The 64,861-nt window shown below is 33.9% G+C and overlaps 12 protein-coding genes across 19 annotated transcripts in view; 5 read left to right on the top strand and 7 right to left on the bottom strand.

Moving 5' to 3' along the window:
* Nucleotides 1-4,854: 4,854 nt before the first annotated feature.
* Nucleotides 4,855-7,185, bottom strand: LOC142552095 (uncharacterized). The gene is made up of 2 exons (XM_075661719.1): nucleotides 6,992-7,185; nucleotides 4,855-6,622 (listed from the first exon to the last, which is right to left on the bottom strand). Exon 2 carries the CDS (start codon nucleotides 6,439-6,441, stop codon nucleotides 5,143-5,145), a length of 1,299 nt encoding a protein of 432 aa, XP_075517834.1. The 5' UTR covers nucleotides 6,442-6,622; nucleotides 6,992-7,185; the 3' UTR covers nucleotides 4,855-5,142.
* A 411-nt stretch (nucleotides 7,186-7,596) lies between these two features.
* On the bottom strand, nucleotides 7,597-9,743 carry LOC142551020 (uncharacterized). Of its 2 annotated transcripts, none has more exons than XM_075660069.1 (4): nucleotides 9,127-9,743; nucleotides 8,862-8,926; nucleotides 8,355-8,440; nucleotides 7,597-8,223 (listed from the first exon to the last, which is right to left on the bottom strand). In XM_075660069.1, the coding sequence occupies exons 1-4, from the start codon at nucleotides 9,331-9,333 to the stop codon at nucleotides 7,736-7,738; spliced, it is 846 nt and encodes a 281-aa protein (XP_075516184.1). In that variant the 5' UTR covers nucleotides 9,334-9,743; the 3' UTR covers nucleotides 7,597-7,735. The 2 variants fall into 2 exon arrangements, with proteins under 2 accessions (XP_075516184.1, XP_075516183.1); XM_075660068.1 differs by having other exon boundaries at nucleotides 7,598-8,247; nucleotides 9,127-9,742.
* Nucleotides 9,744-10,779: 1,036 nt separating this feature from the next.
* LOC142552094 (metal tolerance protein C2) lies at nucleotides 10,780-15,247 on the bottom strand. Its single transcript, XM_075661718.1, has 10 exons — nucleotides 14,657-15,247; nucleotides 13,967-14,075; nucleotides 13,672-13,711; nucleotides 13,475-13,551; nucleotides 12,504-12,592; nucleotides 11,762-11,831; nucleotides 11,615-11,653; nucleotides 11,368-11,518; nucleotides 11,136-11,225; nucleotides 10,780-11,045 (listed from the first exon to the last, which is right to left on the bottom strand). The coding sequence occupies exons 1-10, from the start codon at nucleotides 15,102-15,104 to the stop codon at nucleotides 10,944-10,946; spliced, it is 1,215 nt and encodes a 404-aa protein (XP_075517833.1). The 5' UTR covers nucleotides 15,105-15,247; the 3' UTR covers nucleotides 10,780-10,943.
* Nucleotides 15,248-16,524: 1,277 nt separating this feature from the next.
* Nucleotides 16,525-19,013, bottom strand: LOC142552093 (actin-97-like). 2 transcript variants are annotated; one of them, XM_075661716.1, is made up of 5 exons: nucleotides 18,794-19,013; nucleotides 18,429-18,496; nucleotides 17,731-18,124; nucleotides 16,962-17,575; nucleotides 16,525-16,882 (listed from the first exon to the last, which is right to left on the bottom strand). In XM_075661716.1, exons 2-5 carry the CDS (start codon nucleotides 18,486-18,488, stop codon nucleotides 16,817-16,819), a joined length of 1,134 nt encoding a protein of 377 aa, XP_075517831.1. In that variant the 5' UTR covers nucleotides 18,489-18,496; nucleotides 18,794-19,013; the 3' UTR covers nucleotides 16,525-16,816. The 2 variants fall into 2 exon arrangements, with proteins under 2 accessions (XP_075517831.1, XP_075517832.1); XM_075661717.1 differs by having other exon boundaries at nucleotides 18,767-18,926.
* A 2,904-nt stretch (nucleotides 19,014-21,917) lies between these two features.
* On the top strand, nucleotides 21,918-25,004 carry LOC142552092 (putative plastid-lipid-associated protein 13, chloroplastic). Its single transcript, XM_075661715.1, has 7 exons — nucleotides 21,918-22,344; nucleotides 22,702-22,823; nucleotides 22,903-22,986; nucleotides 23,068-23,164; nucleotides 23,528-23,744; nucleotides 24,624-24,676; nucleotides 24,758-25,004. Exons 1-7 carry the CDS (start codon nucleotides 22,078-22,080, stop codon nucleotides 24,851-24,853), a joined length of 936 nt encoding a protein of 311 aa, XP_075517830.1. The 5' UTR covers nucleotides 21,918-22,077; the 3' UTR covers nucleotides 24,854-25,004.
* Nucleotides 25,005-25,263: 259 nt separating this feature from the next.
* On the bottom strand, nucleotides 25,264-29,242 carry LOC142552091 (delta(12)-fatty-acid desaturase FAD2). Of its 3 annotated transcripts, none has more exons than XM_075661712.1 (2): nucleotides 29,142-29,242; nucleotides 25,264-26,588 (listed from the first exon to the last, which is right to left on the bottom strand). In XM_075661712.1, the coding sequence occupies exon 2, from the start codon at nucleotides 26,575-26,577 to the stop codon at nucleotides 25,426-25,428; it is 1,152 nt and encodes a 383-aa protein (XP_075517827.1). In that variant the 5' UTR covers nucleotides 26,578-26,588; nucleotides 29,142-29,242; the 3' UTR covers nucleotides 25,264-25,425. The 3 variants fall into 3 exon arrangements, with proteins under 3 accessions (XP_075517827.1, XP_075517828.1, XP_075517829.1); XM_075661713.1 differs by lacking the exon at nucleotides 29,142-29,242 and adding an exon at nucleotides 27,062-27,180; XM_075661714.1 differs by lacking the exon at nucleotides 29,142-29,242 and adding an exon at nucleotides 26,658-26,757.
* Nucleotides 29,243-33,192: 3,950 nt separating this feature from the next.
* LOC142551019 (protein LE25-like) lies at nucleotides 33,193-34,026 on the top strand. Its single transcript, XM_075660067.1, has 2 exons — nucleotides 33,193-33,380; nucleotides 33,484-34,026. Exons 1-2 carry the CDS (start codon nucleotides 33,294-33,296, stop codon nucleotides 33,811-33,813), a joined length of 417 nt encoding a protein of 138 aa, XP_075516182.1. The 5' UTR covers nucleotides 33,193-33,293; the 3' UTR covers nucleotides 33,814-34,026.
* A 4,050-nt stretch (nucleotides 34,027-38,076) lies between these two features.
* On the bottom strand, nucleotides 38,077-40,825 carry LOC142552090 (zinc finger CCCH domain-containing protein 14-like). Its single transcript, XM_075661711.1, has 3 exons — nucleotides 40,474-40,825; nucleotides 39,756-39,816; nucleotides 38,077-39,097 (listed from the first exon to the last, which is right to left on the bottom strand). The coding sequence occupies exons 1-3, from the start codon at nucleotides 40,544-40,546 to the stop codon at nucleotides 38,326-38,328; spliced, it is 906 nt and encodes a 301-aa protein (XP_075517826.1). The 5' UTR covers nucleotides 40,547-40,825; the 3' UTR covers nucleotides 38,077-38,325.
* Nucleotides 40,826-43,318: 2,493 nt separating this feature from the next.
* Nucleotides 43,319-48,770, top strand: LOC142552089 (enoyl-[acyl-carrier-protein] reductase [NADH] 2, chloroplastic-like). Its single transcript, XM_075661710.1, has 13 exons — nucleotides 43,319-43,530; nucleotides 44,633-44,897; nucleotides 45,582-45,691; nucleotides 45,787-45,842; nucleotides 45,923-46,007; nucleotides 46,084-46,131; nucleotides 46,362-46,436; nucleotides 46,512-46,623; nucleotides 46,700-46,751; nucleotides 46,829-46,880; nucleotides 46,973-47,030; nucleotides 47,813-47,911; nucleotides 48,419-48,770. The coding sequence occupies exons 2-13, from the start codon at nucleotides 44,636-44,638 to the stop codon at nucleotides 48,574-48,576; spliced, it is 1,167 nt and encodes a 388-aa protein (XP_075517825.1). The 5' UTR covers nucleotides 43,319-43,530; nucleotides 44,633-44,635; the 3' UTR covers nucleotides 48,577-48,770.
* Nucleotides 48,771-49,323: 553 nt separating this feature from the next.
* LOC142550798 (uncharacterized) lies at nucleotides 49,324-50,337 on the top strand. Its single transcript, XM_075659851.1, has one exon. It carries the CDS (start codon nucleotides 49,324-49,326, stop codon nucleotides 50,335-50,337), a length of 1,014 nt encoding a protein of 337 aa, XP_075515966.1.
* Nucleotides 50,338-55,519: 5,182 nt separating this feature from the next.
* On the top strand, nucleotides 55,520-58,713 carry LOC142552087 (uncharacterized). Of its 2 annotated transcripts, none has more exons than XM_075661708.1 (3): nucleotides 55,520-56,001; nucleotides 56,153-56,876; nucleotides 57,446-58,713. In XM_075661708.1, exons 1-3 carry the CDS (start codon nucleotides 55,637-55,639, stop codon nucleotides 58,511-58,513), a joined length of 2,157 nt encoding a protein of 718 aa, XP_075517823.1. In that variant the 5' UTR covers nucleotides 55,520-55,636; the 3' UTR covers nucleotides 58,514-58,713. The 2 variants fall into 2 exon arrangements, with proteins under 2 accessions (XP_075517823.1, XP_075517824.1); XM_075661709.1 differs by having other exon boundaries at nucleotides 55,808-55,982.
* An 895-nt stretch (nucleotides 58,714-59,608) lies between these two features.
* The window catches only part of LOC142552086 (protein EMSY-LIKE 3-like), a 7,882-nt gene continuing 2,629 nt past the window's right edge, over nucleotides 59,609-64,861 (bottom strand). For 2 of the 3 annotated variants that reach the window (XM_075661705.1, XM_075661707.1), the window contains exons 5-9: nucleotides 64,299-64,367; nucleotides 63,643-63,858; nucleotides 63,467-63,535; nucleotides 63,325-63,382; nucleotides 59,609-59,939 (exon numbers count right to left, since the gene is read on the bottom strand). In XM_075661705.1, the coding sequence (XP_075517820.1) occupies nucleotides 59,923-59,939; nucleotides 63,325-63,382; nucleotides 63,467-63,535; nucleotides 63,643-63,858; nucleotides 64,299-64,367 (429 nt within the window). In that variant the 3' untranslated portion in view covers nucleotides 59,609-59,922. Of the gene's footprint in view, nucleotides 60,180-63,324; nucleotides 63,383-63,466; nucleotides 63,536-63,642; nucleotides 63,859-64,298; nucleotides 64,368-64,861 lie in introns of all 3 variants that reach the window. The other variant, XM_075661706.1, reaches the window with a different exon arrangement.

The following is a 64,861-nucleotide window of genomic DNA, read 5'->3' as shown; positions in this document are numbered from 1 at the left end:
GAATAAAAACAAGAAAGAACACAAATTAACGATTTTATTCGTAAATATGCTATCAATGTATAATCATACTTAACAAAGACCTTTAAGTATAACGCAAAAAACAAGATTAATGAACAGGAAATAGAGAAATATAAATTTATTATAGATAATTAAGTATAACGATAATCAATATGACGCTAGCAAAATTAATGCTATGTTTTAAATTAGTTCAATTAAATCGAGGTTCTATTTGTTGATACAGCATGAAATTAATTATATGATAGTTTGAATTAGAATTTGATAAAAAAAAAAACATTACACTTAAATTTATTATATTTACTACATTAATAAATTAAAAACATTTTTTAATGTATAAACTCGTATCTTTGCAGTGTCGACGTGTTCGCGCTTTTTGGAACTTTTATAATAAGAATATTGTAATAAAATAGATTCAACGATTAAAACAAATATGGAAAATCTTAATTAAGGGATATATAATTTTAAATAATTATGGTGAGAACCCTCGAGACTCACTTCGCTAGCTAATCTCGAATTTGTAGGTTTGGCGAATCTATGGTGAGAATAGGTTACAAAAGGCGTCTCACAAAGCAATAGTTGAGTTGAGAGCCTACCTTTTCTTTATTCATAATTATTATTCAAATTAGTGAGATCATGTTTCAAAAATCAGTAAAAATTATAATTCGATCGATATTTATTTTAAAAAAAATGTTATTTTAAATATTATAATCTATAAATATGGTGCGTAATATTTTTTCCATAGCAAACTAATCGATTTTTGAATGAACCGATAACAAATACATTCAAGAAACTTTTTTAAAAAGAAAAAAAAATTACATTGATGAGTGCCCAAATAATGGAACGTACGTTTTTTTTATATCATTATTCCTAATAATGGGAGACCTTCGTATGTAATTAATAAATTAATGTCAAAACACCTCTTCAAATCAACGAGGGCCAACTAAAAAAGAATTAAAATAAAATAATCGGACCTTCTTACGTAATTAATAAATTAATGTCTAATAGAACTTTTGGGAGTTCCTGAAATTTATATCGATCAAAATTAAATATACACGGTTGTTTATCAAATAAGATGAATATTAATGGTTTAAGTAAACAATGACGATAATTTGTTTATGGAAGTTCGAAAACTAAACTTTTACTTCTTTTTCCTTTTCTTTTCATAAAAATTCCACTAGAATATTTGATCGGTATAACTTTTATATAAACCCACTGCAATTCGATTTACCAACTCTATTAAGCTGAAACTGGTAGCAACTATTTTATTGACTCAATCCATTTGTTAACACTTTTCTAATAGTTACAATTATTCTCAGTAATAAAATAAAAACATAATAAATGCAAACAAATGTGCACAAAATGTTATTTAAGTAATTTGATATAACTTTTTACTTGTGCAAATCAACTTAATTTAAAAGATGCTGATGATTCGAAGAATGCTTGAAGACAGATTCAGAGTAGCCATTGTTGTAAATGTATTTGATGCATTTATATTTATAGTTGTTGATGTTGTTCAAAACATATCGAATGGAACACGACAAATAGCTATGTGTAAAACTAGCAAAACAGTACATTGAATCAAAACAGTAGTACAATTCTTAAATAAATCAAATCGATGATTGCATGAAATACAGTGTATTTAAAACAGATTCGCCCCTTCCGGTATGTAGCTTCGAGGATGAAATTGGACATCTGTTTTTCCAGGATACAACGGAACAACCAGAAGTACCCTAGCACGAGGCACCACTATGGCGAACTGAAAAGTACCTGAACTTTATCACGAGGACAGAATAACGGCAGAGGAACAGCAGCCGGTAGAAGCAGCAGCAGCAGCCGAGACAACAAAGCAAAGCTTCGAAAATATGAGAGCGTTGGAGAGTGTGTCGAGAGTGTTTGAATGACTTGAGGTTGCCTCTATATATAGGCACTCCGGTTCCATATGGACAGTTACGGCTGGCTATCCGAAAGGCCAAAGGTCAGCCAAGGTCACGTAAGCCATATGAAGAGTCAGGCAGATGGAATGTCATTCATAACTGAAATTTCAAAAAAAAAATAGCAAAAGCTAGGTGAACCTTGGAGGAAAATTTTGCCTTGATCGGTCCGATATTCAACGCACCTAGGTCGCGCTCGTACGCTTGCACACAAGTCAAACCATTTTCCACTGCAAATCGAGCCCATGATTTGCACCCCCTTTGCTCCGGCGTGCGTGAGAGAGTGCCTCTTGACTAATCTTTATTACACATCCACAAAGTGAAAGTCGATATAAGCTCACCAATGCCATGTTTTTTTCCTATGTGTGACACTTCCCACTTACCATCCACAAGCTTGTCCAATTTCTCATTCAAATGGACCAAGCCCAATACATAAGTCCAACGGTTTATCCAAAGTTCATAATTATGCACGATACTTACAATTGTATTATGAATTATTTATATTTATATGTGTTGATCCAAAGTTCATAATTATGCACGATACTTACAATTGTATTATGAATTATTTGTATAATGCAACTTCTTATTCAATACAAAGACCATGGATCCCTTGTTTAAAAATGATTGGGTATTTTCAGGCTAAGACTATATGATATGGTACGATATAATATAATAGTGGTTATCATTACAATTATAAGTGCCACATCATTCATGCTGACACAAGCCAAAAGACCAGACCAGAACCATACAAATTAATATCAGTTTAGTCCATTTTCACAGTGTACCGGTGCTATATATGCAAGGTTTTAAAATTTTGGGGTTGAAAAGTATATAGTTTGGAAATTGGAGAAACAAAACAAAAAAATAGGTAACAAATGTATTGTATCCACACGAATACATATATCGACAGTCGAATTTCTCTAATATTCGACCCAATTTTCATTGTACTGTGGAAAAAAAGTAATTTATTTAAAATCATAATTAGCTTTACTATGATAATTAAATAAATGTTTTTATATATTTAATATTAAACTCATAATCACAAGCTAGCTAGTGTATATCTGTTGCGGCAGGCGCAAATATTACATGTGTATTATATTTGCAAGAAAATTAACAATAATAAAAATAATTAATTAATCCGTAAACCCTAAAAAAGATTTATGATTTAACCTGCCTAATTATCATAGAGCCGACTATAATTACGAAGTTAATTATTATAAATGTCCATCGCGGATTGGTAAATTATGAAAGCATAATGGCGTTAAAATTTGACTAATCATGCAAATTATTAATGTCGTTAACTCAATTGATAGGACATTTAATTTCTCATAATTATTAGTGGGGAGATAAGATATGATGGATTTGTCTTAATTAATTAAGTTTTCACTTTAATTATAGCTTTGTTAATCAATTAAAAAAACGACGGCTGGTTTTCGGCCTAGCTATTTGGTGGAAATTGGAAGGATAATATATATATTCATGCAACATATATAAGTTTCATAATTGTTTTAGTAATTATCGACTTAATAAATATTTACGAGATAAAATTAATACACTGATTTTAAAATACTAATAAGTTGTCCGGAATATAATATTTTAAATTGAGGCCACGTATGAATCATTGAGTCACCAGACGCATACGATTGGACTTTTATTCGGTTTAGCGTTAGACTTTAGTTCTCTAAGGCCCTATAAATGTAAATCCAAGTGATTTGGGCCCATTGACTTTTCCCCTCTTTGTTCTCTTTGCTCATTTTAAGTCCCTTTGTGTATGTGTGTTTTTTTTTTTTAATTCGGATGAGTTCGTCGGACATGATTCGTTTAGTACGATTAATCTGGACAACGTGATTTGTAATCTATTACGTTAATATGATATTCATTCATTGGCCTTTTTTGGCACGCTAAGGTATAATTGATACGCTAAATCATCTCTTGTTAATTAAATAAAATTTCCTAATTGAATATCAAATTAATCTATACTAAAAGGCAGATAGTAATGCTTTTTTTTTTTTCTTTTCGATGGCAGATAGTAATGCTTGAAAGTTCAAATTAATTAAAACTCATAATTCTCAAATTCATAAACCTAGCTAGTTATGCACAAATTTTAAAGGAATCCAAATTCCGAAATTTTCTTTCAAGTCTTGTATAAAATTTTTGGTATATTGACCAAGGGAAGCAATGAAATATTCCTAAGCAATTTATTATGGGCAAAAACTTATGTGAGACGGTCTCAAAGAACGTATTTTGTAAGACGGATATCTTATTTGGGTCATCCATGAAAAAATATAACTTTTTATGCTAAAAGTATTACTTTTTATTGTGAATATCGATAGGATTAACACGTCTCACAGATAAAGATTCGTGAGAACGTCTCACAAGAGACCTATTCTTTATTATGTCTTCTTAAGCAAGTTAGTTGTGTTTGTTATGTTTTAAAACGTCCAACATGAACAAAAATTAAATTGTTCTTTAAATTTTTTTCATGAAAAGTTTATTTTCGTTACACTGAAACTCCTCCCTTGCACCATCTTGCATCATTTATCATTTTAATAATTCAACTTTTCACCCTTTATCATATCATATTATATCACATTTTAAATTTTTATTTATTACGAAAATATTAATTACCCCAATAATTCACTGATCCAGTCACACACACCAATATAAGCCTCAAAAGTCTTTGGCAAATTCCCAAGCATCAAATTTTCCTTCTCTAATCTAATCTAAGAAATAAAAATATCCATCTCAAAATCAGTCAAGATCACAAAAAACACTACCAAACGACAGCTTAATCTTCCACTTTGTACTAAAACCTATCACAACTAACGGTAAAGTCATCTTAATGGTGGAGACCCGTTACCAAAGAAATAGTCATCGGACAGTAAACTAAGAAATCGGGTAAGAATTCAGACTAAATTTGCTTGGGCACAAACACCATATAAATTTGTAATGGTTATTTCAGTTGTCCCCATTCCAGTTCATATGTGTTACATAGATTAAACAAAGGTTTAGCTTAAAGCTATATCAATCAAAACTCGGAGGGTTTTAGATATTTCTATCCTTGATAAAACTCAAATTTACAACAACAAATGATCTAGTACAACAAGTGATAGGGGTACCTATAGGGTGCTTGTCCGTTTAAACATCTGAGTTTCAGGGTATTCCTCACTCTGAGAGAATAAATGATCCTGTCTCAATTTAATCTCCTCCTCCTAGGTGCACGGGAATCTCCGGTATCCACGTCAGAAATTCTTGAACCATTGTTTCTTCTTCTTGAAGACAAAGTAGAGAGGGATACTGTGGAGTCGATTTCAATGGCATTATCAACCGTCTGACTCTCGGAGTGTATAACAGCAGCAATGCTCGATAACGAATCCCTATCATCAGCAGGTGGAGGTAGTTCTTGATTTATGTCAACAGGATGGTCGTGAAAATAAGATTCTACCAACCTCTCAGCAGCCAGACTCTCAGCAGAGTTTATTACCGATGTAAGATTCAATAATGCAGTAGCTGGATGTGAACTTGATCTACGAAGTAAAAATGATGAAAGCCGGTGACTATCCCTCACCTCATAATCAGTTGGACTGCTTTCCCTCAAGTCAATTATGTCCTCAGATGGCAGTACAGGGACAGGAGTTCGTTCCCTACGCATTCCTCTTGAAGTTAGAATTCGGTTGAGTAACGAGTTACTTCTCTCGGGTGAGTCGTGAGGACCATCACTATTTCGTGGCTGCACTTGGGAAAGTTCCCGGCTAAGATCAAATGTACTTCCAAGTCGTCTAATCATTTCCTCCATTGGGATAGTGAATGCTGTCCTCTGAATGGCTTGCCTCCAGCTCTCAACCCGCCGCGCTTGGGGCCGGAGAGGGACCTTAAGGCTAGAATCCACACTAGTTTCACGTACGATATTTCCCCGGCCATATATTGGAGTCAAATTTTTAACCGTCACCTCTCCCTTGCAAACGGGACATTCCTTCGCATCTGAATGATGATGTAGCCATCGGTATAGACAAGGCCAGCAAAATAAGTGGCCGCAGCAAGTAACAACAGGGTCCTTCGCCAAATCCAAACATATATTGCAATCAAAAAAGCTTCCATCATCACCATCATTTTTCGCACAACCTTCCTTCTTACCCAGACCTCCATCTTCCAAACAACCAATGCCATTTTCAGACACTTTGGCTGACCCAATAGTCCTTTCCTCTGCTGCGACACTGCCCTCACCAGTCTGCTGGTCAATGCCCCCACTTAATTCGAGGGCAAGATTCCTAGTTTCAGGCGGGATAGGAACCTGCCTCCACAAGGACCGCCACCGTTGACTCCTTTGCCTATATACATCACTTACCCTATGAACAGGAGCATCTAACCAATCTTCCAGGTTCATAGAAACATATGGATAAGATCCTGATCCAGGTGCACTGTCATAACTTGAATCATCGAGAGGTCCCAAATTGAGATCAAGATTTCTTGAACTTGGATTCTCATCCGTCATCTAAATTATCGAGAAAACCCAAATAATAGCCAAAGCCCAACCTTCAAAACAGGACTTCTGGTTTAAATCCGAGGAAAAAAAAAATTCACAACTTTCTCGAACAAAACAAGGTTTACAACCTAATTTAATTCAGGGAACACAAATACCATCACTGAAAAATTAGAACCCTGTTTGTTTTAGCCTGAAAAGAATACGAATCCAACATTAAAAGCCACAGCACTAGAGAATTAAAACCAAGAATCAGTTCCAGTCAACTAAGACCCCCAGCTTTTCAGGAGAGTCAAACAAATAAAAACCCCATAACTTTATCACTGAAAAGGGGCAAAGGGTGAAAGAAATAATCACAAAGATTACAAGAAAAACATCGGAATTTCAAAATCCAAACCCAAGACACGTCTGCTCCACGCTGAAAACCTAACCAAGGGTTTTCATCTCTTCGGAGACGAAAGCCGCAAAAGATACCAAGACTCAAACTTTACACTCCAATTACATAAAGCGTTAAACAACATGTAATAACAGAACAACGAACTGCAGGGAGAGGGAGAGAGACCTCCGGAAAACAAAGATTGTATTTATGAGCAAACAAGAACAAAATCGACCAAATTAGGTTGCGAATTGAGCTGGATTACATGCAATGACATGAAAATCCCATTGATTTTTTCTCCATCTGATCTGAGCACTGAACACTGAGAGAATAGGGATTTGAGGGTGGGGAAGGATTGATAAAAAAAATGCTGTCTGAATTGGGTTCAACTCAGGAAGTTACGTACCAGGCGGGACGTGTGGTGGGGCCCAGAGAACATAGCCCATTAAGAGAGATTAGCCTTTTGGGCCAAATTTAGTGGGCCACTTTCGATGGACCTACGATCCGAAGTCCAGTCAAACAGATGAGAATATATTGTATTTTGATTATTATAAAACTATATTCTATGATTTGCTAAAACTACATTCGACAAGCTGAGATAATGTAGCCTTCGATGATTTGACATCCTAAAGTAGAGATGCTTAATTGGGTGGTTTCGAGATATGCCACATATAGTTAGGAATATAGGTTCGTGGCCACGTTTGTTCCAACAAATGGACATTCTTGAATAAATAAATAATATATATATATATATATGTATATGCAAATTCTTGAATATTTTTTATCTTGGAACATTCTATAGAGGATTTTTGCTATTTTGCATTAAACTAAAGTAAAGATCGTTCAGGCACGAAGAAATTTATGAATCACAAACATGATCATAGATTCCAACACATAACTAATCAACATCAGAATCCCACCCGCCCTCAATTAAATTTGGCTTAACAAGCTGCTTATTGATCTAGCTTTCACCAAGCCAACCTTAGTCCTTTTCTTCGTAACCACCAACGGATGCTGCAGCCCCAGGTCTCCACTGCTAATGGGCAATGCATCACCACGACAATCCACCTCATGATGGCGCTGGTGCACTCTACTCATGCTTCCAACCCTCCCTTTTCCTAAATGATGTTCACACAGTGCGTATCCGACGAGTGTCGGTTGGCAGCACCGCCATCCTCGACCATTAACACGGCTGCAACCTGAGCCCTCCATGATCACGTTCCCTCTTTTACTTTTCTTTCTGCCAGTACCACTTGAACTGTTGTTAATATTTTGAGCATCATCATGACCAGTTTGAGTACTTAAGTCACACTTCTTGTTAGTTTTGAACTTCATTCTTGCGAGCATCTGTGTTTCCTCCTTTGGACTTCTTTCAAAACTCCCTCTCCTCTTCTTCAACGGGACAAGCGCCTTAGTACCTCCTTCACGCCAATACCCCGTGGCTAAATAAAAAAAATATAGCAGATAACGTACAAAATAACATGAAAACAATGAATAATATGGTTATGTTTTTGCTATTAATTAATTTGATATATAGGAGTATATATACCTTTAGCAGCAGCAGCAGAAGAAGAAGAAGACGGCTGCATAAAGTTATTATTGGTACATTCTTCCTCATATGGAATGTTATTTTCCCTGAAAGTTATGAGCGTTGGATAAGGATGATTTGGTTGACAAATTAAATAAATAATCAGTGCAAAACATATACATAGTAGCATGGAAAATAATGCGTAAAGAAAATGATTCTAGGGACCAGCATGTATCCCCATGCTAACATGCACCACATGGGGGCACTATTTGTTCCCATTATACAGAGAAGAGAAAATGAAATAAGTCGAGTTCCATATATATTGATAGTATCTACTTGAGATGTAATACAGTCTCTCCACTTGCAGTAAGCTTTTTTTCACTGGGCTACTTGCTCGAACTTAAAGTTAAAATTAATGAAAGAATTGCTTTTTTCCCCTTCTTTTTGTATGTTTAACCGTCTATAAGAATTCATGAAAGAAGAGAATTACAAGAAGAATTCTAGTAATTTTCTTCACACTCTTATCACCTGATATCATCACCAGCACACTTCTTCTTCTGTTTCTCTCTCCTTTTCTCGTCGTCCCCAGATTCCTACAGAAAAAGAGAGGCGGTGAGTGACAGTGACCACAAATATTTTAACAAATCTTCATATATTTGCTTCATTATCTGCGCCCGAGTGTAAGCATTCTTGGTGCAAACTTGTAACTTAACCCCAAGAAATTACAATATCAGTCTTTGTACGTTGAACAAGTCTCGATATCTAAATTAGATGTTTTCTAAAAAGTCTTTACCTTTAGCTTCGTCTTCATCCCATTATTATCGTCTTCAGGTTGAGCCCAACTGGTATTACTGTCACCGATCACCATAACTTTATCAGACGGCTGTCCAAGAGGATCATTGGTCTGAGCAGCCTCTGGTTTCGGTTGCGCCGCCGCTGACTGCCTGAGATGGAGATCTGAAGGAGTAGATGGCGGTGGAAAACGCTTCCTGATCCTCATTGTTTGAGTGATTAAACCGTGAATTCAAGTATAGCTAGGCAGAAATGTTGTTGAAGAAAGGGGGAAATCAAGAAGCGTCATGAGAGTGCAAAGACAGAGTCTTTGGGAGAGAAAGAGATCATAAAAAATACATGTTCCGCAAGAAAAAATTGTAGCTTTAGGATGCTTCTCCCTCTCTCTTTCCATATGTGCTGTTTTGTGCGTTTCTCTCTCTTGCCCTTTATTTGTTGCACCACACACATGACAAGGAGTGGATATGTGTGAGTTATGTCAAAAGGGCAAAACAGAATTCTTGGTGGTGGCGCGTGCCAGAGCTGGTGGAGAGGGTGGCGCGTGCTAGAGGGGATCACTGGGTCCGGTGGGTGGGGCGGCGTGGAGTGTCTGTGTGTGTGTGTGAAAAAGTTTTTTTTGGATGCCGACGAGTAAAGTTTTATTAGGTTTAGATTTAAGATGGAATTGGTTTTGGAAATTTATATTTTCCAACTTGCATATATTTTATTTATTAATTTACGATATGACTTCAATAAAAGTTTGTTTCGAATTGGTTTAGTTGGATAATTTGATCTATTTATTTTTATGCATTTATTATTATTATTATTATTTTGGAACATCAGTATAGATCAAATCTATGCATTTTCGAAATGGTTTTGCTATGGTACATTTATCATATCTTTTATTTCAATCAGCAATCAAAACACCAACTTTAGCATGCATGGGGAACACATATGTCAACAATTTATTTGAATTCATTTTCCACATTCGGCTTAAACTACAATTTATATGTAATATTGAATTTTTCTAGTAATTTATTAACTGAGAGAGCATGACACCTTTCTGTTAATACAAATACAAAATGGCCATACCAAATTCTTCATCTCATTCAATAAATTTTTGTTGACACATGTGCAATCTATTTAAGAGGTTAATGTTTTTGGATTTTAAATTTAAAACAAGGAAAACCAAAAATTAGTTGACTTTGTAATCTTTTGTTATAAATATAACGAATTTAAAAAGTTTTTGTTCTATGATTTCCCTAAGTTGAACACATAACATTGATTTTGCTTGATAATATTATAATTATCTAACTACTTTAGTGAGTTACAAACAGATAATTATTATGAAATTTGTTTGAATTTAAAAAATAAAAGCTTTTTGTTTGGCTACAAAAGATTACTCAAAGTATTTATTTATTTGAAACCAAGGTGCCTGTTGTCAAGCAGCACTAGAGTCCAATCTTCGTTTATTGAGAGAACTACTGCTTCACAGAATTTTTGAAATGTTAATTTCATTATCTTTATTGATTGATCCCTTTTGTGTAGTGTCCTATATTATTTAAAGCAGAATTCACTTATATCAGACATAATCACGCATGATTCCAAGTCAGTCTATAGTTGAAGTGTGAGTTCTACTATTCATCCACATGCAACTAACTGCTTCAGAACGATATCGCAAAACTTTTGGATACAAAAAATCTAGCAGCCAAGTTCCTTGTATGAAAAATGAGTATATCTGAATTCTTGAAAACCAACACAACCGACTAGTTTTCTCAAACATAAAGTTACTGCTACCCAGCAGGGGCTAGAAAAATCATAAGATGTGAAGAAACTCACTCAAACACTATCGACTTGTACAGTCAAATCCTGTATGCCAAGGTCGTGATACAGGCCATGGACGTACTGGAGTGTTGATCGATCGTCTGTTCCACTCTTCATCTGCTCACAAATTAAATTGCACAATCATGATGCAACTTGTTGTGTTGTATCCACATGAGTATTAAAGTACTGATGAATAATGAAAAATACCTGCAGTGAAATGGATCCTACAACATGGCCCGGCACCAATTCCCAGAAGCGAGCCTGAGAGACCTCTACAATATCCTCACGCGAAGAAACCTGGTAACAAATAGCACAAAGTTTTAGCATGAAGTCACTAGCTAGAATAATATGCAAGGAATATTTTAATTTGATCCCTTTTTTCAAATAATTTCAACAATTCACGTAAAAGAAAGTTAAAAATTATAAAAATGGAATGTACTTGTCTCCAGCATTTCATCAAGGCAGAAGAAGGAATACTAGGAGGTGCCATCTGTATCAAAACTCCACCAGTGGTTTTAAAGAGAGGCATGACAAGCATAAATACTAAGACGGAAACCAGTCCCAAGCACAAAACTTCAGCATTTTTTACCCTGCAGCAAATAGAGTGAATAAGACTCTGCAGCAGCATGGTGGGCTTAAAATACAAGTCATAAATACACCAAAACTGAAGTAGATTGGACAATTACCCCAGACCAAGCAACCAGGATGCTAAAATTAAACCTGCACTGAGAGACAAAAATCAATGTGCAACTTTAGATCCAGGGATAGAACTTTCCAACAGGAGACTATACCCCACAAAAGATGCTGAAAATCATGAACGGTCTATCTCATACCTTCGGATAGAGTCAGCAAGAACATGAAGAAAAACTGAGTGGTGATTCATATCTTCAGCTTTTCTGTACACTGCAAGAATAAATTTTAGTCTAAAAAAATAAACAATTTTGAACTACGACAACAAATCCCCAAGGAGGAGGGTGTAAGAGAACAAAGCATATGGACTGGGTAAATGTAACTGGCCAAAAGTTGAAATTAGTTAAAGGGATAAAACCAATCATAAACGGAATAAATGTTATTAAAGTTGCAACATAAATGACATTAATAGAATATTCTGAGGTTGCGTTTGGATTGATTAATTTCAAATGTATTTTGTCGTTTAAAAAATAAGACCATAAACTTCAAATTTATCTCTAAATGTTTATACAGTATTTCATGTTAATTAGAATAGATTTCAAGTTCACCAAATAATACTGTCATTTTAAATTCATTCTACTTTGTATTACTAATGAATAAATAAATAAGACGTTGACTTAAGATTTGATCTATTGATTTACTGTAAACATGAATTTATAAACGAAATCTATTGATTTCAAATTCATCACACCTAGTGTACCCCGAAGGAACCCTTTATCCTCCAATCAATGAATCGATAAGAAATGGAATTTATCATAACAGTCAACCAAATGCAAGGAGGGAATCATCACCTTGCTAAGCAAAAAGATTAAAATTGTACATGATCTACGAGTTAAAAAATGGGGAAAAAAAACTAGAAAGAAAGCCAAATGTGACGAGATTTACCAAGATTGATTCGAGCATAATTTCTGAAGAACCAGACACCAATAAGATTCACCAGCAAATTTGTGACAGCTGATACGATCAGGTAATGCCTAAAAACAGATAAAAAACAGAGACTACTATTTATAGATAAGTTACATATAGAAATATAAATAAGAATGCACGAAACTGAGATAAATGTTGCAACATTCACTCAAATTCCGGTATAATTAACACTAAATTGTAGAGTACTCTCCCCATCCCTGTGCCATTCTTTTTCTTCACTGTTTCTGTCCTTTTTCTCTAATTCTTTGAAAGAATCCTGTTGTCCTTAAATTGATTATTGACTCCTTTCAAAAAATCCCATTTTCTACATAGTTTAATAAAGATCGTCTTAAATAGGAAAAAAAAATGCCATTCGACAAGACTAAAGAAAAGAAAATTTATTGGCATCAAACTGTAAATAAGGATGAATAAACCTCGATACACTAAGCCACAAATCTTCCCTATGTCTAGTCCAATATGTGAAGTGCGAAGGCGCTAGTTCATAGAACTAAGGTGCACTAAGACAAATACTTTAAAATCTAATGTGTGAAGAAATTTATGTTACACAGCATTGACTGCGTATTTTATAAATAATTGAGAAACAACAAAGAAAATCTTTATAAGTTCGAATTTTTCTCCATTAATACATGACCTCTTCATTTAAAGCTTGCTCGAAGTTCCCTTTGATCCTTTACTACACACTAAGGCTCATATTTACAGCCAAGGCACATGGCACAAGGTCATGCCTCATCAAGCCCTAAGCCTGACATGCACTTCATGAGTTATTAATCACTTGATCCCACAAAAAGTAGGCACTCAAAAAGCTGCACTGATAGCAGTAAATGTTTCTTATTCTAAGCAATTACAAACTGCATGAGAATGAGATGGAAAGAAATCAAGGAATCCGGTTTTTATATAAATTTAAAGAATACCATCAAACACTAACATACTTGTGCTCGGATTCATCTTGTATGAATGCATGAAGTGCTTCCACAGCTAAGGAGAATGACATAAACAAAAGAAACAGCTGTCTACACAAGCAGTATACGTAATCTGTCAGTCACAGATGCAACAGTAAAAACAAATTCACGCTACAAACAAATTAAGGGATTCAACAATCAACACAAGCTAAATGTAAAATACTTACAGCATTGGTAAAAGCAGCTAAAACCGCCAATCTTTTATACCTGTCCAAAAATATCTAATTCTCTCAGTTCAAATTCTGGTGACAGCCCGCTCATTATAAAGTAATTTGGTGCACGTAATTACTTAATTGCATTCGCAGATCAAAATATAATGCTAAATTTACAAATAAAAATAATGACCATGATGACGATATTAAATAAAACAGAATATTTGGTGACAGGTAGAAGGGGGCGCATCCAACATGGATAAAAGAAATCACCCATGTAAGATCATGAAACAACCATCAGGAAGCTTACCCATATGTATATGCACGATCAGGCCTTTTTTGAGAAGCAGTCATGGCAAATAGTGAAAACGATAAGAGACCGCAGCCAAATGTCAAATGAAATGCGTCAGAAACCAAACCTGAAATGCTCAAAAACCAGAAATTAGAATACAGTATGCAACAGAAAATAAGAAACCATCACATATTTTATTCCATATGACTTACAAAATGAATTTAAATAGCAACAAAACTGAGATACATCTACCAAGAAAAAAATCCAGCTAATAACATCGAAATTTAATATGTGACTGAACCAACAAATATAAATTGCAAAGCAGTGATTGAATTTTATCTTGTTAGCCCATGACACAATGTAATTCGACGTAATATTGCAGATATCTCACCCGAAGAAAAAGCAAAAGAAAAAGAAAAGAGTAAAGCATGTTGAGTTCATGTAACAACATTTCTATTCTTGTCTTTCCATTCAATTGTTGCAAATACAACAGGACACGAGAAAGATTATGCGTTCATCATCTGCCACAAGACTAACTGGATACTTGTCAAGTAAAAAGCTTTGCACCTCGTAAAAAACTAAAACCTTATTGTTCGTGAAAAAGAAGGTATACAACTACCGTTCGAATGTTTACTCTCACAAATTTCAATATGATTGTGCCCAAAAACATTGATATCAGCCTCCAAATAAAAATTTCAAATTTCGTACCGATTCTCCCCGAGAATAGCCCAACGAACAATTCAGCAGTAGAATAAGCAACGTTGAGAAAAATCAACACGAATAACCGCCTCATTTGCCTGTTCCCCGACCTCAATCCACTTACAATCTCAGAGACAAACGAAAAGATAGATTTTTTTTCATTGATTTCGTCGGGATATGATTCCTCCAGAAACCTCGAATCTAGAAAATAATCATTCTGCGGTATATCTATCCCAGAAACATTCCTAGAAAGCAAGGGCTTAGGAGTGCGAGGGTCCACGGAAACGTTCTGATGAAATGAAGGCTGCCTGGAGAACGCAAATCGACGATCTGTATCTTCCCCGAAATTGAAATCTCCGACGTACGATCGCGGGGAATCGGCGGCGGAGTCGAGTCTCTGGTAGTTAAAGGATGAGCTTCGACCATTTGTACCTGGGAAACGCGAGGATTCGCTCATTTGTGCTATAGGCAAGAATGCGTATTCATAGCAAAATGCTCTCCTAAACTCAGCGAAGAAATCTTGATTCTTGACGACTAAAGTGAAAACGACGCAAACGATAAAGAGTGGTTAACGTAATTTTGGAGTGGAAGTAATAATTCTTGGGTCAAGCCGACGGCGTCAATACGATCTTAAATTGAAATGCGATGTATTTGTTTCTCACAAATATAACGCGATTTATAGCGGATTATGGAAAGAGGATGTATATGTTACATCTCTACAACAAAAAATATAGTGTGTAATTTTCTCCTGTTAAATTAGTAATTAAAGGTTATACATCAAATTTTTATTGATGTGATGGTTTTTTTAATATGTTAAATTAGACACATTACAATGAATGATCAATATTTTTCTATATTACAGCACGTATTCTTGTGGCACTTTTTAGGATTTCATTATTAATTATTGATTAATATGAAAATAACAAAGTTCATAATAAAATTCATTTATATAAAATTTCAAAACACTATTTTCTTTGCATTTTTGGCCAAACCATCATGTTTTCGAATGCAATCCATCTCCCTTGTGTTGAAAATTAGTCTCCTTTGGTTAAACTTGTGCAATTTTTTGTTTTTTTATCTTCTTTTTATAGAATTGTATAATTTAAGGCATAGTTTGGTACATAAGATAAGGATAAGATTGATAATTAATCATCTTTATCCCATGTTTGGTATCTTTTTAAAAAGCCCATGATAATATCATGTGCCTTTGATAAAATAATTTTTTAGAAGGATAAAATGTCCCTTCTATTAGGTGTGATAATTTTAATTTTATGATAAAATACACTACAAATGACTTAATTGTCCTCAATTTATAAATGATTTTTTATAAATCTATGCTAATAGGTAAAAATTAAAATTAAATAAGTATTTTTATTTATTTTTATATATTATATAATATGATAATTATATAAATGAATTCGAGATAATTATATAAATAATTTCCTTGCATAATCATTCTTACTAAAATCATATCAAACATTAAATATAACATCCTACATCTTATTTATCCTTAACTTATCCTTATATTATATATCATATGTTTATCCTATCATGTGTACCAAACTATGCGTGTAATTTTAACTCAAAAACTAATTTAAAGAAGAAAGATTGTCTAAATTTATATATATAACTCTCAAAAACGTATTTCGGCCGAGGTAAAGCATTTAATATATATCAACGAGATTGAACATATTTTTACACGTCAATTTTATTAATTTAAATATTCAATTCGACATTTTGATTTTCCAAAAATTATGAACTATTAATTGATTTAATTAATTTTAAAAATATATTGGTCGAGACGCTTGGTTTAGTAAATATTAGTGTAGAATGCCAGTCTCAGATGAACAAAGAAACAAACAGAGAGAACGGAAGGCTGACGATAGAAATCACTGGTGCCATTCTTTTTTTTTTTATTTTTTGAACCAGAAGAATCATTTTTCATTCATTTCAAAAACTCAAAAAGCGCCATTCATTTCGAATCACAACTCTTCTACAATTCAATATCAATCTTGAAACAACGAAAGCTTTAGCAAGAATCATATTGGTAATATTCAAATCATATCTTAAAAAAAATTAAAGAGCAGGTTAAAGAATAAAAAGAAAAAAGAAAGTCATATAAGAAACAACGGCAGCAAAATCATGTGATCTCCTTCTTCACAATTATACTCAGAAGCATTTTCTGTGAACAATAGAAGGGCCCGATTCGTCGTACTCTGCCTTGGCTATCCACATCTGCAATAGAAAAACACAAAGATCACTCAGACAGGGTTCATGTTTGGATGGCTATGAATGAATGTAAAACGAATGTTACCTGCTGGAACGTGCTGAGAGAGGCCAAAATCGAACCTCCTATCCAGACACTATACTTCCTTTCAGGAGGAGCCACCACCTTAATCTTCATGCTACTTGGAGCCAATGCCGTAATCTCCTTGCTCATCCTGTCAGCAATACCTGAGAACATTGTCGAACCTCCACTCAGTACAATGTTGCCATACAGATCCTTCCTGATATCAACATCACATTTCATGATCGAATTATAAGTCGTCTCATGAATTCCAGCAGCTTCCATCCCAACCATTGATGGTTGGAAGAGGACCTCAGGGCAACGGAATCGTTCAGCACCAATAGTGATAACTTGTCCATCAGGAAGTTCATAGTTCTTTTCCACAGAAGAGCTGGTCTTTGCAGTTTCTAGCTCTTGTTCGTAATCCAGAGCGATGTAAGCTAGCTTTTCTTTTATGTCCCTCACGATTTCACGCTCTGCTGTTGTAGTGAAAGAGTAGCCTCTCTCTGTCAATATTTTCATGAGGTTGTCTGTGAGGTCACGCCCGGCCAGATCCAGACGCAGGATTGCATGAGGGAGTGCATAACCTTCGTAGATGGGGACGGTGTGGCTGACACCATCACCAGAATCAAGAACAATCCCTATCAACATGGAACATAGGTTGTAAAACAGTGACTTGATAGTAATCTTACGGAACCTTAACAATAACACCATATTATCATTTCTATATCGAGGAGGACTGGAGAGAGAGACGCATGTTAAACAATAGAACATTTTCGATTGTAATTTTCCTCACCAGTTGTACGACCACTTGCATAGAGTGAGAGAACTGCTTGAATGGCAACATACATGGCAGGGGTGTTAAATGTCTCAAACATGATTTGAGTCATTTTCTCACGATTGGCCTTGGGGTTAAGAGGAGCTTCAGTCAAGAGAATCGGATGCTCTTCTGGAGCAACACGAAGTTCGTTGTAGAAGGTATGATGCCATATCTTCTCCATGTCATCCCAATTACTGACAATTCCATGCTCGATCGGGTACTTGAGTGTCAAAATACCTCTCTTGGATTGAGCCTCATCACCCACATAAGCATCTTTCTGACCCATGCCAACCATTACACCAGTGTGACGAGGGCGACCCACAATGCTCGGGAAAACAGCTCTTGGAGCATCATCTCCAGCAAATCCAGCCTGATCATTTGGGATCAGCAAAAGAAATTAGCTCCTTTCCAAAATAGTAATGACCACTCAAATACCCGGATCCTAAAACTATTCGTATCATTTTCATCCCTCAATTTTTTAAATATAATTATGACATCTCCAAATCAGTGGGAAAATGTTGATTAACATAAAATAGATTTATCTGAAATAATTTTGTCAGATATGATTTATTATCATAGCACGTCAAACCAACACAATATTTTATTGATTCCATGATGGTCATTGGACATTAAAGTTTAGTCATAAGTGACAAATGGAAGCATCGGAATCTTACCTTGACCATCCCTGTCCCATTGTCACAGACAAGAGGCTGAATATCCTCACCTTCTGCCATCTTTTAACCTGCACACAGCCGTAAAAAAAAAACTCAATCTTCCATTTATTAATTCAATTTCCAGGTACACGGAAAACATAAAAACGTCCATGGAGTTTAAAGCCCACCAAATTAGGATCAATAACAAATATTTATGAAAACTTTATCCAGAAAACTTCCTCTTAAATGAGATTGCATCCGGTCATTCTCAGATTATCAACTGAAAACGCCAATCCCAAAAAGCACAAAGATGCAATGTCACATCAAACCACGAAAGTGGTGGCAATGTTCGAACTTCCAATGAGAATCAGAGGCAAAGATCGAACCTTGCTGAAAAATGTTCTCTTTTCCTTGCTGGTGTGATGGGATTTGTTTGGAAAATTCTCCCACCCTCTGTGCCTATCGAGCAGAGTCTGTGCTTCTTTAGTAAAGAGACACCCCGCCCTCTAGTTTAAAAAGGGGGAAATGAAGCTCGACCTCAGATGAAATTCAGATGAAATGATCCTCAAATTATTGTTTAAGAAGATCAGGACCGTTGATTTGCTATGATTTGTATGTGTGGTGTGTGGGCCACATGACAGCGTCATATTGGTGGTGGATATAGCTGTCTGGCATTTGCTTTCAGTTATGGCGTGTGGACTATCGTGCCCCTCACTTTTTAGTTCATTCCCTAATCTGTCCCTTCACCATGTATAGGGGTCAGATTGGACACTTCCACATCAAATTCCCGAGTCACCCAATAAATTACACCTAACCAAATCCACGTACAGAAATAAAAAAGATTTTCCAAATCCCCAAAGAAGCCCCCCGTGGAGACATGGGCAAATTTGCCTCACCGCAAAAGCTGAAGACTTTTTGTTCAAAATTAGCCCTTCTCCGCTTTTTTTCCAGTGGGTGGGCAGAGTCATTTCCAGCTCATAGAAAGCGGTACTGACACGTGGCCGGTTTTGACCTGTTGATCCAGTCAACTTTCCCAGATGAACGTGCTACGCACACATGAACCAGAGGGTCGGAGCACTTAGAGGTTGGCCATTACTCGGCATGTTTGATAGGAATCTCCCTGATCACTTTCACGTGTGGTATTCGGCCTTATTCGGCCTTTTTCTTTTTCTTTTTTTTTTTTTTTTTGTAATCACGTAAAAATGTTTATATGCTATTTTTTGGTTGCATAAAAAAGGGCTAAAATTCTAAAATCAATAATTTTTACCTTTGCATGTAATTTGTTATTACATGTGTCTGATATACAATGAATTTAAGAGTAAAGTTGAATAAATACTAACAGTCTATAATATAAACGATTGAATGTGGAATATTAATGCTTAATATAATATTTGAAATAATAGGTGATCAAACGGGACTGATAAATATTTTCCAGCGTGTTAATAATATATATATCTATATTGATCCACTAAATTTTTGATAAACAACACAAATACGAAACTTGTGTTTAAACAAAACTAACAAGATCATCTTTTCAAATTTGTTGCACAATATATCGAAGATAATGTACAGTAAACTTTCGTAAAAAATCAGTGAACTAAATAGTGAAAAAAAACAGTAGAGCAAATATTAAAGTAAACTAAACCGAAACATGTACGAAGTATATTGTCCTTAAAACAGATTCGTCACCTCATGTATGTGCTTCGAGGATCGTCTTGGACGTCTGTTTCCCAGAATACAAGGAACAAACATCGGTGACTTAGCACGAGACATTACTACGGCTAACTGAAAACGTACATTTACTTTATCACCGAAATTTAGCAAATGGAAAGCTAACAATATGAAATGTAAGAGAATGCTTGAAAGATATAAGATTTTCATGTATTTGAAATGAGGAAATGAACACACTATTTATAAGTCCAAATTAACTCAATTAATCTTCATATTAACCCAAGAATATGAAGAGTCAAAAGTCTTCAATTAACTCGAGAATGTGGAAAGTCAAAAGACACTTTCACAATAATGAGCTATAATTAACTCAAGAATGTGGAGAACCAAAAGACAGTCTCACATTCATGAACATAATTTTTGTTCAAACTCTAAATTTGAGTCAAATTTTAAACAATCTTGAGGAGGGCTCATTGTCCTTTGGGGACATCTGACACTTTGATGGAGCCCAATGTGAAAAGGAATTATTTTTTTATCAATAATGTTAAGATATAAATTAAATAGGTTACTTGTGTTGTCAATCAAAAAAAATGATTCGACAACTGAATTATACGTATCTGATCATATTTATGTCTCTAAAACATATAGACATGTTGTATTTGTGTAATTATTTCAAATATTTGTTGATTGTTATTGATATAATATATGAAATTCATAATATTTATGGTAACAAGAAGACTCGTTTCTTATTTTTCGTCTTGGACCACATCGAACACAAGTACAATTCGAAGTAGGACTAGGTATCATGTAAACAATGCCTATCGCAGGTTGTTGAACACAAATGCATGTGAAGGTGGTGGCGACAATGCGTGTGTTTGCTTCATTTTCTCATGGTTGTAATTCCCTTATTAATGCCAGTGATAAGGAAATAAGAATGCAAATGGATTGAATACTTAATTCATGAATATCTCAGGCCATGTCTAATATTATTTTTATTTGTTCGTAATTCCAAATTTTATAGTATATCAGCACTAGATAATTTCAAAATTCAATAAATTTATCAATATTTTATATATCACGATTTTAAATGAATCAAATTTTGAACTCAAGTGAAGTTCATCGTTGACTCATATAAATATGATGCATGATAGACTACTCGATTCATTTGTTTATAATTGTGTTGTCATCTAAAAATATAATATACGATAGAAGAAATAGATAATTATTTTTTGGTAAAAATTTGTGTGAGACGGTCTCACGGGTCGTATTTTGTGAGACGGCTATCTTATTTGGGTCATCCATAAAAAAATATTACTTTTTATGGTAAGAGTATTATTGTTTATTGTGAATATCGGTAGAGTTGAACCGTCTCATAGATAAAAATTCGTGAAACCGTCTCACAAGAGACTTACTCTATTTCTTATTGCCTAAATATGTCCACAAGGCACTCCTTTCCAAGCCAAAATTTATTTATTTTTTACACAATTAGATATTCATGAAATTTGTGTTTAAGAAACAAGCTATTACGGTTAAGTTTGATCTATATTATATCAAAAAATATCAAAAATTATCGAAAAATTTATTATTTATTATTGTATGCCCAATCAATGATCAATTCATTTATATAAATTTTTTAAAATATATTATATAAAATAACTGTATACCTTAATATTAGCAAGTTATTTTTCCTCTAAATCATATCATAGATTTTTTTCCCTGTATTTTATGAAGTTTATTTATAGTTGATTGCTGATGGCCAAAAACAATTTCAATGTCAGCTTCTTGATTTCCTGACGAAAATGCCCTTGGACCAATGCTCCATGTACGACACTCCAAGCCTAAAAGCTCAGGACTCCACTGGCCACAAAGAAGAGTTTGATCTTTTCAAATTCTTACCGAGAATTAACAGATTCCCAAGTGTTCTTGTGGCTTCGATTTAATCACTACATTTGATTGATAATTTTGTTTTCATAAGCATTTCACTTCTTGGAGAAAGTTTCGAATGGCTTGTTCGATTTCAATTCAAAGCCTGTTAGTATCCCAAAGAATGCTCTCACCTAACATGTCATCTTCTCCACCTATCCGATCCTCCACACCGCTTTTATTTCTTGAAATTAAGAATCATGGGAGTTGTTTTAAACTTCAGAATGGGAAAAGGAGGATTAGCAGAAAGTGCAGAGCTATGGTTTCGCAGACATCGAAAGGACCTTCAGCTGCTTATGCTAAAGAAATGGAGAGGCTCGCAGCCAAAGAATCTCTGCTTCTAGCTGTAAGTTTGTTTCAGTCCGTTTGAAAACAATTTGTCTTCACTGGTTATTTGTTTGCTGCTATCTGCTTTAAGGTAGCAAAGGTGTTTGTTTTCAATGTATTCGGGGATTTTATTGTTGGAAGGAGGTAAAAACGGAACTTGCTTTCAATTATGCACTCTTTGAAAGAGTTTGCATGTTTTTGTAGCTCTTTTGAATCCCTTTATTTGCTCCAAAGGTTTGTTCTTTAATGTAATTTGTTTTTCCGGTTTTATTAGGACCTTTCTGAATTAATGCTCATATCTAGACATTTATGGAATGGAGTTTTGTATTTAACTAATCACTGAATCTTGTTTACTCCCGATTGAATGCAACTTCAGTTCAGAGATGCTGGGGGATTTGAGGCATTGGTCACTGGGAAAATATCAGATATGCAACGGATTGATGTAAATGAAAGAATAGTTGGCCTCGAGGGGTTGAATCCAACTCCCCGACCTACAACGTAAGTTGTTTATTTTTTCACTTCTACTCTTGGATTGGGTTTTCGACGAGGTGTTCATTTCGTGCGTTCAGCTATCCAGGTCTCCTTATTTAGAAGGTCAATGGAAATTCGAATGGTTTGGATCAGGAAGCCCCGGGCTCCTTGCTGCTCAAATTGTGTTCGAGTTAGTTTCGATTTATCTCTTGTTTAGTTTCAGTTTTACAGAAAAAGTACTTTTATTGATTGATCAACAATTGTTTCACAGGAGGTTTCCCACGCCATTGGCAAATTTATCTAGATTGGATGTGAGGATTAAGGATGGATATGCAAAGATTACGGCAAATTTGAAGTTCTTGAACTCGGTACTAAACTTCCTTTTTTCAAAATGGTTTGGACCTTTCTTACTGGTTCAAAGATGATTTATTTTGTTGGCACAATTTGCTGGATAAGCTTTTGAGACATTATCTGCCACATTCATTTTATCGTCCCCAGTTTTCTTAGTTCACTGTTGGCACTGGGGAGTTGGGGTATGAGCTTACATAGTTCTCTTCAATTGATAAGATTGATTGATGCAACTGTGTTATTTGAAAGATTGACGACTTTTGGTATATCAACAACCACTCGATCCCATAATTAGAGATAACAACTATTCGTTATTTGCTTTTTGTGTTGGGTGGAGACGAAAATTTTTGTGCGCATTACGAGTATCCCTGGTCAAAGTGCAGGTAGAAAGTAACTTCATTCTCAACAGCAAATTATCTGTTGAGGGGCCACTTCGAATGAAAGAGGAATACGTTGAAGGGATAATTGAATCCCCCAAAATTAAAGAAGATTCAATCCCTCAACAGCTAAAAGGTGCTTTTGATCAGGCCGCTAGCACGGTGCAACAGCTTCCTGTTTCCATTAGGGATGCAGCCATGGGTGGTTTCAAGGTCCCTCTGGGTGAGCATTTTATACATTTTGTTCTCTCCAGGTAATAAATAATGTTCGCTCATTCCACTAGAACTTTATTAGTGTTTCAAGTGTTTTTGGGTATCAAAAACCAGCACCAGCTAACATCCCTGTGTATGGTCCTGAATATTTCTGAACATAAAACTTTGATAACTATGCTTTGGTCCTACTTTGTACAAATATAACTTTCGTTCTCTCTTCTGGCAGCCCTTTTCCTTGAAATGTGAAGTCCTCTTCATGTGGTTTGATATAAGTAGGTCTTTTGCTAGATGAGATTTAAATTGCAGTCTATACAACAGTACTGCTGCTTTCAAATCCTTAAATTGTGGAACTTTGAAAGCTCCGAAAAGTACATGATTGTTTGCATTTGTGAAGGTTAATCATGAACTTTAAGTTGGATTGTGCACCATATTTGGTGCTGCTGTGATTCTTGCACTCGTTGATTTATCTGTCACAACAGAAGAAATAACAGAGAGGTCCGAGTCTGATGTTGACTGTAAGCTTTGATTGTGATTATGTGAGCATCCTCGGTGTGCTAGAGAATCACCTTAGGCATGCATTTTCTAAAAAAATTAGAGATATCTTGGTTATAAACAGGACGTGGAGAATTTCTGTTGAGAAAATGTGGATTTGTGTTTCTGTTGTAATCTGAATTATATATATATTCTATTGCATCTATCTCAGTCATGGCTCTTGGTTGTCCTGTAAGAGCCTTATAAATGCAATGTTTCACCAAGTGTGGCACCTTTTCTTGCCTTGGTTACTTTGGCTTCTATATTTCAAACAAACTCTCGAACAGCAAGTGTCGCATATTAGAATTTCAGCGTTATTTTCCCTTATTTCTTCATTAAACATGTTTTTAATCTGCAGGTGGGACGTTTCAGAGGCTATTCTTGATATCCTATCTTGATGATGAGATAATGGTAGGTTCTTCTTGTTACTTGCATCTCTAATTGATACATCTATATTGGTGCATCTCAGTTGGCTGGTGTGAATGAATGCAGATAGCTAGGAGTACTGCTGGATTTCCTGAGGTCCTCACAAGATTAGATCCTGGTCCATCTGTGGCTGTTGAACTGATAACCGAGTATGAGAGTTGAAGGAATACATCTAGAATCCCTTTAAATAAATGGCAATATCTTTTTTGCTTTGAATCAAATGTATCCTTGTCAACAAAATTAAGGCCCATGTGAAAGATGACGAATCAATCCAATTCTTAGAAACGAATAAATGAAATTTTTTACCATTTCATCAATCTCTATAAGCAAACGTTCTTTGTTGGCGGACCATAAACTAATGTGTACTGTGCTGTTCTTTAAGTTATTTTTATTTTTAATAATATATACTACACCACCAGTCTCGATTCTTGTATAGATCTTTTCATCATCTCGTTAAATGATTCATGTTAAGTTGATTGAACTATTATGGTCTGTTGTGACTACTGTTCTAGAACTTGAGGATCGATGCTTTTAGAAAGCCGACAAACGAAGGCTAAAAATGAGGCGACGAAGATTGTAAATTCTTCAGTAAACAATCAAATAAGTATTTATTTAAGTGCACAAAAACACAACAGTCTACTACATTAATCCGCAATGCAACCAAAATCTACTTAAACCGCCAGAAATTCTCTTATTCCATTCCTCCGGTGCTACCTCCGTCGAAGTCTCGAAGTCTACAACTTGTTATTGTACCAGAAAACACCTTTGTTCTTGTTGCCTTCATCTGACTCGACGTAAATGCATTCCTTTGCTTCTCTCCACATTGCCTTAAAAATTGGAGTCCCGTCGAATTGATAGTAATTATCTAGTATCGGCTTGATAGCTTTTGTAGCTTCCATAGCATGATAATGCGGCATTGTCGAGAATAAATGGTGTGCTACATGAGTATCAGTTATGTTGTGGAACACTTTATTCAGAATACCATAATCTCTGTCCATTGTGGCTAAAGCTCCACGGAGCCAATCCCACTCAGAAGAATCATAATGAGGGAGCGAAGGATGAGTGTGTTGTAAATATGTGATCAAAACTAGGAACCCGTTAACTACAAGTAACGGAGCACCATAAACACAGAATACCCAAAAGAATCCTTTAGCTGCCGTTAGACGCAAAAGCCCATATGTGACAGCAAGAACACCTGCATCAGAAACAAGGATTTGAACCCGTTCCCGGTCTGAGTAGATAGGGCTATTCGGGTCATAGTGGCAAGCAAATCGGTCATATGGTCTTCCTGAAACGTTGAATAGTAAGTACAAAGGCCAGCCAACAGCAAGCTGGAAAATGAGTGAGAATACTCTGCCCGGTGGGTTGTTCAAATACTTGGCAGATCTTCCAAGTCTTGACTTGACTTTGGGTACAAACACTTCATCACGATCGAGTGAACCAGTGTTTGAATGGTGGCGACGATGACTGTACTTCCAAGAAAAGTATGGGACAAGAAGAGAAGAATGTAAGATTAGGCCTACCGTGTCATCAAGCCATTGGTAGTCACTGAAAGCATGGTGGCCACATTCATGAGCTATGACCCAAACACCGGTTAGTACACAGCCTTGGCATATCCAATAAAGTGGCCAGGCAACATATGAGAGATGATAGGGGAGATCTTGGAAGTAATTGGTTGCGACATAGAAGAAGAGAGCGGCAATTGCAAGGTCATAAATGACGTAAGAAAAAGAACGGAGAACAGATCGCTGAAAACAATGGGGCGGGATGGCTTTCTTTACCTCACCGAGTGTAAATGGAGGCTTCGAGTGTGGTGCTCGTTCGAGGATACCTGATGTTGTCTTCTTGCCCTCGGGAGCAGTAGACATCCGGCCTCCAGCACCCATTGTTCAGCGACCTGCAAGAAGCTCAAGCCTATCAGACAAATTATTTTCCAAACTATTGCATACTTGTATCACTCAATTACCTCAACGCATTTTATGTATGAGTAGTACAAGATTTGAGATTATCTGACTAATCATTTGATGCGAACATATGACTATACGAAGTCACTAAAAGAAAAATGTATCTTTGAATGCAACTGTACAAAAGTTGAAATGGTAGTAAGACAACATTTTTTAAACCTTTAATATGGCTATTAATGGAGGTCATCAGTCGAGTAGCTTAAAATAAAGTTATTGAGACAGCAACTAAATTTACTTCCTTCTAGACTCAAACATATGGCAAACCACCAAGAAACTAAGATAGAGCAAATATATTATGAAAATATAATTTTTAAAATTTAAGGCTATAGGGCACATGGAAAAAAGAGCAGGGCAACGCAAAGGCACTGGCTCAGTAGATTTCTGAGTCAATGAAAATCAACCTTACCAAACTGATTAGCTACAAGCTACAGCGAAGATTAGTGAGTATATCGGGTTTTGGTAGAAATTCTTAGTGCAGTTTGATCAAGTCCAACAATTTTACACAGATCTTCAATGTACATTCAAACAAAATAGTGGGCTTTAAAAAGAATATAGCATAAAGAAAAAGGAGATTCGTATAAAAATATCAGATCATACAATGATATAATATTTTCAATAATTCCAAAACATGTGTTGCCGTCTGATAAGAATATCCAACCAGTAGAAGGATGCAACTATTTGTCAAGAAACGATAAATTTTCTCCTTGAAATGTGACCATCGGAAACCCGAAAAGAAGGCGAATCTCAAGTTTAATATTATGCGAAAGCAATCAAACCATCTAAATTAAGAGAGCACAAGGGATATCCAAACTGCAAGATGCAAGATTTCGATACAACTAACGCAAAACATCTAGTTAAAAAAAATAAAAGCCCAAAATTTCCATATTTTTTTATGCGGATAAGGGATATATCTTCCTTGGCCAGTATCGGGACACACTCATTAATTGACAATAATTTAGTTATCATCCTAAATGTCCAATCTACATTCCTATTAAAGAAATTAAGTTGTAGCAAAATAAATAAGGGTGCCGACATAATCATTTCGGCCTGCCACGCTGACTTCCTAAATTTAATTACCTACCATTATAATTATAAATCATAAATGTCTTAAAGTCGACAGCTCCTGCCTTCTGATTCTATTAGTTAGGGATGGATTATGGAATGATTTTCTTGTTTTTATAAATAAAAAATAATACGACAGCCAACAAACAATTACGTGGTTCGAACTTCAAATCTAAGGCACTCTCATTCGTGGTTCAAACTACTACTATTAGCATCATCCGTATAAGCAACATTAGCGGGAAATTCTATCCTCCACATGGTGGAGGATCCACCCTTCAATTGAAGCGGGGGGCTCACATATTTGTGTGAGCTCCACACCACATGAAGGGTGGATGCCACACCGGGTAGAAAACACTTTTCATGCCCAACAACAAGACCCCAAAGCACAGGGAAACCTGAATATATTAGCTGGCAATCATGTGGCTATGACGCAAAAGGGGGAATAGGCCTGATCCCCAAAAAATGGAACGCAAAATACAAGCAGAACTACAGAAGCCCCAATACAACATTCTTGGGCTCCTCTGTTTAATGCTTTTTAATTTTTTTTGAAAAAATTCAAATCAGAATCGGTTCACTTGTTTGGGCCGAAAGAAAATAAAAAGGAAAGAAGCCCAAAATTATATTTTGTGCTGGCTTTTCGATTTCAGCTTATTTAAATATTGTTAAAAAATTTATTCTGCATCCATGATTCCATACATCATTTTTTTTTAAATAAGAATACCCTTCTTAAAGAAAACACTTTTTAAAAAAGGACACTTTGAAAATGAGTAAAAAAATGAACACTTTGCAGGAGGCCATCTTTATCAAACTTTCTCAGTTATTGCGGAAATCTAAAAATCTGATAGAGACGTGACAAAGTAAATCAGATCAAAGGACCACAATAACCAATTCAACGCATCAGTTAGGTACATACCACAATTTTTCCCCTTTTCTCTTCATTGGTAACAATCTTGTGACTGTAGAAAAATATCAGAAACTTTTACACCGCACCTCACGTTTCATCTCATTTAGTTCCAGAAGGAAAAAAGAACGAAAAAATGTGTTCCTTTCGAAAAATAGAAAACAGAAAGAGACTGCAGACCCACTAAAATCCAGATCCAAACTCTCCAGACCCAGAAACTCTACCGGAAAAAAAAAATCAAATCCCTTACTTCTTTTACGCATGCAAGAATATCAGAATAGCTTTTTCTCGGCACCCTCGGGTAAACATAGACGTTCAAATTCGCAAAAAAAAAAAACAACAACAACACAACCCACACACACACAAGGCACATTAACAATTTCAAAACAACACAACCCACATCAAGATTTGTTCGCAGTTCTTAATCAATCAGGAAACCTACAGAGTGAAAAATATATTACAAGAGAAACTAGATCTATAGAAGCATATATGTGGGCTTGCTCAACATTTGACAGAAAATTACCTGGAAAATAAAAAGAATATATAAAGTGGCTCTTTCTCTTCCCTGATTAGTCTGTGTGGGATATTTTATTGTTCTGAGATCTGGGAGACGACAAGGGTGCTCTTATTTATAAGCCAGCGTGGTACACATTATATTTTTATATAAATTTTAATTTCAAATATTTAGAATTTTCACAAAAACCTATTTCATTCTAAGAATTTCATTATTTTAGTCTATTCAAAGGTATATTTTTAAAAATAACTTTTTTTGTTTATATAAAATATATTCTTTAATATTTTAAAAAACCTAAAATATCTTTTTACCATTTTCAACCTCTTTTAAATATAACCTTGTCATATTAAATTCATTTTATTTTTCTTCTAAAATTTTAAAAAAGTGAGAGTATTGTTGATCAATTTTTCAGAATAAAATACGTAAGTTATATGAGTAAAAATCCGCTACGTTAGAAAATAATATATTCGAAAAAAATTAAAATAAATTACATAAATTAAGTAAACAATGTATATTTTACTATTTCGTGGTTTCGACGTATTTTATTTCCAACAAACTCTCTTGATGTCTAACATGCAAAATTCTTTGAAAAATAATTATTATATATGTTAAGTTTTTAAATAAAATTTATTTTTCAAAGTAATTGAAATAATTTTATTTTATTGTGTATTATATGTTTCTTAGTATAAGAAGACATATAACTTATCGTTTACTTGTTCATCAACTTTTTATGGGAATTATGCATTCCATTTTTACATATTTTATTTATTTTCAAATTTATTGGTTATTTATCTAATTATATTAACAATAATACTTTAATAAAGTTAATATTTTCATAATGAATAATTATATAATTATAATATAATACTCGATAAATTTAATAGGCTTTTTTGTTACTGTAAAAAAGTCTAAATGATATAATTGGAATTTAAAGCTGTTTTTAAAATTATACTTAATCTAATGCCAAATTTGATTATGTTAGTTTGTAGGAGGTCTTTTTAGAAAATCCTTCTTCTATTCTTTTTGTATACCTATTTTATTTTTTATAAAATTATATAAATAGAAATATGACATTGGGATTCAATGTGTGTAATATACTCTATATTGAATTTTAATATAAAAAAATAGTTTATTTACATAAAATTTGTGTTTAATTGTAATCATATTGGATTAGTTTTTCCCCCGATTTAGGTTTGTACTTGGATTCTTACTTTATTTTGTGAATAACTTTTGTGTTTTGGTTTTTAATTAAACCTTTATTTTCCAGTTTTCCTGAAAATTCATTGATATTTGTGCTTTTAGTTTCTTAAATTCTATTGGTTCTTTTCCAAGTTTTTTTTTATTCGATAAGGTATATTTTTTGGAAAATAAAATGGATAAAAGGCCTATTGTATTATATTGTATGATATAAATATATAAATATAGATAAAAAGTATAAAAATGATTTATTAAGCATGAAAAGTTCAACCAACTAAGGTATAGATTGTGACATTATTTCTTTTTAAAAATGATACATATTTTCTGCAAATCAATTTAATATTCTCGTATCGTGTCGGCTATATATGTATTGGACACGCGATGGTATTAATTTCTTCTGAATATTTTTCACAAATAAACGTGATGGTATCGATTTTTTTCTAAATACAAAGTTGCTAAATTTTGCAAATATATTTTTGAAAAAAACGTGATTATGAACATTTTTTTTTATATAAATTCGCAAATATTTGTAAGGAAAAATCATAATAACTTATTTTAAGCATTTATGAACATTACCTTACAATAAATAATCATTTTTTAGATATATATTGAGGTAGTGTACGTTTGTAAGAGTTTATTTTAAGTACTTGTAAACTTCTAATAATTGGAATGTTTGAAAATTATACATAGAAATTGAGAAACAACTAAAATAATTTATTGCAGACACTAACTAAATGATTTGTTCGTGCTATATGTAGTATGCGCAATGCACCTATAATTACTTAGATAATGTTTACATAGCTAATTTTAAGTGTGTCAGCTTCTATATACAAATTTCAAGAGTAGGTCTTTTGTGAGACGGTCCCACGAATCTTTATCTGTAAGACGGGTCAACCTACCGGTATTCATAATAAAAAGTAATAATTTTTCATGGATGACCCAAATAAGATATCTGTCTCACACAATAAGACCTGCGAGACCGTTTCATACAAGATTTTTTCAATTTTCAAACATTTTATTGATTAGAACTTGGAAAAACTTAAAACAAGCATTTGCAAATTGCACACTACTTTTACCTTTAATGATATGCGTATTTATACATACACGTTTTTCAAATAGGTCGGACATAAAAAACAAAATCAGTTGCTTTAATTTTTATAATAAAAGCACATGAATTTCGTTTTTTTTTTTTTTTTGTATTCACACGTTTTTATTCACTAAAAAAATCTTTATGTTTATAAAATAATTGAATAAAATTTATGATGATCATTAGTAGCTAAACGAATAAAGGACAAAAATATAAAACATGCTAAATTATACTTTAAGCACATAAAAAATATATTTTGATCAGAACAAATCTAAATTCTAGTTTCTGATTCGTAATTCCCGTCTCAAAAATTTAGCTATCAAAATACTCCTATATTTTTCGTCATTCGGTGTGTGCAAGTGTCTTATAAAATAAATGAAAATAATAAGATCACGGTTACGGATGAACGAAATTTCGGTTAAACTAAAATAATCGACTTAATGGAATTCATTCGAAAAGTTTGTTTGATCAATTTAGTTCTATTTTTAAAAAATTATTATTTATGTTTATTTTGTTCGATTTTGGTTCTTCACAAGAAGTAATATAAATAAACAGAAATAACGGATTTTTTTTATGAGCTTTATATCTTTATACCATATCGATTTGATTTTGGATCAAGACTAGTGTTTGCAAATGCTTTAAAACTATGATTACGGAACATTTACAAAATTTTGCAAATTTGTAAAGAAAAAATTCATAATTACCTTTTTAAAACATTTGCAGATATTACGTAAACGTATTTCAATTGAGTGTTATGTTATTGGTATATTGGGTAAACAAATTAAATTTTGGCTTTCATTTCCCGAGTTTGTTCTGAATTTAATTTCGGATTATAATTAATATAATATTTGATTTGATTGATAAATAATAGTTTTTTTTATTTGATTGATTAAATTTTAGATAAGATGATAAATTAGTATTTTGTCATTTTAATCATTAATAAAATAGTAATAGTATTATTTACCAAGAGTAATATTTTAATTTAAATTCAATGATTTGATTCATATAAGATAAGTACCCATCAATAGATGAATAAATAGCATGACAAAATAAACATAGATATGATAAATAAATTATCGAGAGATTACTTATATAAGACTTAAAAGTGGCCCTAGGATTAATTCTACAGCTGAAGATTACCAAAAGATTAAATACTTAAATATTGATAATTAATGTTTAGGTATAGAATGTCCGGGGAGCATCTAATTTCCCAAACCAAGTGCACAATTTCTGTAAATGCAACTGCTACTCAAAAGACGGGGTTTTGGCCTTAAAAATTTTGGGGAAAAGGGAGGAATACATGGTGGTTCTTGTCTGAATTATAAGGAGAACTCCACATATGTTAATTAAACTTCAGAATAGGTATTACGTAGCAAAACATAGTATTAACTATGTGTTTATGTTTATCAGAAATACTAATATGATATTGCACACGTTTCACGTAACAGTGTTTCGCATGAGAGAAAGGTGGATAATAATTTCTGATAGCCAGTGATAGGTTTAACCAGCCTGCAGAAACAAGGTTATCTTGATCCAAGTCAAGTGGATAAGATACGAGGCAAAACATAATTACTTTGTAAGAGCTCCTCCAATCATTAAAATTTACAGCACCACACAAGGTTATCTTTTTAATATCCTCCACACAATTGAAACCGTATGGTTGCTGCTGCAAGCACCTGTCCACAACGTGTCAATGTTATGAGCAACAACTCCCCCTTTCATCTCCACGTGTGTCATCGCCGCTTCCCTTCTACCTCCTTTTAAACCCCTCCACCCTCTGCTTTTTTCCTAGATTATTGATTCATGCAAGCATACGAAGACTATTTAGCAAAAACCTAGTTTGATCGTTTGTGTAATCACAGAACAAACGTTAGAAAATGCAGTCGGCTAAAGAAACCACGGGCAATGCAGCAGCTTCAGCCAAGGCTGGCATGGAGAAAACGAAAGCCGCCATGCAAGAAAAGGTTCCCTATTCTTCATCTAACATATATGAGCTTATTATTATCATGTACTGTTCGAAGGTAATTTATCTCGTTGATCTCCGGGTAAACGGAAACTGAACTACAGGGTGAGAAGATGACTACGCGTGACCCGCTGAAGAAGGATATGGCGGAGGAGAGGAAAGAGGAGAGGATCCACCAGGCGGAGCTTCAGAAGCAGGAGGCTCGCGATGAGAACGCTGCCACAAGGCAAGCGGCGGCTGCCACTGGTGGACCAGGCATGGGACAAGGCTACACAACCGGAGGCGATTACTCCACCGGTACTACGGGGACTGGACACACAACAGAAGGGGAGGTCCCACTGGCACAGCCACGTACTGATGCAACAGGTCGGGTTCTTCCACAGGACCCGAACGTCGGCGGTGATGCCAGAACCGGGACGGGAAGTACTTATTAGCCGCCTAAAGGCAATTAATATATAAAATATGATATTAATAATAATGATGATGGTAATGGGTTTGTGGTTTAGTCAGTTTCATTTTGAAGGGTTGTTTTTTAAGCCAATTCCAGTGTTTGTAAATAGTTTGGTGCCTTTTTTCTTTGTACATGCACATAGAGTTGTCTTGTACGTTCATGCATTAGCTTGATATTTGAAATAAAGCTATATTTCTGTCAATCTTCCACATATCAGTGCTCTTCTACAGTTTTTTGGTAGATTTGAGTGAAGTTGGTTGCTAGTCCGGCACACAAAAAATATAGACATGTACATAATATTACACTTGGCTAAATATAGGAAATTACCGGAACAGGAGACAATACAAAAATTTATAGACAAGACAGTATTCAGGTTAAAATATTAAGATAAATAATTTAATATGATAAAAAAAATGATAGATAATAAAAAAGAATAATTATATTGAGATAAATAATTTAATATAATAATGAATAAATAAATATGATAGATAATATAGTATTGATTTGAATGATAAATAATTGATTTGATTGTTAAATTTGATATTAGATGATAAATTATTATTTTGTGTTTTTAATAATTAATAAAATATTAATAATATTATTTATTAATATTAATATTTAATTTAAATTTATTGGTTTAATATCACAATAACTGATAATATTAAGTTAGTACAGGTGAATATATGATTTTTGAAGCGAATATATAGGGTTTTTTTTAAAAATAATATTATTTTAAAAAGTATATATTAAAATATAACAAAATGTGGGGGTTTATCAAAATATTACAATCCGAAATCAGATTTCCGGATTCAATTAATTTTTTTTAAAAATTAAGCATTCAATTAAATTTTTTTTAAAATTAAGCATCACGGACTCTAAGAATCCGTGGTAGATTGCCACGGATTCTTATAATCCGTGAAAGCTTCTTCTTTAAATGAGGCGCACCTTCTCATTATCACCGTGAGCTTCCCTTCTTCTTTTCCTTATTTTTGTTTCGTTGGCCGAGCACCGAGCGTCCTATTTCATATTTTTTTTCGTTCGCCGAGCCCAGAGCATCTTTCAAGCACCCATCTTAAGAAGTTTCCATTTATTCAGTAGCGTAAGTTTTCGGTATTTTTTCAGAATATTAAGAGGTAAATATATTATTTTGTTTATTCTATTTATTATTGTTCGTTAATTGTAGTAGTTTTAAGTAATAACAATAGTTATAATATTAATTGTATTATTGGAATTATAAGACTATAATTTAGATTTTTTGCATTGCCGAACATTTTATGAACGCATCATATTAGTTTTAAGTAATAAATATTACTGTACTTAATTTAATTACGAAAATTATAATATTAATTGTAGTATTGGAATTAGTTGTAATATAAATTGTGTTATTGGATTAATTATAATATTAATTGTATAATAATAACTCTATAATTATAATATTGAAATAATTATAATATTGATTGTATAATTGTATAAAAATGAACGCATCACGTAAAAATTGTAATAGTAATTATTTTATTGGAATAATTATAATATTAATTGCAAAATAATAATTATACTTAATTTAATTACAATAAATGTATACGTTTTATAACTATTATTAATGTATTTATTCTAATAACTATTACTAACGTATTTATTGTAATTACATGTTATACTTTTTATAGTAAATAACTATTACTAAATAAATACATTTTATAACAAATAATTATTACTATTAAATAACTATTACTATTAAATAACTATTACTAATGTAAACGTTTTACAACTATTACTATACTTAATAATTACATATTATAAAATATAAATATTCTGTAAATATTATAATTACATGTTATGATAAATAATTATTACTAATTTTATAATTATTACCATATTTAATAATAATTATTACTAATGTATTTTTTATAATTACTTGATACGTTTTATGAATTATTATTGATTTTTAAAAGAAATTATTTATATATTAATTAGTTTTATTATCAATTTGTCATCAATATATAAGTTTTCTTTTTTCGAGCCGAAAATTACAAATAAATTTCGTTTACTATAAAATATGTAGTTAAATTTTGTTGATATAAAATATAATATTTGTTAACTAATGATTTTTTGTTTGCAAGATGACTGAAAATACGGATAATATGTATTTGCGGGGTAGACACATATCAAATAATATCAACGCTGAAAATATGGATGCAATAATTTCGCTACGCCGGTCTGACAAATGTCTTTGGAGATTGCTTAATGCTGGTATTCACCTCCGTGTCCGCCTATGTCTTGCACGCATGGGCTTCTATGGTGTCATTCAGTGTGGTCCTATTAAATATTATGATAATCATTTACTTACGGCCATTGTTGAGAGATGGCGTCGTGAGACACACACATTTCACCTTACCGTGGGCGAAGGCAACAATAACTCTGCAGGACAGTTGCTCTTATTTGGGGGTTGAATATTGATAGCATTCCCATCACCGGTGTAGATACCGCGTAAAACAAACATAAAAATAAGTTATTTCAAAATATATAGTTGAATAAAAATATTTTAATTAGAATTATCAATTTCTTATATTACTTTGCATTATTATAAATTTTTTTATAATATTATATAAATTATATTAAAGTGTCCAAAGTTATAGAGTAACTAAACACTATTTCATATATAAATTTTTTAAAAAAACATAACAAAATACTTTATAATTTCATTAGTATTAAGTACAATAATATTAACTCATGCTTATATTAAATTAATTTAATTATATTAAAAATATTAACCTTCAAATATTTCAAAAATCACAATATCATATTTATTATTTTTTTAATATTTCAACTATTTTTTAATATCGCGATTAATATTAAAAATATAATATTTAACTAAATTATACTTAATCATATAATGTTAGTGAACAAAATTATAATTACATTAATATAATATAAATAATACAAACAAAATATTAAAAAAAATACTTAAATTACCTTCTTCGACGTAATTATACGGAACTTGTAATAATATCAACGGACGGTGCTAATATCTGAAATAAATGACAAGTATTATCAAAGAAATAAAACAAAAGAAAATATTAATTCTTAATATATAATTATAATATTATCAACGAAATTAAACATTATCTCTTGATATATATTCAGATGAAAAGGATGATAAAATCAACAAATAATATTAATACAAGATCGAATTAGTAAAGATGGATTTTGCGCATATAAATCGGATGAATGCGAGAATTATTACCGAGAAGAAATATTTTCGGACGAAAGGAAAGAAGGAAAGGGTACGATTTGAAGGAGAGGAAAATTTCTATTTATAGTGGAAATACACACGGAGTACACATGGAGTGGACACAGATTCAAAGAATCCGTGACAGTCTGTCACGGATTCTGAATCCGTGACCCACTCCCTTTTCTTTTTATTTTTTATTTTTTTTAATTTTTTTTTTTAAAAATGTCTGAATCCGGGGCAGTGCACTGCGGATTATACTAGTTTTGTAAAAACCTTTTCATTTTGTAACATTTTTATAATTATTTTTTTAATTTATAATATTTTTTAAAAAAAGCCCGAATATATATGATTTCGAAAAATGGTAGTTTAAGAAAAATTTAGGGGCCGTGGTACCAATCCTGGTCACCTAGTTTTTTATTTTATTTTTGTTTTTATTAAATTAAACGATCTTCGGCCGTAGGTTACGTCAGAAAGGGGTGGTCCACGATACAACTCATTATGAAGTTTTGCAATTGACCGTCCACATATTTCGCAGAGTAAGTTTGTTTTCCTGTTAAACGGTTAACTCGATTTATATAAAAAATAATATTTTTTTTATGAACGTTGAAAATCTATTTTACAAAATTAATTTATGAGATAATTGTATATAAGTTTATCATATATGTATTCTTAGATATAATGTGTGAGTAAATAAAAATATATTTAATTATGATTTTTTAAAAAATACATATACATGAATCCTCTTGTAAACAAGATAAAATTTTTAAATCAGATAAAAATAATGTTTTCTTATCATACACCGTACGATAGAACTGTTCGCTTATATCATGTACACAAATATTTTAGTTTAAAAGACGGATAGTCAATGCTAACCGATATGATAAATTTTACATGAATAGATCCCACGTGATTTTATATGAGATCGATTTAATAAGTGAATAATTTAACGATTGTGCTAAAATTTTATGATTTTATGCTTGACAGATAGCATAGAAAAGAACAAAGGAGGGAAGCAAGTAATGTAAGTTGTAGTAATCTTTCCAAAATGAAAGTACGAGGGAATTATCATCTGGCACAACAAAAGAACAAGCATTCTGCGACCTGCAATTAATAATACTATGCTAATACAAAAGTTGGCAAATTATTGGAATAACTACTTCAATAGCTATACCTCCAAAACCCTAAATTGTTTTTTTTCCAAAACAGAGTAAAACTACACAAGACAGCACAATGGATTAGATAAAATAACACTTAAAAATCAATCATTCACACCACAGATTTGCGTAGTTCAGCTTCCCCATGAGCAAAGTGGCACCTATCGCCAAAGGTGCAGGAACCTTTAGAAAAGTTGTCACAAAGCTTTGTCTTGAAGTTGCCACCTGCAGCAGCTGCACCTCCAAAGCCACGTCCAAAACCACCTCCAGGACCTCCGTATGCTTTTGCAGGAACATTGGCAGAACCGATGTTAATGACAAGTTGTCTTACCATTGTGCTTGCTTGATTAATTTGTTCAAATGTACCCTCAAGCTCGATGTTCCTGAGACCTGGATAAGTCTCGTGCTCAAGGATGGCTAACTTGGCTCCTGTTTGCCGGGATATCTGCTTGGAATTCACTCCACCTTTCCCAATAATGGCACCCACTAAGGATGCGTCAACACTGATTTTGGCAGTGGCAGAAAGACCAAAACTTGCTGCAGGTCCTAAAAGTTGTGGCTCCACTCTGGCTCCAAAACGGCTAGGAAAAGCTGCACCAGCACGAGGATCCTCCTGAAATGGTGCATTGGGTTTTCCAAGCTCCCACTCTCCATGAGCAAAGTGGCATTTATCCCCGAATTTACAACCTTCTGCAGAGTTGAATTTGTTGCATATTTTCGATTTGACGGCAGCTGGAGCAGAACCACTTTGAGCTGGAGGTGGTGGTGCCATCGTTTTCGGGGCAGGAGCGGGTTCTAGGTTCATCATCTTGGCAACAGCGTTATAACCACCAGGAACATAGTGAAGAAAATGGCAGTTCTCGCCAAATGGGCAACCAGCAGTGCTGCCAAAAAAAAAAGAGCACGGCAATCAGAAAAGTTGTGAAAAATCAGCAAGATCACCAACACGAAAGAATCATGTCTTCAAAGCTCCCACCAGTGTTTCAATGCGCAACAGAGCCAATTATTTCAATTTTCCATAAATTCATTAAGAACACCGAGGGATGGCTCCCTTTGTCATAGCCACCTTTGGGAATCAATTAATATTTCAAGGTTCACCTTGCACATGACCTGACAAGGGACGTGTCTCTTGAATATTAATGCACCTACGGTGTGTGCCAGTTGGGGCTGATGAACCACGCACTTGAGGATCATCTTCAACAACATTATACATAACAGGTGTCAAGCGTGTTACATGTACTGGAGACTTGACGGTGGCAAAACAATTGGAAGACCAAATACGGCATATCAAAGCAGAAAAGTATTCATAAAACAATGACCGAAACCAACAAGAAATTGGTAATTTTATGGCCTCGTGACTCGTGTTGAAGCAATGAGCGATCGGTGATCCCCTAGGTATCAATATGAAACTATACTAGTCAATGGAATATTAGAAACACCTACTGTGATTGTTATTACGTTTATTGTAATTATATTATCATTAGACGTTATTAAAGTGCATTAAAATTTTGAATTTTATATTACATGGATGGAGATTTGAACCTGAAAAACTTCGTGCATGGCTTCGATTTGCTTCCTATACCACCTGATAAGGAGTCCATTTCTGTCGCAAAACATTAATTACGTTTTCTCAGTTATAATTTCCTTTACCATTGATGATGTAAATGTCTAATTGATATTACTGAAAAATAGTGAAAGATTAAAAAATGAAACTCAACTGGTTAATTAGATAATCTTTAACTACCAGATGCTATAAATAATAAAATTAATCCTCGACATAAATTCCTTTACAAAGTATAGTATTGATAAATTGTTCGGATTCTTCAGAAAATTCACTTCTTCAAAAATTAAATTAAATACATGATTTTTTTTAAGAAAACACGCACCCACTTCAATTTCATACGCACACCCAAAATTTCAGGGGGCCAACCACAGCGCTTTAAGACTGCCTACAGAAATACTAAATGACGATCCGCATTTATTTCCCTAAAAAGGATTAAGTGATTTTTTCCTCCCTGCTGATGGAAAATATTATCCACGGACAAGCTAGACCTAGGTTCGTAAGAAATTAAAAAATAAATCAAAGAAAGCAAGAAAGAATAGAAACGAATGGAGCAGGTCTACATCAGATAATTAAGCTCCAGTAACGGAAACTACAGCTAATCAAATCTTGCATGAACTCACTGAAAAGCAAACGTGGAATTCAGGAAGAAAAAAAAAATCATAACCTCAGTTAAATCAAAAGTCGCAAAAAATAAACCTGGCTTAAATTTCTTGAGTCCGCCATTAGCACTGAGACCGAATTCACCTCTGCCTCTCTTGCGAGCGTCCATAGCTTCGAAACACACAGCTCGAAGTTCAAATCGAAAAAAATAACAGACTCAAAGAAAAATCGATCTTGCACCCAAAAAAAAAAAAAAAAACTCGAAAACAAATAAGAATCAAATGAAACTGTCGGTATAGAAAACTAGCAAACGAAAACCAGTTGAGGGAGTCAGTAAAGTAGCCGTGGTTCCTAAAAACCCAGAATCGGCTCTAGGGTTATGCTCGAGAAGGGAGACAGAAATTCAGAATAGTAAACTCAAGAATAATCTAAAACAAATGAAGATAATGCTGAGGTGGTCGTACATTTATTTTTTTAAATCCAGTTAAGGGCTTGATTTGGATTACACGGACGTGGGCCTAGGCCGACAAATGAAGTATATTCCCTGTTATTTTATTTTCAATAAGTATTTTATTCCAAATTATTTATTAAAATTCCAAAGAAATTCTTAAACTTACGTAATTATAAAATTATTTTAATTAAATAAATAATAGATCGAAGCTTGATTAAATTTATTAAAACAATTAGTTCAATTGAATTTATACAAATTCGGATTAGTTGCAAGGGAGTTGGTATTTCAATTAAGCTCGATCCTTTTTCACCAAAGAATGTGAGATTAGATATCTAGATATTAATGAAAATGAAATAATAGTACTGGATGTTTGGATTTCGTTTGGACAACTACTTATAAATATTCTTTTTATAAAAATGCTTTTTATATTGTTTTGTAAATTGTTTTAAAATAAATATCATTTTGACAACTATTTATGTAAAAATGTGTTGGAACATTTAAATTTTGCGGTGAGTTATCCGTAAGGAAATAACTAAAAGTTATTATATTTAACAATTTCCGAAAATTCAGTAGCCGATAATTTGTTAAGTGTTCAGAGAATACCGAATTTAAGGAACGAACAATTACTGAACATCACATAATACTGAAATCTTGACAACGATTATTTATGACTAATATGAGTATTTAATATATCATCGTACTTATTGAAGCTTAAAATCAACATAAAAAAAATTCAGAAAGTGTACAACATTTAGCATTCTAATTAAACATGACATATTCTGGCTAATTTGACAAAAAGTGTTAATCATTTAATGTTACTTTCTAAAATCGGAGTAGGTCAAATGATATTTGACAAATTGGAAAAGTGCATTGGTGATCTAGACATGACCATTTTGTAGTAGTTCAACATTTGAATATCACATGTATAAAGGCGGATCATATTTCAACAAATAACAACACTCAACGCGAACATATCTTATTATTCGTAAACACTCCTGATATCTTTTAAGAGATCGTCTTGTGTCGTCGTCTACTCTCTGTAATCTCATTGTTATATAAACATTTTGAGTATTTCTTTGTAATTGATAGAAAGGTTGTTATGATCTGAAGTCAGTGTGTGAGTTATAAATAAATTGAAGCTAAGACTTTCAGCAAACTTTATTAAATCTTATTGAATAAATGTTTACAAAAATTGTGAATATTAATGCTTTTTATAAACACATGATGAAAACAGAAGAAGGAGACGTAGAAGGCTTTTATCCTTCGGACTTTCAAAAACAATCGTTATGTCTTTTCATTGTTTCTATTATCATTCACAAAGTTTAGTACTCATTTCGCATTGCTCATCAATTGCCTATTGACCATTGAAGGTCGAGATCAAATTCATGTTGTTAATATCAGTAGAGATTATCTGAAGAAAAGAAAATTCAAAATATGTAATGCTTCATTCATCCTCCATCTAAAACGCAACAACTGATCATAACAGAACATTTTTAAAGTTGAAAATGTATTTAGACATCTATTTTAAAATAAATTTTTTATAGTTAAAAATGTGTTTAGACAAGTATTCAATAAAAAAAAATTAATTATCGTTCGACCCACTTTTTTAATGTTTTAAACCATAATTGTTAGGCACTAATAAACGCATATGTTGTACTTGCAAAACATAATTGTTAGGCACTAATAAACGCATATGTTGTATCTTAAATACATTTAAATCTCAGAATTATTTTTAAAATATTATATCACTATATTTAAAATATATATCACAAGATTTGAGTTTTCCAAGTATTTACACGAAACTATAACATTTTTCCAAAAAGGAAAAAGAAAAGTTTGGCAAATCACAAGACTCACAAATGTCGTGAGTTATAGAGAGTGTTACTTGCCTAGTCACGAACCTCTACTCCATTATAAACATTTCCTAAGCGTTGAACGTAGGTTAATTATATCAAAGCTAGTTTAAATGTTTAATGAAGAGTATTGTCCAAGTCCATATATCTAATTATCAAGAATTTTATTCAATCGATGTGAGACAACTAACACAATATATGGACCGTCAAAATTACAAGTATTCCGACTACATGTGAACGGGTGGTCGAACTATGATTAGTCCAACACATAACGGTGGCTAGGATCAGAACTTGACTTTGATATCATGTTAAGATTGTGACTTACACTTAACTCAATTCTAAAAGCTAGCTCAAGAGAAGATGAATTTCTAAATCTATATATGCAACTCCGATGAACTATATCCAATCGTTGTGATATATTTTTAACACATTTATCCTTCCTAGTACGATGTTTTACGTTTGATTTTTTTAAAATATGATGTCTAAAATACTATTCGTTTTAAATAAAATTAATTTTTTACGGAGATGTTGACGCAGTTAGTAAGTTCAAATCGGTAAATTTTATGTAATGATAAATAAGTATTTACGTTTTAATAAAAAAAGTTATTTTTTGAATGCCCAATATAAATATGTTCCGGGACGGTGACAAAGATGAGCTCTCAGTCACTCACTTCACGAGCGGCGCTTCCAAGGCTTCCCGACAGCTCATAGCAACCAACCAACCAACCGGCATAAGAAGCATTGTTTTCATCGAAACCATATTTACAAATTCATTCAACACTTCAATCTGCTAAAACGAACGTAGCCCAGAATCGATTTGGATCTTCTCCAAAGAAATTACAAAAAAAGGTGAGTCCTCGATCATCCCGTTCCCTGTTTTAAACAATCACGATTCTACATTCCAAAAAGGAGGAGCTTTTTTAATTCTTCATTTGGGTTAAATTTACAAGGATTTGTTTGTTTTCTTGTCAAGATCTTTGGTGGGTTTAGATTTTCTTGGTGTCATTGGGTCCAATATTGCCTTTTTTATTTTTACTTTTCTTTGTTACCTGTGATAAAATTCTGTAATAAAATTCAGAATTAGATCTGATGGTGCATTTGTATACTTTTCCATGCGTTTACTTGATAGAAAAAGGGTAATTTTACAATGCTCCAAAGAAATTGTTAAAAATAGAAAAAATATGGTGTGGACTATGGAGGCTTATGCATTCACGTTTTGCCATTTTGGTATAGGCTTTCTTTCTCAGATTATTTGTAGTCTATGAATGAATATTAATTTCTCCCGTGAAAATTTGACGAGCTTTGCAGGCAAATTTACTTTCCACCTGATTTCAGCTAATGATTTATCAATGATTACGGTTTTTTCCTCATGATGCTGTTTTGTGAACTTGGATTAATTTTCTATAATTCACTAATAAACTGGCAGTAAAACTTTTATATTGATTTGATTCCTAAATAAATTATCAGTGTTTTCTCTATATGCAAAATTTATCCGGCAAATATTTGAGAATTGAACTGTGAAAAAAATAAAAGGAGAAAAATCACATTCATACACTATTTATGAAAAGAAGAACATCGTGAAATGAACAGAACTCTTTCTTGTTTGAGTTTGTTACACACCTCAAAAAAAAAAAAAATAGAAAATAAAAGAATTGACAAATTTCTCTGTCATATCATCTTACGGCAGAATTCGAGTGCTCACAGCGTGTATGCGTGAAACTTTACTACGAGTTCTCATAGTGTTATTTTGTTGGCTACTTGGCTTAAGAGAGTTTTATCACTTGTTCATATGCCATATATTTGCTAGATCGATCATCAAGAGCACTATTTGACCATGATTGTTAATTTTGTTTATTTGTCTGACCTCTTCATCCCGTTTTAACTTGCCAAATCTAATCACATATCATCTACTTCTTCTTCTCTTTTTTAATAAATTGCATTCATCTTAAAGGCCATGGCTGCGAATGCAACTCCCAGCACCCAAATTGTGGCACAAAGGCCTGCCATTTCTGCATATCATAGAATCTCAGGACCAAGTTTTGCGCACTTTGTGAGTAAAACCAAAGGAGTGACTTGGGAAAAGCTTTGGTCCGCAAAACAGCCATTTTCGGAAATCTTCGAAGTCAATCTGTTGAAATCTAAAAGGCATGTCATAAAGGCTATGTCAGGAGCAAGCGATAAGCAGACTTTGCCTGGACTGCCAATTGATCTAAGAGGTTGTCCCTTCATGTGCTTTTTACTGTCATTTTCTGTTTCTTTATGTCAGAAGACAAGATTTATCCAAGATTGGATTTTTATTGCTGTTAGGCATATAACGTTGCCAACAACTTCCTATCGGATCGAGCTTTGGAATAGTAGTTTTTGACATATTATCTTAAAAAATTCAATATATGTGGACTCAAAATCGTTTTAATCAATCTTGGTGCTCCTATTTGGGCTTATGTTACCTTATGTTTAGTCAATACTTGTTACCTTAAATATATAGTTCAGAACTTTTGTTGAACATTCTCCAGCCTATACTTGGAATTGAAAATTATAGTTCACCCACTTACTATCAATTTCAGCTTTTGGAATTAGTGGTGGTTAATCATTACTTGTTATCTTCCTTTGTGCATAACCATTTTAAGCTTTTGTTCAGCTAGTTTCATGATTTCATCCAATATTTTACCATATTAATTTATAAAGAAGATACTGCTTTGTTTCAAAAAACATGGACAATCTTTTAAACTCTGCCTCAAATTCCAACTTTGAAGTTTTAGTCATCATGTTCAAGCAAATGGTTTAGGAAATTCCTGCTCTTATTTCTTATTTACGTTGGTCGTAGCTGCGTTGTAGTTGAATTTGTTGCTAAAGATAATCACGGTTATTGAGCTCACTAAAATATTAATCCTTGTTTGCAGGGAAAAGGGCATTTATTGCTGGTATAGCTGACGATAATGGGTACGGTTGGGCAGTAGCAAAATCTCTTGCAGCAGCAGGAGCTGAAATTCTTGTTGGTACATGGGTGCCTGTATGTGAAAGAACTCTTTATGTTGTCCCACCATCTGCATATAATGTAAATTCTCTGCACATTTGTTCTTTTCTTCATGAAAGTCTTTGTCTTAGGCACTAAATATCTTCGAGACTAGCCTACGACGTGGAAAGTTCGATGAATCACGCGTGTAAGAATTAATTTCTGTAAGTTGTCATCTTTTTACTGTACTTGTTATCTGGATCACTAATCAGGAACTTGATGCCTTAGTTTGCCAGATGGTTCTTTGATGGAAATCACAAAAGTCTACCCATTGGATGCAGTTTATGATTGTCCGGAGGATGTTCCGGAAGATGTAAGTTGTATACTGGTATTTCACAAATTAGATATTTTTCTCAATACAACCTCTATTAATTTGTACCATGGTGCAGGTCAAAACAAATAAACGTTATTCAGGATCTGACAATTGGACTGTGAAGGTTCTTAAGTTATTTTTGTGTTTCTTATACATTCTACTTTTCTGTGATGGCCCTTGAAACTTTGGATTAGGTTCTTCCATCTTTTAATGGAAAATGTTTCCTTTCTGAAATACCAATCTGTTTTTTAGTTCAGTTCCAACCATAATATCTAAATTCATTAGGTTTGCATTTGAATCTGAGTATACAGATCATTGCATTTTTGAATTCGCCTTACTGAGAGTATCTTTTAGGAAGTTGCTGAATCAGTGAAAAAGGATTTTGGAACCATTGATATCCTTGTGCATTCACTTGCCAATGGTTCGGAGGTATATCTTAGAGCTCAGTCATTTCGTTGCATTTTCATGTTTATTTTGATACACTTGTTTGGATATTTCATGCAGGTTAGTAAGCCTCTTTTGGAGACATCTAGAAAAGGTTATCTAGGGGCCGTCTCAGCATCAAGTTATTCTTTCATTTCTCTGCTCAAACATTTCATTCCCATCATGAATCCAGGTACGGCTTGAAACAATCTTAATTTTTTGTGGTATAAACACACATTGGTTTCCTAATATTTCCTTTTTTTTAATAGGCGGTGCTACAATATCTCTAACATACATTGCATCCGAAAGGATAATACCGGGGTGTGCGCTCATGTATTCATCAAACGGATTTTTATCCTATATTGTTCTTTTTATTTAATTTATCACTTTGTTTTCAGATATGGAGGTGGCATGAGTTCTGCAAAGGCTGCACTGGAGAGTGACACCAAGGTGAGACTTTATCTGTTTCAAGGTTTATAGTAATTATGCATATTCTTGAATCACTATCACTGCTTACAAAATGTATCATCGACTGTATAAAGGTGCTGGCTTTTGAAGCTGGAAGAAAACACGACATCAGAGTCAACACCATATCTGCAGGCATGTTAAAAAATTATACTCATGTTTCGTGGATGGATTATAATTCCAAAAAATAATGTTATGTTTGGATTTTTTTACGGTGTTTTTTGGAAAACATTTTCTAGTATAATTCCTGGGAAATACTAGATTTTTTTTATGGGAAATACTATAATTTTTTTTATTGTAAATGCTATATTAGGTAAGAATATTGAGTTCATGACATAACGTGAAGATGAAATTATATTTTTAATAGTATTTTTTAAAAGTTAAAATTTTGTTTAAATATAATATAATAATTGTGTTTTTTTTTTCCTTTGAATATAATAGCGTAGTTTTATGTAGGGATGGAAAATTATGTTCAAAGTAGCAATTATGTTGAAGGCATACTAGAACGGAAAATATGTTTTGTTAGAAGAATAGAGGATAATGTTTGATTTTATTTTCCAGAAACTAAAGAGGGGACTTATCCTAATATCACGTGCCTTTGCTGGCAGCATTCTAAAGTGTGGTTGGTTCTCATTATATTGCAATGTTTGGTCTATGAACGTAAACTCGATCTGCTCTCATGTTAACGTTCCTGCACTACAATTCTTAACAGCATATTGGTATGGTCCACCCAAGCAATATTTTTATTAAACCGAAGTCTTGTTGAGTTTGGCAGAAGTTAACCATCAATTTTTTTATAAGTTGGTTTGTACCTTCAAATTATTATGGCATGCAACCATCGTAAATCACTATAATGTAAGCATAACAAGAAAGTCGAAATGTTTGCATTGTTATGCTTATGGATTTTGGTATAACAGGCCCATTAAGAAGTCGTGCTGCAAAAGCTATCGGTTTCATTGACATGATGATCGACTATTCATTGGAGAACGCCCCCATGCAGAAGGAATTAACTGCAGGTGAGTCATCTTTACCAACTACTTGTGCTGCATTTTGGTGCTTAGGTAGCATTTAAATGCTTCAGGAAAGGCGCAGGTGGTAAATGAGATTGAGATAGCAAAATATTTCGAGCATGGTTAAAATTAAATCACTGGGAATTTTAGTAACAAGGGTCAAATATTGACATATTTTACTCTCTTTACGCCCTTATAAAAACCATCATTCAATACATTGGTAAGTTTTCTATCAACGTGCCTGGAATGCATGTCATATGATAAAATATTGCATGCTGAAAAAATTAAATTGTAAAGCTGAATATGATACAGTAATAGAATTAATGAAATATCTAGGAGAGAGAAATGAATATGAGATGATTATATTCGCCTTTATTTCTGAAGATGTAAAATATTCCAGAAAATGAGTCCAAACATAGGCATGATCTTTTAAAATTGTTGGACGGTGTCATTTTCATCTTCCGGACTTGATAATTGATTCATATGAGTAAACTTGTGATGTAAATTGGACAGAGGAGATTGGGAATGTTGCTGCTTTTCTTGCATCCCCATTGGCTTCAGCTATCACCGGTGCTGTTATTTATGCGGATAATGGTCTCAACGCTATGGGGGTTGGGGTCGACAGCCCGGTTTTTAAAGATCTCGACATCCCTAGAGCTAAACAAAGTTAGAGATCCATCCTCCCGTTTCAAGATTCTGATTTATGAAAATAAATGTTGGGACTCTTGAGAAACAGGTGAATTGAGCTCGTGTTCTTTCCTTTTCGAGCATGCGTACTGAGTACTGTGGTTGTATGTTGTATACCACCAATTTTCCGGGGATCAATAAACATTTCAGACAGAACAATTATTTTCCTGCGTGCACTTTTCTGGTGTGTTCCGAGTATTTAATTAAGTTCGAGATTTCATTTTTGCTTTGTACACCCCGAAGGGTTTAATTTGGATAATACAGTTGCATCATTATTATTTCTATATTTTGATAAATCATTAATATAAAAATTAGTAACACGTTATTATCCACATAAATTGCATAATACAGTTGCATCATTATTATTTTTTAAGAAAAACAACACATTACTCAAATAATAATTACATAGTACCATAAATAAATCATATATTTTCCCGAAAAATACTTATTCATAAACATTGGATTATACAAACATGACCGAATTAGATACAAACAATGAATGAAGTTCGAATTTGGAGCCAATCGATGGACATTTTAAAAAAAATGAATAGCTGAATTCGAAAATATGGAATCAAATGATTTATTTTTTGTATTTCAAAATCACCAAACACAATCGGAACCCTCGTTGCATATTTTGAGGGCCTAACCACCATCACCAAAATTCCCATCTCTCTTTTATTTATCATCACTTGCAGCCCGGAGAGAAAATTGTTCAGTAGTAATCGCCAATTATGAAGGCTTCGATCAAGTTTCGTGATGACCGGAAGCCTCTGTTGAGAGCTAAAATCCCAGTAAACATCATGAACTTCCCGTTTCAATCGGGAGTTGCAGCCGGAGAAACCAAGGAATTATGCCTCAATTTCGCTACTTTCTTTGATTCTGGCCCTTCCCTCAAATTCTCGTATCGTCCGAACGATGCTCAGAACCCTTTTACTTTCGTTTTCAAGACTGGGATTGGGCATTTCGGATCCCCCAACAAGAGCCCTCTGAACATGAGCGCCGAATTTAACTTGATTGGCCGCCGAAACCCTAGTTTTTTCATCCATTTCAAACCCGACTTAGGCGATTTCACACTCAAGAAATCGCACTCTTCCGAGTTTGTCAAGGGTCTCGGTGGCGAGAAGTTCGAAGACGGCGTGGCGAGTGGGGACGGTTTTGTGAGTAACGGGTATTTAAAGGGGACTGGGTTCTTCTCCTCGTCCGCTGAGTCCAAGGCGGCGGAAGGGGTGGTGAGTGGTTTGTTGAGAGGTGCCGAGATGAGCGCTAGAACGGCGTTACCGATTCCAGATTTCGCCATGTTGAACTTCCGATGGGGTTTAAGGATTTCGCGGCACGAGACTGCAGCTGCGGACACGGACGCGGTGATGGTGGGTAAGAGGGGTGATCGGCCTATAGGTATCGGGCTGCCGCTCTTGGTGATGAACAAAATAGGAATCGAGCATATCACAAAATCAAAACCGACAGGAGAGAAAACAGAGCCTGGCCCCAAGTATGCTGAAGTAGCAGACGCATGGTTGGACATGAAGAATCAGATGGAGCAAATTCAAGCTGAGAATGGCCTTCTGAGCAAGGCCTTGCGTGATCTGAGGTCAGACATAGCTGCCGGAAAAATGAACTTTTTACCGTATGACTGGAATAATTACTCCACCGGCACCAAACGGAGGAGCAAGGGCGGCAAACAATCGCCTGAAATGAAGGGTTTTGATGCCTTCTCGCCGGTGGGAGAAGGCAAGGATGAGAAGTGAAGCTCAATGTTTCTGGTTCATCTGGTTTTCCTTTTTGCACATTTTCATATTATTTTTTTCTTGAACTTGTGATTTGCTGTTTGTTTCAACCTACCCGTGCAGGCACTCGGCCCGGATCACTCCACATGAGTGATCCGACCCCACCTTCCTGTAAAAAAAAAAAAAATTGGCTCGAAAAAATCCGAGCCGTTGGATCGACCCCTGCAGGCAGTGCCCGCCGGGGTAGGGTCGGACGAACCGTGATTTGCATAATTTTGAAGGTCGAATTGTTTATATTTATGGTATATACCTCTATTATTTGCATAATAGTGGTGATCTTTCTTTGGTTGGAATTCAGCCGAAAATATTCGTGTTCTTTTCGGAATGTTGTTTGAATTCAAATTGAAACATTTGTTTTTCGTGTATGGCAAAGTGTATTTTATGATTCGGGAAAAACATAAAATAGAGTTAAGATTATGTTACGAAGGTGATTAATTTATTTGAAATATGAGATAATAATTGAGAAGGTTGAAAAAAAGTATGGTGTGTTGAATTTTTGGAAATATAAATAAATTATGAATTCTTTAATCGTATTGAATTGTGAATTCTCCGAACAAAGAGGGCATTGTAAAATGTGTGTGTTTTTCATATTCTATGAATGTTGTTGGGCTCGGACCAACATTTTTGTGTCATTTCTCATCAAGCTTTTTCGTATTCGTTGTAACGGCCCGTTATGATGTTAATGGGCTTTTTGGCCCCCTAAAGTAAATTTTTTATTCGGCACATCATGTAAGAAATTTTATATTCTATATATATTTTTTTAAATGTCAAAATATCGTATAGGATGTTTTCGTCTCTTCGACAAAAAATCGTTTCTGCTTTTTTAAACTCACATTTTCTTGTAATTATCAAAATCATAACCTAAATTTACGTTGGTTTTATTTTTAAGAAAGCTGTTTTGGTTTTCTATATATAAAAAATAAGAGCGATGTATTTTCACAAAAAAAAATTCAATTCAATTCAATTTTAGGATATATTTTCACCGATATTCGTGTTTTTAAATGTAATAATTATTTGACTTTATTTTCTATTATGAAAAACCCATCATCAATTATATTATATCACGATAAAAAAAATCATCTCAGACCCCAAAAAAATTCTAAAAAATATTAGATAACATTGTATATTTTCTTTTTCATATGAGATGGCGTTTTCAGAAAAAATAAAATAAAAATAAAAATTTCCATGTAGACCAAAAAATCAAATATTTATCATAATCTCTAATAAAATTTATAAAAACGTTTTTTTAAAACATAATTTTTGAAAAAGTGAAAATAGACTTGTGAATGAAGGTTACGTAACGATAATGAGCAAAGCAAGGTTTATTATTTTGTTTTGATAACGAATCAGCAAAGTCAACAATCACACATCTCATGTGGGTCAAAACCAAATTATTTTATGACAAAAACTTACGTGACACAGTCTTACGGGTCGTATTTTAGTGAGACGAATCTCTTATTTGAGTCATCCATGAAAAAATATTACTTTTTATGCTAAGATTATTATTTTTTATTGCGAATATCGGTAGGGTTGACCCGTCTCACAGAGAAAGATTTATGATACCGTCTCACAAGATATATACTCTTATTTTATTTTATAGTTGATTATCCACTACCTATTTTTAACCAAATAAAGTATGAAAATATGACTCATCAATCAACTCAGAAAATTTTAATTGAACACCTACTTGGAATTTTAAGTATTTTATATAAATTTAATCGAATTATTGGTCAAATTAAATGTTTTCCATAGAAATAAGGTATAATAATTTTTATACTAATAATAATTACCAAATATTTTTGGAATAAACAATTCAAAAAATGAATAAATAGTATATTCACTACTATCACTACGACAGACCATGTTATGCATTAATATGAAGAATGGAAGGAATATAAAAGGATATTATTGCAAGGTTTTGTAGAAAAATGAATAGAGAAATTGAAGTCCAACTCTAAGTACCAAAGAGACTGTATTTACAAGTATCCACTATTGGTAAGACTACACATATATATCTCTATCTAGGCCAGCAAGCCAGGCCCATGGCTGAATACCCCACCAATTGTTTGGAGCAAAATGAATTATGGTACACGAATTATTGAGACCGGAGATGTTGTCGTCGGACAATTGAAGCAAACTTAATCATCATTTTAGTTTTTCGAAATCTTATACTGATCCGTTAAGGATTCAAATAAGTTTTAACATCAAAGTTGTAAATCATGAAAAAACAAATTTCCTGATCAAGAGATCGTGCGTGGCTGCCAAAACACTGATACGATGACACGTGAATCTCACTCGTTGTCCCGATTTTCAACGTTCAAAATTCCGCACTTGATTTATGCATTTTTTAAAATAAAAATTTCAAGTTTTTTGACATGCACTTTAATTGAAATATAAAAATTATTTTATTATATATTTATCGAGAAGCTAAAATATATTTTTGCTATATATAGATTTATTTATTAATTTATTTAGTTATAATTTTAATAATATATAATATAGAAAGAAAAAAAATATACTAATAATTTTTTTAAAAATATATTTAAATTGATTATATATTTATAGTTAATAATTATAATATTTATATAAAAAAGTATAATACTTATTTATTATAATATAATTATAATTTATTTTCAAAATTTTAATCCATAAAATAATATTGAAAAATAAAATTGAATTCAATAATAATGTTGGACTTGGTAGTAATTTAGAGCAAAGAATAGTTGGATAATGCGTCAATTAAACTATTTGGAATATTTCATACATTAGTTTATATAATTATCAATAGTCTGTATATTAAAATATTTTTTAATTTTTATTATTTGTATGAACAACAGCAAATTTGGAACAATTTGTTTCGAGGACGCGTTACATGAAATTTTTGACAATCATATTTCCTACCCGCCAACACACTCATAATAAAGATAGAATCCGCCCTAAAAACGGAAACAAAAATTTACTTGAAACGGTCTCATGAGTCGTATTTTGTGAGACAGATCTCTTATTTGGGTCACTCATGAAAAAATATTATTTTTTATGGCAAGAGTATTACTTTTTATTGTAAATATCGGTAGCCGGTAGGGTTGACTCGTCTCACATATAAAGATTTGTGAGACCATTTTACAAGAGAGTTACTCGTCAACAAAAACTCTCACTCCATGTGTCGTGAGTAACAAATATATATTTTTTTTGTACAAAAATAAAGAATTAAAGGATTTGACGTCCGACAATAAAATATTCAAAATCCAAATAAACGATAAAACAAAAATAAGAAAAAAGACAGGCAAGGCAATCACGAACTTTTATCGATCTCACCAGATTCCTTACCAAACAAGTCTCCATAGTCCGCTGACCATTATCTACTATCACCATTAAATTATATATCATAAAATAGAGGTTCTGATTCGGGTATATTACCTGGATTCGGGTATATTATCAACTGGAGTCAGAACAATAAACAACCCGAAAACTCTAATCTCGAATCCGAATCAACTCGATTTGATTTTTATCTTTATTATTTTATTATTTAATAAAATAATAAGATAAAATTATATAAAAAAATAAAACATATAATACATTATAATAAAATTTGTCTAAATACGAAAAATATGTTTCATGTTTTTAAATAGTTAAATTTAGTAGTTCGGCTGTTTAAATGATTAACTAAAACAAAATAATAGTTGTTTAGAAAATTCAAATATTTCACAAAATAAATATTACACATTTGAAAATTCTCAATTAAAGCTCTACTTCTCTTTTTTTAAAATAATTTTTAACACGGGTCAAACCTTGAAACAACGTAAAAAAAATAAAAATTCAATAAAATCGAAAGCTTATTTATAACCGTAGTTTATAAATTCAATTGAATTAATTTTCAATATATGTATCAATAACAATATTATAATTATCAATAATTTATAATAGCATTTTTTGATTTATTGGATTAGATTAACGTAAATCAGGTCTACCTAAATCAGACCTGAACTCGACATATTTTTCGGGTCGGATTTCGGGTCCAATCTGAATTTACCCGAATCTGAAACCCCCTTCAATCTAATATGAAATTTTCTGATCTAATTCGAGTCATATTGACAGCTCGTGTTCGCTTTTTACACCCTTATCATCAATCTCCTCCCAGTTTCTCAACACCTATTTTTTCATTATATTTTATATTTAAAATTTCAACCAATTATTTATTTATTATTTAATGTATTTTTTTTACTGACACCGTGTGTATGAAATGATTCCAAATTATTTAATCATTGTTCTAAGCTCTAATATCATGTGTTGGTATTTGATTAGATTCATTAAATTTTACTGCCCCAAATTGCTTTTCCTTTGTTCTTGTAAAATAATTAAATTATAATTTTCGAGGGCACACATACCTTAAAATAAAATTTACCTGGGACCCAACCAACAGCTGAATAAAAATAAATCGATAATTAATATATTTTCTTAATAATTTGTTAATCTTTCCTCCATCTTTCTTACTTGTATTTTTTATAATTTATTTGATTTATATTTAAACGATGATTAAAATATAATTATAAGAAATAACGATGGACTACACCTGTAATTTTGATATATAGATTAAAAAATAAATAAAAAAAATGAGGATCAAAATATAATTATAAGGAATAGCGAGGGACTATACTGTAATTTTGATATATAAATTAAAAAATAAATCGAAAAATAAAAAATAAAAAAATAACGTGAGAATTGAACCTATGACCTAAATCCTAAAAAACAATGATTCTATACGCTGAACTACATATAACTTACATTAAAATTTTAATGTTTTATTAATATATATAATTAATAAAACAACCCATGACACCAAAGTTAGTTACTCTAAATGCCTCAAACTTAATAAAGTAGTATAGATTTTGACAAAAACTTGTGTGAGACGATGTCATGAGTCGTATTTTATGAGACAGATTTCTTATTTGAATCATTCATGAAAAAATATTATTTTTTATTGTGAATATCGATAGCGTTGATCCGTCTCACAGATGAAGATTCGTGAGATCGTCTCAAAAATACATACTCTATTATTTTTTAATTTATTATTCAAAAATCGAGTCACGAAACCAATAATAAGCAAATCACTGAGAAGTGAGAACACAACATATAAAGTTCCAAACCCCCCAAAAAAAATGCAACCCTAGACCTCTAATAACACACCACTTAACCATGAATTGACGAAATGTTAATTTCCAAACAAAATCGAACTGTACGCACCGTACCGTAAAACACTCGCATGGCTTTACCGGATAACAAGCAGGAGCCGGACGGCGACGATTCCTTCCCCTGGGGGACCTGGGAGGAACTTTTACTCGCCTTCGCCGTCAACCGTCACGGCGCTGGCGCGTGGTCCTCAATCGCATCCGAACTCCAGAAACGGAGCTCCGACCCTAATCTCACGCTAACCGCACAAAACTGTAGGCAGAAATATCTTGACCTCAAGCGTCGATACGTCGCTCAGAATGATGATGAATCTGTCACCGGTGAAAAATCGAATGACGACGAAAGCGCAGCCTCCGCGACGACGTTGCTGGAGGAGCTCAGAAAACTACGGGTTGCAGAACTTCGACGGGAAGTCCAACGTTACGATCTCAACATCGAGTACTCTTTTTACAATTGAATATATGCGTATTACGTCCCATGCCGTTCCCATGTTAGAGATCTGGACGTACAAAGTTCTTGAAATGATGAGTCGGGGGATTTTATTTTTTTCAATCAGCATTAATTAATATTTTTCCCGTTTGTTATTCAGGTCGTTGGAGTTAAAGATGAAGTGTATGGAAGAGGAAAGAGAGAGAGGCCCCAGGAGAGAGAGAACCGGGACGGATCTAGAGAAAAAGAGTGAAGAGAATAGGAGCGACGAGGACGTCAAACCGGAAGTCGAGCCTTCGCCGGAGCCGGTTTCCGGCGGCGAGAAACCTCACGCCGACGAATTAGAGAAGGATCACATGTCGGTGAACGAATCTAACTCGACAGATCTCGGGGCGGAGAAGACAAGAACCGGTGAGAGAGAATTAGAACCGGTCGAAGCAGAAACGGCAGAGGCTGGGCGGAATAGAACCGGGGAGTCGAGCGAGGAACCGGCAGATTTGAACTCTGAACCGGATCGGAAACTGGATCGCGAAGACTCTTGCAACGGTAGTTCGAACAGCATAGAGAAAGAAACAGGTAAAGAGGCAATGGCTAAACGAGCGAGCGAGTCTGGAGAAGCGGTGGAATCGGAGGCGGAGTCGAAGGGAGGAGACGAGGCGATGAAGGAGAGTTCAGATGTCCAGAGCTCAGCGAGCAGATCGAAGAAGGAGGAGGGTATCGATAAGGCGCGGCGAGGCAACACCCGTGGCGATGAACGTGACCACGAGGATCAATCTCTTTCCGTTAAAGATCTGTCTACTCAATCGCAGCCGTTGATTGACTTTCTGCAAGTTGTACGGTCCCACAAACTCGGCTCTGTATTCGAGCGGCGACTGAGAAGTCAGGTGAATATTTATTTCGTTATTATTGTTTATTAATTATTATAACTTTTTCTAGTACTAAATGTGTGAAATTGGATTTGGGGTGGCAACCACTTATTTCTTAGACCCTCTCACAGTCTCACATTATTTTCTTGAAACGAGTGTGGTTTTTTCTCCCCTGCATAATACACTGAATGTAACCAACTGGGTAAAGATGATAAGGAACATTTCTTCGTCAAAATTGGTGCATGGAGTTGGGATTAGGAAAACATGAAGTTTTTTAAAAAATATTTAGTCGTGTCTTATTTTGGGGGGAAAAATATAATTCTTTATTTGAAATGCAACGCTAGAAATCGGGTTTATTCGATGCTACATTAGAAATCTAATCGGTTAATATACTACGTTGCTGATGCACAAATCATATGTGCCAGCGCTGTTTCATAAGTATCTGCCACAAATTCTTTTCAATTATACAAATAACTTTTACCTCAAGAATCATGTGGTATCTATGCACAGCCGACTAGCAGTACTAGATCTTGTTAGCCTATTATTTACAGAACTTCGTATGTGACATATTGCTTCCCCTTGTACAGGAAACATCAAAGTATCAGAAGTTGATTCTTCAACATGTTGATCTCGAAACAATAGAACAGAGGTTGAAAGAAGGTTGGTATTCGGGGTCCCGCAGCAAATTCTTTCGTGATCTTTTGTTGCTTGTCAACAATGCACTTGTCTTCTTTAGTAAAAACTCCTCAGAGGCCCAGGCTGCAATCGAGTTCCGAAAACTCATAGTGAAAGAGATGTCTAAGAAATTTACCAAATCAGAGTCTTCATCGAGGAAACAAATTTCACTACAATCCCTATCTTTAACCAAGAAAGAAGACCGTGAGGCTTCTCACTCTTTGCTGTTAAAGCCTAGAATATCGGGCTCGTTGATAGTTTGTCGTAAACGTAGTTCAATTGCAGCGAAGGCAGCAGGATCATCTTCAGGGGCCGATAGTAAGAAGAAAGAACAAACTGCATCGCTAGCTGAGGAGAAGGATGCGAAACTTCAGCCTTCACATCCCTCTGAAAATGCTGAAGAGCCCAAAATCACAAAGAAGAGAACCAGGGATAGATTTTCTTTGGTTGCAGCCAATTCGAAGAAAACTGGCAAGAATCAATCCAATAACAGTGGAAATAAAAATCCCGTGGCAGAGTCAGGAAAAAACCAGGGAAAAGGAGGGTCATCTTCTCTTCATTCAGAGCCGAAAACTGGACCGAAAAAGAAGAACCAGCCCGTTGTAGACTCAAAGAAACGTGGTGCAGCTAACTTCTTAAATCGAATGAAGCAAAGTTCATCCTCTAACAACGGTGCTTTGCTTGATGCACTAAAGAGTACACCTCTAACTAGTGAAAGTACTAGTAGCAAAGGAGGATCTGAACAGAAGAAAAACGACAATGGCAGACGTGGTGACAAGAAAGATCATCAAGTTGCTACCAAGCGTAGCTTAGAAACGAGGCAGGCTAAAGAAAAGGGTAGCCCGTCAAAGAGGAATGTTGGGAGGCCACCAAAAACAGGGACTGCTTCACGGCCTAATTTGGGTAAACGTGGTAGGGAAAGAGATGAAACCGAGGCATCAGTTTCTAAACAGCCAAAGAAAAGATCAAAGAAGTTATAGTACTTAACGAAAGAAAAGGGATAGAAAATTCTATGCTTAGTATATGGATTCATGTTTCTTTGTTATAGGTTTGCTTTTGTTGGTCACCAGTTATTCCTTCTTTTTGTTATGGTAACTCATTTGTGGAACATAAATTCAAGACTAGTTGTAGGAATTAATGACTTTAAAAGAAAAGAATTTAGCTTTAAAAATATGGTTCAGACCATGCGAGTATTCATTGTATAGCATTTACTAGTGGAGATATGATTAGTATATTCAATATATGTTGAAAATTAAATTCATACATATATTTGTATATATTTAATTTGAAATATGTTATATAAATTGTTTTTCCAGTATTATATGTACCAGCTGAATAAATATATGATATTGTATCCAAGTAATTTTACGTATATATGTCATATGTATGTACATGTGAAATCCTTGGTGGCCATTCTGTGATACCAATTTAATTTTAGAAATACCTTAATCAACTTTAAAAACTAAGTTTTTATTTAATAAAAAATTTATAAAAAATTATTTTAATAAATTTGTTACTTATCCATGACCACTATATGTCATCTACTTTCCAAAATTTTGAAACTCACATTATTTAATAATTTTTTTATATATTATAAAAATATCTTTTAATAAATTTGTTACTTACTACATGTCATCCATTTTAAAAAAATTTGAAACTCTACACATTATTTATACAATTTACAATTATGTTGATATAGTTGGCTTTCTTTGTTTTTAAAAAAAATCACATATTATTCAAATTACAAATCATAATAAAATAAGATAAAATAATCACGGAATGATTTCAATATGAATCATACTAAAAAATATTATTTAGGTTAAAAATATTATTTTTTAATATAAATATGAACATGATTCAATCGATTCACGATTGACTAATCTTACCGATAAAGATTATACTGGTAAACATTTTATCAACTTTACGTTGAAATACTACCGAAAAATCAAATTAAATTGAGTGCAAATCTAAATAATACCCCATTTATTTCCGTTATTGTTGATATGCGCCTACATAACTTAGATCAGTCTCCACAACTTTAAGTGTGCAAGTCAAATCAAGAGTGCAACGACCAGTAACCAAAAAATAAAGATGCAAACTTTGATGAAACACCAAATATACATGAATAAAGTAAGAAACTGTAAACGTCTACAAGTCCAGTTAACAATTAATTCTATTAATACGCGAATTGTTATAGCCTGGTTTACTGCATCGGAAACTTAAACTTGGGCATTGGATGACACTTGAAACAAAGAAATAAAAAACAAACCAAATTACAGAGAGGAATAACATCGTTCACCTCACCAATTCTTGACCACTAGCTCTTTTTGTACCATCTCAAGATCACAGCTCCAACAATAACCAAAGTAGTGCCCCGCCTGTCCATTGATTAAGGATGCTCGCTGTCTGAACCGATCATTGAAATGCAACCACAAAAGGATCATTAAAAACATGAATTAGTTCTTGCTGGTAAACGGAACAGTGCACTCACTACCCAGTAAAACTACTGCCCGGGGTTAAAAGCTTTGTATAAACCATATACATTGGCAGTAGAGGGATACTGATACCTCACGGCTAGGCACATGCTTTTCATCAACAGCAACATCCATCATGTACAAAAAAGCACATGCTAGCGGCAGACATTCACTACAATCGAATTGTCAAGCTGTAATATTCTATATGCAATCAATTTTAGTGGCCAAATTTCAGTGTAGAACCCGTAAATCAGACTACGTATAAATCATGCATAATTTCTAGTATTTAAATTAAAATGATTTTTATTGCATGAGTATTTAAATTTTTTTCTTTAAATTTAATTATTTTTTTCAGTAGTTTATTGGTTATCCTTTCACTTAATTAAATGAGGCCGGACTGTAGTTGGAGTTTTGAGATAAAATTTAATATTAAGAAAACATTCTTAGAATTTATTTAAGATAAATAATAAGTCAATTTAATGTAAAAGAATGTTTGAGGAATTATTTAATAATTTGAGATGAGTAGTAAATAAAGTTTAATAATTAATTTCTCAATTCACTAAAATATTTAATGGATAGATAAAACACTAAAAATTTAAAATACATTATTTAAGCAATATTTCCCCTCCACTTAATAGCATAATTTCGGCCACTTTGGCAACTCACCACCTTTGACTCTTTCCTTATTATTTCTTGGTATGATAACCCTTTCACTTTTAATCACCATTAATTAATAATCAATCAATATCTTAGCCTTGTTTGAGTAGGAGGAATCGGTCATCATATCACCCCTCAATCCCACCTAATGACACCTCATTCCTTTAGGATAGAAAGTTAGGAGCTTACCATTTTGTATCTCATTTAATTAGTAAACTCCCCTCACTCCTAGCCATTCTCTCCCCACCATTATCACCGAAATTCAGAGCTTAATCAGAGCAAAAATCGTGAGACTCCTAGCAAGAAACAAGAGAGAAAAATCGAGTAGGAAAGAAGAACACTCCGTCTCCGCCGCGCCGCGTCGTCGTTTCGTTTGTTTTTCATTCGAAACAAATCAAGGCATGTTTATATTTTTCCTTTCACTCTTCAATCAAGCCATAATATGATTTTAAACCTTTCATGATCAAGATTTTATGAGGTAAAAACCGAAATATTTGACAGCACATTTTTGAAACATGTACAGAAAGTTTGTCTTCCTTGTGCTCCTCACGGCTTGGCTTCTTTTGATGGTTTCAGGTGGTTGGCTCGAGTCTAGGCTTTCCAGGCTGCATCTAGGATTGATATAGGGTGTGTTAGGAAGGGATTTGACCATTGGTTAAAGTGTCTTTTTCCCCCCAGCAACACGAAATGCCAGCAACCTCCCCATAGTGCAGAATTGGATTTCGAAAATTCTGGTTTTGTTTGTCTAAGGATGGTTCGAATCTTGGTTGGCTCTTGGGCCTGTAACCCTGGTTTAAACCCTTCCCTAGCATGTCTAGGACGTGACCAAGATGATGCCCTTTCATGGCTTGGTTCACGTCCCAATCGGTTTTTAAAAATAAACAAGAACAGCCCCCTTCGATCCCTTTCATTTTCTGCATGAGTTGGTGTTCGGTTATTAGGTTGGTATGGATCTTGGTTGGCTTCTGGCCCTTAGCCACGGTCCATACCATACCCCTTGATGTCTAGATCATGTCATGGTCAATCAAATGGCCGCTGGAATGATCCATGACAGCAAACAAAGCAACTCGCCCCACGCGCGCAGGTTCGCTTCTCTGGTGGAAGTTCGGGTGATCCATGGTGTTGCTTGGATTGTGGCTAGCCTAGGGCCCTTAGCCATGGTTCAAGCCACACCTTAGGATGTTGGTAAGAGGTTCTGGTCGGTGGTTCAACCCCAATGGCGATTAGCCTCGCAAACGACGCAAGAAAACGCGCCAACAGCTGCTGTATTTTTTTTTACAGCAACTGTACCCGCGGTTCAGAGGTGTGTTTCGAGTTCTTGGTTGGCTTTTAGCCTATGGCCTTGGACTGGACAGTACCCCATTGAGTTAGGAATGTCATGTTTTTGGCCGTTCGTGATTTGGTCAAGTTTAGAGGTCGTACGAGAATTTACGGTGCAATGTGCCAAAGTGACTCTCGAAAGAGCGTTTCATGTTTTTGGCCTCCATTCACTAAATTTCGAAGTGCTGTAATGTTAGGAGCATTATTTCATCATTTTAAGTGTATTTTAATCATGACTAAACGATGGTTCGGTGTTGGTTCGGGTTGGCACGGAGTCATGATTAAATACCAAGTCATTGGGCGTAATTGTCTCGTTTTTTTGGAGTCAATTACAAAGTTTGGGCAAGTAAATCATTTGCATATTTTTCATGTTAGATTTAAGTCGCAGCGAGCCTGGGAACGATCCAACCCATTCGATAAAATTAATACAGGATATTTAATTATGTTATTTAATTATATTACATGCAAAAATATAAAATATTCATTTTTGAGATTTATGCGATATTGCTTGTGGCCACTTCATTATCGTGGGATTATTACTTCACCCGGTGGTCACTTACCGGTTCAGTTCAGTTCATTTATTGGTACGGATATCCAGTCCAAGGGCTGTGATGATCTCTACCGCCCAGTATACTGTGGTTTAGTCTGATCAGGCGATCGAGTTCAGTTCAGTTCAGTTCAGGGGCCACTTGCGTAGAACATAATCTCAACAGAAAATTTACGACATTTTATTACAGGGCTCGATTGAGCAACCGGTTCACTTATGATTTTCAGTTCAGTTGTGCACGTATTATAATTACTCATGACATGATATTTTTACGTTACGCCAGACTCGTGATGTTTTTACCATGCATGCAATTTTATTATTATTACTTGTTATTTACGATATATGCATGCTGAGTCTTTAGACTCACTAGACTTGATTGTTGTAGGTACTGATGAGGTCGGGATCGAAGGCGGGGACCAGTGAACCATCTTGGGTCGGCAGTAATGGAACCCGAGGACCTCATTTTCAGCATTTCCCATTTTTATGCCCAAACATTTTATCTTTGTTGGATTATTTTAAATTGTTATGTTGCAAACAATAATTACTTCCGCTGTGCTATCTTGAACATTAAACTCTATTTATCAGTTTATTTTACGAATGAGGCAAATTACTTATTTTAAAAGAAAATTTTAAATTTTTCAGCAAATTTTCAAGTACGAATTTCGGGCCTCTACATTCAGTCACACAGGTCAAGCGAGTTGCATGAGATACGTTCATCACTGCATTATTTACTCGACCCAACCATCATACAGTCAAGATTACACGCAACAAATTAAGGAAATGTGATCATTACCACTATCACATGCAACTGAGAGTTTTGCTATCACTTCGATCAACGTTTGTTCATGTTCCTGCATCAGCAAATTACAATTAAACTAGATGCACAAAAGCAAAAGGACAAAACTTAGAATTCCTGCACTCAAAACAATCTCGACCTTGAGCATTTTCTTAGCTTTCTCCATCTCTAGTTCATCAGGGTGACTTGCATCAAGCACCTTCTTCACCTGCCATCAAAAAACAAGTGATAAGAGAGGGAGGGAGGGGGGGGGGGGGGGGTGGATTCAAAGCTCCCCAGTATGGCATTATCCAACAAGATAATCCTTAATAATACCTTATTTATCAATGTGTCTGTGTGAAGTATCTCAATTTCTCCCAAATCTTCCTTGACAACCCCATTCCGTAATGTTTGAATTTCATTTGGAATATGGTTCAATGAGGATATCCTCCCTCTTCCTGCATCAGATCCACCACCAGCTTGTATCCCACTCTCACCTGGTCGAGATATTAAAGGATTATCACCCACCCATCGAATGTCCTCAGGGGGAACCTGCATTGGAATCAATCTATGACTAAATAGTGAAGAACTAGCAAAACAACAAAAAAGGATAAGGTGGACTGAATTAAATTAAAGAAGCAACAAACTTCATAACTAATAGTCCACACGTCAGTCAACCTCCTAAAAATGGACATCCAACATTCAAATACCTCACTTACTTAATTGCTACTTTATTTCTTCTTAAACAAAAAATTAATTATGTTAATCATGTTAAGTCAAGTAGAGGTAACCCCCTTTCTTGAAAATTGGTTTCTGTCAACAAGAGATAAGAGATGAACGAATTTGTTTAAAATCACCCGTGGCAGACTTTCCACGGTACCAACAATTGGGTTTGGCCACAAAATTAATAATACATTTAAGAAAGGCAACACAACAATCAACGTAACATCACACAAAAATAAATAACAACACAAGAAACAAAAGAAAGCTACCTCCTTAATATCAACCCATTCCAAGGTTGCATTCGGTGTGTTGCTATCATAAACCAAAGAATGACGGCCCTGAGAAAAAAAATAGAAACTTTATTCCCAGTCAAAATTGATCTTTTGACCAACTGATATAACCTAGGCATTCCATGTGAAAATACTAGAAAAAGGATGGCCCTCTACAATATAAGCTCCAGGTTGGATAATATAATGTATTTAATATTTACAACTTCCAATTTTGAAGGTAATGAAGTGGGTTAAAGGAATACAGCAGAAAATCCAAAGATATTATTTAACCTTTGTGAAACCACAGGAAGACCATAAGAAAACAGGCGGCTGCCAGTTAGATGAAGAACAATGACAATGTTGTGCCATATTATAATGAAAAATGGCCATAAGGGTACAAGCAGTGTAACAATACCAATCGACTTCGACAATGACACTGCCTTTCCTAAATGTTTAATTTCGTAAGTCCACATTTGCAAAACTAAACACCAAAACAAAAACTAAAAATACGTTTTGATTGGAGGATTTTGCTACAGATCTGAGATTCATAGTTTATATCCACC

Source organism: Primulina tabacum, chromosome 7 (genome assembly GCF_025594145.1).
Source record: "Primulina tabacum isolate GXHZ01 chromosome 7, ASM2559414v2, whole genome shotgun sequence".
Lineage (NCBI taxonomy): Eukaryota > Viridiplantae > Streptophyta > Magnoliopsida > Lamiales > Gesneriaceae > Primulina > Primulina tabacum.
This window is presented reverse-complemented; position numbering and strand designations above follow the sequence as displayed.

Coding starts and splice junctions, on each gene's coding strand:
- LOC142552092 (XM_075661715.1), top strand. CDS start 22,078: ATGGCTTGTTCGATTTCAATTCAAAGCCTGTTAGTATCCCAAAGAATG. Junction 22,345..22,701: donor AAGAATCTCTGCTTCTAGCT/GTAAGTTTGTTT, acceptor ATGCAACTTCAG/TTCAGAGATGCTGGGGGATT. Junction 22,824..22,902: donor CCAACTCCCCGACCTACAAC/GTAAGTTGTTTA, acceptor TCAGCTATCCAG/GTCTCCTTATTTAGAAGGTC.
- LOC142552095 (XM_075661719.1), bottom strand. CDS start 6,441: ATGACGGATGAGAATCCAAGTTCAAGAAATCTTGATCTCAATTTGGGA.
- LOC142551019 (XM_075660067.1), top strand. CDS start 33,294: ATGCAGTCGGCTAAAGAAACCACGGGCAATGCAGCAGCTTCAGCCAAG. Junction 33,381..33,483: donor AAGCCGCCATGCAAGAAAAG/GTTCCCTATTCT, acceptor ACTGAACTACAG/GGTGAGAAGATGACTACGCG.
- LOC142550798 (XM_075659851.1), top strand. CDS start 49,324: ATGAAGGCTTCGATCAAGTTTCGTGATGACCGGAAGCCTCTGTTGAGA.
- LOC142551020 (XM_075660068.1), bottom strand. CDS start 9,333: ATGAGGATCAGGAAGCGTTTTCCACCGCCATCTACTCCTTCAGATCTC. Junction 8,441..8,861: donor TGTGCTGGTGATGATATCAG/GTGATAAGAGTG, acceptor CATAACTTTCAG/GGAAAATAACATTCCATATG. Junction 8,248..8,354: donor TTCTGCTGCTGCTGCTAAAG/GTATATATACTC, acceptor TTTTTTATTTAG/CCACGGGGTATTGGCGTGAA.
- LOC142552089 (XM_075661710.1), top strand. CDS start 44,636: ATGGCTGCGAATGCAACTCCCAGCACCCAAATTGTGGCACAAAGGCCT. Junction 46,752..46,828: donor TCCGAAAGGATAATACCGGG/GTGTGCGCTCAT, acceptor CTTTGTTTTCAG/ATATGGAGGTGGCATGAGTT. Junction 47,031..47,812: donor AGTCAACACCATATCTGCAG/GCATGTTAAAAA, acceptor TTGGTATAACAG/GCCCATTAAGAAGTCGTGCT.
- LOC142552093 (XM_075661716.1), bottom strand. CDS start 18,488: ATGGCAGAAGGTGAGGATATTCAGCCTCTTGTCTGTGACAATGGGACA. Junction 17,576..17,730: donor TGCAAGTGGTCGTACAACTG/GTGAGGAAAATT, acceptor CCATGTTGATAG/GGATTGTTCTTGATTCTGGT. Junction 16,883..16,961: donor CTCTCAGCACGTTCCAGCAG/GTAACATTCGTT, acceptor TTTCTATTGCAG/ATGTGGATAGCCAAGGCAGA.
- LOC142552090 (XM_075661711.1), bottom strand. CDS start 40,546: ATGGACGCTCGCAAGAGAGGCAGAGGTGAATTCGGTCTCAGTGCTAAT. Junction 39,817..40,473: donor ACTCAAGAAATTTAAGCCAG/GTTTATTTTTTG, acceptor GTTTTGCGACAG/AAATGGACTCCTTATCAGGT. Junction 39,098..39,755: donor CCATGCACGAAGTTTTTCAG/GTTCAAATCTCC, acceptor TTTTTTTGGCAG/CACTGCTGGTTGCCCATTTG.
- LOC142552087 (XM_075661708.1), top strand. CDS start 55,637: ATGGCTTTACCGGATAACAAGCAGGAGCCGGACGGCGACGATTCCTTC. Junction 56,002..56,152: donor CGTTACGATCTCAACATCGA/GTACTCTTTTTA, acceptor TTTGTTATTCAG/GTCGTTGGAGTTAAAGATGA. Junction 56,877..57,445: donor AGCGGCGACTGAGAAGTCAG/GTGAATATTTAT, acceptor CCCCTTGTACAG/GAAACATCAAAGTATCAGAA.
- LOC142552091 (XM_075661712.1), bottom strand. CDS start 26,577: ATGGGTGCTGGAGGCCGGATGTCTACTGCTCCCGAGGGCAAGAAGACA.
- LOC142552094 (XM_075661718.1), bottom strand. CDS start 15,104: ATGAGCGAATCCTCGCGTTTCCCAGGTACAAATGGTCGAAGCTCATCC. Junction 14,076..14,656: donor GCTATTCTCGGGGAGAATCG/GTACGAAATTTG, acceptor TGAGCATTTCAG/GTTTGGTTTCTGACGCATTT. Junction 13,552..13,671: donor TAGCTGCTTTTACCAATGCT/GTAAGTATTTTA, acceptor TTGTGTAGACAG/CTGTTTCTTTTGTTTATGTC.